At 36.5% G+C, this 72,089-nt stretch overlaps 6 protein-coding genes across 6 annotated transcripts; all 6 read right to left on the bottom strand.

The window, feature by feature from the left end:
• Positions 1-5,278: 5,278 nt before the first annotated feature.
• Positions 5,279-6,226, bottom strand: LOC101548009 (olfactory receptor 56A3). The gene has a single exon (XM_004621241.2). It carries the CDS (start codon positions 6,224-6,226, stop codon positions 5,279-5,281), a length of 948 nt encoding a protein of 315 aa, XP_004621298.2.
• A 15,065-nt stretch (positions 6,227-21,291) lies between these two features.
• On the bottom strand, positions 21,292-22,239 carry LOC101548277 (olfactory receptor 56A3-like). The gene has a single exon (XM_012935629.2). It carries the CDS (start codon positions 22,237-22,239, stop codon positions 21,292-21,294), a length of 948 nt encoding a protein of 315 aa, XP_012791083.2.
• Positions 22,240-31,404: 9,165 nt separating this feature from the next.
• Positions 31,405-32,346, bottom strand: LOC101556128 (olfactory receptor 52E5-like). Its single transcript, XM_004621185.2, has one exon. The coding sequence runs from the start codon at positions 32,344-32,346 to the stop codon at positions 31,405-31,407; it is 942 nt and encodes a 313-aa protein (XP_004621242.2).
• An 11,277-nt stretch (positions 32,347-43,623) lies between these two features.
• LOC101556405 (olfactory receptor 52E5) lies at positions 43,624-44,565 on the bottom strand. The gene has a single exon (XM_004621186.2). The coding sequence runs from the start codon at positions 44,563-44,565 to the stop codon at positions 43,624-43,626; it is 942 nt and encodes a 313-aa protein (XP_004621243.2).
• A 12,415-nt stretch (positions 44,566-56,980) lies between these two features.
• LOC101556674 (olfactory receptor 52E4) lies at positions 56,981-57,925 on the bottom strand. Its single transcript, XM_004621187.2, has one exon. It carries the CDS (start codon positions 57,917-57,919, stop codon positions 56,981-56,983), a length of 939 nt encoding a protein of 312 aa, XP_004621244.2. The 5' UTR covers positions 57,920-57,925.
• Positions 57,926-70,063: 12,138 nt separating this feature from the next.
• On the bottom strand, positions 70,064-71,020 carry LOC101556936 (olfactory receptor 52E8-like). Its single transcript, XM_004621188.2, has one exon. It carries the CDS (start codon positions 71,012-71,014, stop codon positions 70,064-70,066), a length of 951 nt encoding a protein of 316 aa, XP_004621245.1. The 5' UTR covers positions 71,015-71,020.
• Between the last annotated feature and the right edge of the window lie 1,069 nt (positions 71,021-72,089).

Raw genomic sequence — 72,089 nt, 5'->3', positions numbered from 1 at the left:
GCACTGTGATTTATAGTACTGTTAATCAGAGTACCATACATAGTGTTCTATTACCACATCCACCACAAGAGTGTCAGTTTCCCTTCATGTAGACACCTCACAGGAACCCTCTCACCCCACTTTGCAAACTAATTTTACCAATTCTTAGTTCCTGTTGCCTTTGACAATTTATTATTTTACTAAATGTCTTTATATCCCACATATGAGACAAAGCATTCTTTATTTGTCCCTCTCCTTCTGACTGACTTCACTTGGCGTGATGTTTTCTAGTTCCATTTAAGGGCAACATTTCTTCCATTCAGGTAGCCGATAAATATCTCATTGTGTATATATACCGCAATTTCTTAATCTATTCATCTGCTCTTGGACACGAGTTGTTTTCAGATATTGAATATTATAAATACATTTGCAATAAACATAGGAGCACAAATGTCTTTTAGAAATAGTGTTTTGGGGCCCCTGGGCTAGATACCAAGAAGTTGGATTTCTGTATTGCATAGGAGCTCAATTCTAAATTCTTAGAGATGTCTACATACTGTTTTCCATAGGTTCTGGACCAGTCAATATTTTCACAAGCCGTAGATGAAGTTTCCTTTCACTCATATCCCACCAGTGCTGGTTATATTTATTCTTTTGTATGCACATAAGTCTCATGTATGAGATGATATAAGTGTGAGATGACATAACCTTGTTGTTTTGATCTGCAGTTCCATGATTATAAGTGACAAAGAGCACTTTTCATCCACGTATTCGCCATCTACTTGTTTTCTTGAGAAAGTGTTTATTCAGTTTATTCAGTTTATTCTCCCCATCGTTTTTTTGTTGTTTTTGTTAACTTGTACAAGTGCTTTATGTATCTAGGATATCAACCCTTTGTCAGATGAGTGGTGAGCAAATAGTTTGTCCTAGTGGGTAAGGATTCTGTATGATTTAATCCCTGTTTTATTATGCAGAGTTTACATTTTTAAAAAAATTGCATCTCTTATTTTTATTTTTTAAAATGAATTACCCTGAATTACAAGTTTCAAAGTCATTCGTGATTGAGTTCCAGGCACGAAATGTTCCAACATCAGTTCCTTAACCAGTGTCCACTTCCCTCCACAATGTTCTCAGTTTCCCTCCTGCCCCTAGTCTCCTCTATGGCAGGCACTACTTTCTTTTTTTTGCTCCCCAGTTTTAGGCAGTATGGTTTACAATATTGTTACTGATAGGGTATCATGCATATTATTTTACGCCCTTTCAGCATCTAGTCCTGGTCCAGAGTGCCCACCTCCATGTATCGTTGTGACAGTGGTCTCTTCCCTGACCTATCTGATCTCTTTTCTTCCCACAGTTGCAAGCTTCCTACTAAAGACCAGTTCTCACGCCATTATTTCTATTACCTTTGGGCATTAGTTATTCCCCTACTCTGCTCCTTTATATTCTGCATATGAATAAGATCTATTCCATGAATGATATCTATCCCTCTGACTCATTTCACTCAACATGATACTCTCCACATTCATCCATGTTGTAGCAAGTTGCATGGCTTTAGAGATAGTAGAGAATTTTGGATACTTAATGGTGATAGAAAGGTAGTAGTTCTGTATATGAAAACATCAGAAGTGAATACTGTTGTAACTATACTACCACAACTACAGCTAAAACTGTAAAGACCATTTTCTGAGATATTAATTTCTGTGAGGGGGGATCTTAGTTGACTACTGGCTCTATAACGGAGAGTGCATTGTGTCAAAGAAGTCTAAATATAATACTGCCTATGGCTGTTGTTTATTGGAATAGCGAAACTACATTTCTATTTAAAATATACTAATATTTATTCATATGCTAGTAATGCAATCAGACTATTGGGAGAATTTCAAGAGTGATTTATTTGATTGTGAGAGGGAAGATTAAGTAAATTGACAAAACACAGGAGCTATACTTTTAGTTGAGCAATTAATTGAGCAATAATTTATAAAATATTTTACCTCAATCTGAAGAGCATATACTTTCTGAAGCGTAGGACTTTGAGGGATTTTAATTTTGGCATCAGAAGGCAGCAACCCAGAATACTTTTCTAGTGTAGCTTTACCTGTATATTATCTACTTCAGTAATTTCGGAAACATATTACTCCTAAAGATTAGAAGACTTAGATTTTTTAGAAGAAAATACATCATAAGAAGAAAATACCAAATTTGGCTTTTTGGCCAAGAAAAGGAACACATGGAACCCTTCTTAGGAATAACTCTAAGTTTTCTTTGAAAGATTAATTCAGCCAAGAATATGTAAATGATGTAAATGTAGATTTTGACCTTTCAACAAAATAATAAATTCTAATATCTAAAAGTTATCCTGATATGATGTTCATATTTCACATCTAGTTTCATTTATCATGAGAGAATGTGGGCAGTGTGCATGCGTACACTCAAAGAAAGAATGACTCAGAATTGCAAATAATTGCAAATGATTCCTATCTTAGGGAAGTACATGGTTTCATAGACTGTAGAAACAGGTATGTGTAAAAACAATGAACTCCTCGTCATGCCCATGAACTGCCTCTGGTTCTCTATTAGCTCCTTAACTGGCCATGATCCAGAGACTCACAAATAAATCTCAGAAGATCAAGCTGCAGAGATGCTTTCAGACCTTATACCAGGCTAAATCTCATATCCAGGACAACCCAGAGAGGGGAAGGTGAGTCCAATAATCTGTCCTACCAGAGCCCTGGTAGTTGAAAACCTCCAGAACCCATTGCCCCCATGCTCAAGGCTAATCTCCACTGGCTTGGGCGAGTCTCATCCATGTTGAATTTGTTGATAAACTCAGGCATGCAGGTTTTATGATCAAAATTTCCAGGCTCTCAAGTCTGGAATGGGAAATTTCCCCCATCCTCCAGTTCTTCCTGGAGCCTGGCAGTCATGCCCACGAACTGCCTCTGGAGCCATATAAGCTCCTTAACCAGCTGTTCTCCAGCGACTCACAAATAAATCCTGGAAGAGATCAGCAAGCAGCAGCGATTCCTCAGACTCCAAAGTCACCATCCAGTTAAAAATTTAACTCCAGCTGTATCACCTTATTTAAAATTTTATAATTCCTGGAGTCACATATCATACTCTATACCATTGACATACCAGGAGTAGCAAGCTAGCATTGGATAGAATGTATGGTAGAAGACAACCAATCTCAAATTAAAAAATATTAGCACACAAGACACAGCCTGTAACAGCATGTTAGTAATGTCTTATACAAGGGATTAATAGCTCCATGGTAAGATACAACAATCTTCACACAGTTTCTTCTAAGGAAACGTTTTTGATCACTTTTAGAGAATTATTCATAACAAGAAATACAAAATAAATTATTTTAGGGCCTGCTATTGGGGCAGGCTTAGGTGGTGGTTAGGAAAATTCAAAATAGAGGTGGGTAAGGTGTAATGGTGGTAAAATTGGTGTTAGGACATTGAATGTAATAAATTATTGTGAAAAACCGTATAAAAATAAAATTAAAAACAAAAAAAAGAACAAAACAAAAATAAACAATCAGTTTTTTCTTCACATATTAGAGGAGTCTAAAATTCAGTGAGATATTGTTTTCATTTATAGCTGTTTCTGACTATGCAAGACCTGAAATGCAGAACTTCTATTGTGTAATCTCAGACTTTTTCTTTTTATGTGATTTCTATTTGTTACTCATTTTTTCTCTTTTTTTGAAAAAAATTTAATTTATTCATTCATTAATTTGTTCATTTGTATTTTGTTTTATTAAGTAGTAGAGCTCAGGGATTTCTCTAGGCTCTTTACTACCAGAAAGGATCACTCCTGAAAGTTCTTAGTGGACCACATCTGGTACCAAAGACTTTACCAGTGTTGGTAATAGGGCAAGTACCATAACCCCTGTACTATGGCTCAGATCATTCCACTTGTAAAACAAAACAGAACATTAATTTAATGCTATAAGGTCTAGTTGCTTTAAACACATGTAACTGCACAGGATTTTCTCGGTAATAACAAATTTGTGTCCTGTACCCTTGAACACTACACAGGTTTCAGTATCAGAACAGTTGCTTAGAATGTTTTCTTAAATTAATAATAGGGATATTTAAGTATAATTTCTGTATATTTAAGTGTAATTTCTTGGAATGTGTGTGCATACTCTAACATCTTAAACATCAAAGCAGAGGATATTTAAGCATAATTACTGGTACATGTTCTGGTAATGTGACATCTTAGTACCCCAAAGCAGAGATATACACAGATCATAACTGAGTTTTTGTAAATATTGAAGGTAAAGTTTTGGTGGAATCATGATTTTAAGACAATATTTTACATAACATCTAACAGTAAATTTTATAGATCCATACAGCACTCACAACACTAAATAACAAAATATCCAATGACTCCATCCAAAAATAGGGAGAGGGGATGAGAAGACACCCAAAGAAGACATACAAATGGCCAATAGGCATATAAAAATGTGCTGAAAGTCACTAATAATTAGGAAAATGCAAATAAAAATAATATTGAGATATCATGTCATGACAATAAGAATGGCATATATCAAAAACTCTTTTTAAAAAGCCTGTTTTGGGGGATTGTGGTGAACAAGAAACCCTAATCCAGTGTTGATGGAATATCACTTGGGTCAGTCTCAATGGAAAGCAATATGAAGATCTATTAAAAAAAAGAAATAGAACTCCCATATGACCCAGTAATACCACTTAAAGGCATCTACAATCCAAACACATAAACATTAATTTGTAAGGATTTATGCACACCTATGTTCATCTCCAAACTTAAGACAATAGCTAAGATATGGAAACAATCCAAATACCCAACTACAGATAAACGGATCAAGTTGCAGTATATATACACAATGGAATATGATACAGCTCCAGAAAAGAGCTAAATCAAGCAATTTTCTGCAACATGGATGAAACTAGAGAATATCATGTCTAATGAAGTCAGTCAGAAGGAAAGGGATAGATAAAGAATGATCTGACCCACATGTGGACCTAAATATGCACAGCAAGGTAGCAACAAAGGTCCAATGGGAGAAATGATCCAGAGAACTGAGTTGGTGGGAGTGATAGAGAAGGGTGTTTGGGTCCTTGAGTGAGGAAGGTGAGTACACTGGTGATATGGACTTTGAAGAGGAAGGGTAGAATCAAGAATTGTTTCAGAAGTAAATTTGCTTTTATACGTAGTCTTATGTCTCTGAACTGGATATCAACCCATTTGAATATCAACCCATTTCCTTTAATCTTATATTAGGAATATAGAGAGCCAATCATCCTTGTTACCACCCTTTCTTAAGTAATCTCTGGATTCCTTGCTTGATCTCCTGAGTTCGCACTCCATAAACAATGGGATTGAGAGCTGCGGGGATGACATGGTGGAGGACATTGAGCAAGACTGGCACATCAGGGGACACTTTCTTCTTTACAGCATGAGTGAGAACAAACACCAGAAGGATAGTGCTGAAGAAGAGAATAAGGATGAAGTGGGAGCCACATGTACTTAGTGCCTTGGCCACAGCACCTTCTGCCTTGAGTCTTAGCACAGCTCGCAATATGAGGGTGTAGGAGAGGAAGATGAGGATGAGGTCAGATCCTAGTAGAGTCCAGCCCCCAGCAAACTGATACAGACGATTAATGATTACATCACCACAGGAAAGCCTGGAGACAGACATATTGGCACAGATACAGTTCTCAATAACATTTCTCTCACAATAAGAGAGTCGCGCAGAGAGAAGGGGAATAGGAACTGTCAGAAGAGCACTTCTGGCCAGTATAAAAATCACAGCCTTAGCTACAAATTGGTCAGTGATGATCGATGGGTACCTCAGTGGATGACAGATAGCTATATAACGGTCATAGGCCATGACCATGAATGTACAGGATTCCATCGCCAGGAAGCAATTCATAATAAACATCTGTAGGAAACAAGCAGCAAAGCTTATAGACTTGAGGCCAAACCAGAAGATAGCCAGGACCTTGGGGATGACAGTAAGACACAGCACTATGTCCAGCAAGGAAAGGAGGCTGAGTAGGTAGTACATGGGCTGATGCAGAGAGGCCTCCAGCCGGATGGTGATCAGGAGGGTGGCATTGGCCCCCATGGCCACGAGGAAGAGAAAACTGAGGGGCAGGGATAGCCAAAACTGCCACCTGGGAGACCTGACAAAACAATGCAGGAGGAACTCTGAAACCTCAATAGCGATGGTGCCATTTTGGTGTGCTGTCATAGTTCGCCATATAGTTCTACACCTTTCTTTTGGTAATCTGTAAAATAATGATAAAAATCACTTCTGAGTCAAGACACACGAAGGCAGAACAGTTTGTTTTGTAGAATGATGTGAAACCTGTAAAACTATAGCAGGTTCTAGAGAGCCAAATGAGTTTATCTGTTTATCCTTTATGCCTAGGATATAGGTTGAGATCGTTTTGGCCCCAAGACCTCTAATCATTCGCTTTACCAGATAAAACTTTGTGGGTGGTCGTGCGAAAGTGTCAGCTATCTTGATAGTGCAGTGGGTAGGGCATTTGCCTTGCACGCAGCCGACCCGGGTTCGATTCCTCTTTTCCTCTAGTAACAGCAAGTAACAGTAACAGCAAGTCTCACAATGGAGACGTTGCTGGTGCCCGCTTGAGCAAATCGATGAACAATGGGATGACAGTAATAGTGACAGTGCCTAGGTTATACCTTTCACTTCAAATAGTATAGAGAACGGAGGTAACAAAATTTGTTTATGTATGTTTTTTGAAGGCTTACTTTTCATTAGAAACATTGTGCTTCTAAGTTAATGAAAAAGGAATTTTCTCAATGGAAACTATTGAGAGAACTACTTCAGTGGCTCATGAGTTTAGAGTTGCTAAATGTGAACATAATTTTCTTATACTATTTAAAAAGACCATATAGACTGTATATCTATGATTTAACTATGACAATACCTAGCTAAATAGCAGAGTACGAGATAGAGTAGGAGAACATTAATGTTCCTTGTCCTCCATCTCATTTCATTTTGACCTTTGAATTATTTTTATTATGCTTTAATTAGAGAGTTTAAAAATACTGCATGGGCTTGAATATAACACAAGATTTAAGGCACTTGCCTTAGATACAGTTGACCGGGTTTGATACCCAGCATCACAATACAGTCCCCTGAGCACTGTTGGGATATTCCTAAGTACAGAGTCAGGAGTTAGCCTTAAGGATAGCTAAGTGTAGCCCCCAAACATACGCATATACTTACATATATATGCATATGGGTGTAAAAGAAAGATGATCATTTAAATTTGGTAGATATGAACCTTGCTAGGGTCAGTGAGAAAGTTTAGAGGTTAATCATCCAGCAAATCCTAGTTTATTTCACTGTACTACATATGGTCACCCAGTTACCTCCAGGAGTAACCTTTGACCAGAGAGCCAGGTGTAAGCCCTGAGTACATCTGGGTATGTCCCAGAAAGTAAAAAAGAATATTGATTACTTTTCCCCCCCTATTTCTTAATCTTTATATTTTCGGGATTCTTAATTTCTAGAATTAACAAACTTATAAGAAAAAAATGGTAACTAGACATAACCATGTGGCATTGTTATCTATCATTAATATGATCTGATTGCAATAGTGTGAGGGTAATTAAGCCTGTCTATGAAGTCTTTTTCATCTGCTTCATATTTCCATCTTTCATTTTCAGTATAAGGAAACTGATATACATTTTCTTTCTTGTAGACATTAGTTCAATGTTGTCATTATTCACTTATCATTTAACCTTTTCTCCATGGCATTCTACTAGATATTTGGGTTAAAAAAATGAAAGAGAGAGAGAGAGAGAGAGAGAGAGAGAGAGGGAGGGAGGGAGAGAGAGAAAGAGACAGAGACAGAGAGAATGGTGAACTGCCCTTACTCTCAGACAGGTAAAGCTAAAACTGCCCATTACCCTAAGGAAAATAGATAACAATAACAAATGAAGGACAAAGAGACTGAACAGTGCATGCTTTGCTTGACATCAACTTTGGTTCAGCCCTCAGCAGTGAATATGTATATAAACACTGCATATGGTCCCTCACGCACAGCCAAGAGTGACCCTGCGCACAGAGTAAGGAATAACCCTGAGTTCTCCCAAGTGTGGTCCCAAAGCAATAAAAAAATAGTAACAAATGAAGTGATTGACAACAAGTTCTTATGCCAGCTATTTTGATAGTGTATGGAGAATTGTTTTTCCTTTTAAAGCAATTTAAATGATGTACTACCTTAATTTACATGAAAGACAAAGGATTATACTTTCCTATCTGAATTGCACAAAGTAGTCCTAAAATGGGAGTAACTTTATTATATCCTCAGACCTTTCTGCAGTCATTTAATTTCTAAAACATTTTATTTGGGCACCATGTTAATGACAGGATATCATGTATACAATGTTCAAACACAGCACCTTCCAGCAGAGTATACTTTTCCCTCCACCATTATCTCAGTGTCCCCTTACTCAATCACCAGCTCATCCTCTATAAATAAGTTCATTCAGTTCTTATAGTCCATGATCTAAATCTGTATATGCAGGCTGAGATCTTTGCAAATGGCATCTTGCAGGTTTAGAAACTACTGTGTTTTTTTTTTTTATCAGAAATCTCAGAACTGCCCTGTTTACAACTCATTAGGCTCATTAATAGAATATAAATTTATTTGTTAATTTTGGAACTCTTACCACATGGCAAAACATTCTAAGGTTTTATCCTATTTATCGATCTAATTTTATTTTCATTATATTACAAACAAGGAAACCAATATCTCAGAATCTCAAATAGCCATGCTATATAATGTAAATTTTAATCCTGAACCTAAGTGAGAACAGTGGAATAATTTGTAGGAGTTCTCTGAACCTAATAAATAATTCTGAACCTAATCCTGAATCTAAGTGGGAACAGTGGAAAAATTTGTAGGAATTCTCTGAACCTGATAAAGAATTCTATGATACTATATATTTCCCATCAACTGTATAAAAATAACCTTTCCATGATACAATAGGTAGTTTTGAAATGGAATTTGGTGGAGCAAAAATAATTTTGGAGTGAAAGCAGTGTGGCAAGGAAGTTTTCATAAAACTGTAAACTCAGAACTGAACATTATTTTCATGCAATTAAAATCATACATTCTTGGGAGTGTTACAGATATTTTGTTTCCTGTGGCCTTTCTGTTCCCCAAATGAAGTTCCAGTGCTGCTCATCTGACTCCTCTAAGATTTTTCTTATGAGAGAGACAGATGCAATTAGGAAATGAGGCTCTCTCTCAAAGGAGGGACCGATATTTGTTCAAAAGCTGCTCTCTTCATTCCTCCTAATTTTCTGCTTCCTCAGGAAAAGAGGAAGTCCAACTGCTCTTTAATGCATAGCCTTCCCTCGTAAAAGATAGAAAAGGTATAGAAAACCCTGATTCCTTTCCTCTTGCTATACCTGACAGTGTACAGAAAGTACAAAATGCTTTAGTAGTGATGTCAGCAATTTTAGAAACATATTTAATTTGTGACCCACAATATGTTAAAGTAGATAGGGTAAATGACCTACTTTCACTATTTTATTTTTCAGATGATCAAATTGAGATTCCTGGTGTTCTATATCTTTCCTCACAATTTGACCAGCAGGGTTTATGTGAAAGGTTATAAAAGGAAGATGTGTCTGGCTATCTTCTGTGTGATCACAATGATATAGAGTTATGTATATTATTTTACGTTTAATTTAGAATGTCTTAAGATTTTTTCCTTCCTAAATCCACCCACAAACACATATAAACTAACTGATCATTTTGAGCATCTGCAATCTCCAGTTGCCTTCTATTTGCAACTCAGATTTCTGCTCTCTTCTACCTATGGAGTCACTGTCACTGTCATCCCATTGCTCATCGATTTGTTCGAGCGGGCACCAGTAACATCTCCAATGTGAGACTTATTGTTACTGTTTTTGGCATATCCAATATGCCACGGGTAGCTTGCCAGGCTCTGCTGCGTGGCTGAGATACTTCAGGTAGCTTGCCAGGCTCTCCGAGAGGGGTGGAGAAATCAAACCCGGGTCGGCCGTGTGAAAGGCTAATGCCCTTCCACTGTGCTATCACTCCAGCCCACCTATGGAGTCATGTACAAAAATTCACTTATGCTGCTATTATGTTTTTGTTTTTTTCTTTTCTTTCTTTCTTTTTTAAGTTTTAGCACAGAAGGCTAGCCTTGCACGCAGCCGCTCCAAGTTCGATTCCTCATCCCTCTCGAAGAGCCCGGCAAGCTGTCAAGAGTATCCTGCCCACACAGCAGAGCCTGGCAAGCTACCCATGGTGTATTCGATATTCCAAAAACAGTAACAACAAGTCTCACAATAGAGACGTTACTGGTGCCCACTCAAGCAGATCGATGAACAACAGGATGACAGTGCTACAGTGCAGGATCACACCCAGCAGTTGCTAAGCGCTTACTCCTGGTTCTGTGTTCAGGGATCATTTCTGGAAGTAATCAGGGGATCACAGGAGATGTAAATGATAGACCCCAGATTGGCTACATGCAAGGTGGTACCTTACTCACTGTACATCTTTCTGGTACAATGTTCCTGTCTCATTTTATTGCTTTCCTCAGATACCTTCAAAATAAAAATTTCATAAAGTTTAATAAAGATTACAAAACACTTCCATAGCTATATTCATAGATTAACTTTTTGCACTCCAAATTTTTCATGCACCAATTAATTTTTTTTTGTCTATTAGTTAAGTGCTTTGTTTTGGTGAAGTGGCCAGCAAATAGGGATACTGTAAATAAAGAATGTCATTGAGATAAAACCCCAGAGAAATGTAATTTCCAGTCTTGAGCTGCTGAATTAAACCTCCTAAGTCCTACGCTCTCTGTGCACTCAACTCCACTTTTTCTCTTGACATATATTCAATTGTAAGTTTGAGCATCTACTAAGCCCCAAACTTATTACACTAACCTGTTAATTTTACTTCTATCTGCAGTATGTACATTTTCTAGTTACTTGATTCTGTATATATTCAATGGTGTATACATAAAGAAACAAAAAATGTTAAAATTAAAAAGAAAACAAAATTCTAAGCTATAAAAACAAAATAATGATTACAGATGAGAAGAGGGAAGGAATGGTAAGTAAACTGGGAAAAAGATAAACCGTATTGTGATAGAAAGAATCTAGGTTCTGGTAATGAACACAAGCAGTATATTCAGACCTTGATATTAAAACCAGCATACCTGAATTCTAGATAATGTTATAAACCAATATCATTTCAATAAAAGAATAAATTCTAAGTACCCTCTTTAAAAACCATCACCATCAACTCATATCTGATCATTTGACCTTTCTCCAACATCCTTTTTTATCCTACTCTCTATTAAATTTTTACACCTATTTCTTACAAATCACAATCTCGAGACTCACCATATCCAAGAAAGTTCTCCAGGAATTTCAAAATACTTCCTGGAAAAACGAAAGATTTAATAGACTTAATAGGAAGCTATTTAAATCTATTAAATTTAATACATTTAATAGGATGCAGAGAAAATCTTGAAGTGACTTTAGTGGATAGAACCGACTTGGAACATCTGGCAATTTCAGACAGGAGTATTTAGAGGAAGGCCTAAATGAGTAAACCTGATTTTATCTCCCGAGGAACTTTGAGATAATACTTCTTTTTTTTAGTTTTTGGATCACACTTTATGATGCTCAGTGGTCCCTCCTGGCTCTGGAATTACTCCTGGAGGTACCTGAGGGACTGTATGGGATACTGGAGATTGCATCTGGGTCAACTGCATACAAGACAAACACCTTACTAGTTGTACTATCTCTCCAGTCCCTGGGATAATTGTTTCCAATAATTGTCCTTATTTTCCAATACGGAACACAGTATTTTATTTCTTTTCCTACTCTGACTCTTTCTTTTTCTCTAGAATGTTTTTTACCTATTGTTTAATTCATATTTAATTTCTAATCACTGAAAATCTATTATTCCTGTAAGTAAAGAAGAATTTTCTTCTTTCCCCTTCCTTTCTCTATTGCAGTTTGCTAACAGTAGCTCTAGAACGAGAACCCAAGAGGTAAGAATTGCTGACTTCAACCAAGGCAAGGATGAAGAGGCCAGGAAAGTTGAAGGTTAAAGGCTAATGTAGAGGTGCTGAAGAAAGGTCTGAGAGCTGATCTTGCATGTGGCCAACTCTGGTTTAATTCCCTGCATTACATATGGTCTTCTGAGTGATAAGAAGTGATCTTTGAGCATTTCCAGGTGTGGCCCGCCCAAAATGGGGCAAAAAAGTCTAGCATAGAAACCCTGTAGCTCAAGTTATTTTTGCCCCAGTTTCAAGATATACCTACATCTCAGTACCTGGAACTATTATTTTCAGAAAGGAAGGGTTGTTGGATGTTACCTAATTTTATAAAACTTAGACCTATAAGATATCTTTCTGAGGTATAACTTCAGATATAATTGTACGCGTCTTTTGATAGATACTTTGATGATATTTTGGGCATAATTTTCTATATTGGGTAGTGGTAGTTTTCAGAAATTCCTTAGATTTATCTAATTTCTAAAACCTGCTGACCGTCATTTGTGGCCGTCATTCTCAATATCTTAAATTATATGGATAACATTTAATCCTAAAATTCAAGCATTTGTAGGTAGACTCTTTGTCCTCCAGTACCTTAATGTTCATATTCCTAAATTTTCTTTATAGGACTTTAGTATACGCTTCCCAATTCCCTTGATCTAGTAATTTCTTCTGGACAAACCCAAGTTTTTATGCATTCCTGTTTCATCCAGTCAAAGAGCAGAAAAGACAGAAAAGTGGAGGACAAAACGTTGAAGGTCTTGGAGCACAGGCTCTCAAATGTACTTCCTGACCTGAGATAGGATGCGGTTATTACCTGGTGTTCAAACTATTATTGCAGGATTGTTTTGGAAATGGACAGGCATACAGACCTATACAAAAAAATTACCTCCCGCACTCTGACTAATCTTGGTATAGCTGATTAGTACCCACTCCCCTGACTCACGTACAGAGACTGTGAAGCATGGATTTGAATCTTCTGATATTGGAGATGTGGTTAGTCCCATCGTTTCTGGGGTAGTTATAACTCTGGAGCCTAAGGGACTCCATCTTCTGGGAACTTCTTTAAGTTTTCTCTAGGGATCTTATTTAGGAACTGTTTCACAAGAGCACAAAGGTGTCTATTTTTATTTATTTATTTCATTGAGGTAATATTTTTAACATTTATAGGAGTATAAATGTTTAAGTTTTAACTCTATAGTTTCCACACTACACCCACCAGCAAAATGTCAAATCCTTCCACCACTGTATGCAGAATTCTTTCTGTCCACTTCCCCCAACCTCCAAGCCCTCTCTTTCATAATCTATTTGCATATCTTTGTGGTTAAGATAGTAAAGAGTAAAGAGTTATTGTGAGCTTTATATTTTCTACAGCAATATCACTGTCACTGTCATCCTGTTGCTCATCGATTTTGCTCGAGGGACACCAGTAACATCTCCACTGTGAGACTTGTTTGTTACTGCTATTGGCATGTTGAATACTCCATGGGTAGCTTGCCAGGCTCTGCTGTGGGGGCAAGATACTCTCAGTAGCTTGCCGGGCTCACCAAGAGGGGCAGAGGAATTGAACCCAGGTCAGCCGCATGCAAGGTGAACACCCTACCGCTGTGCTATTGCTCCAATCCATCAGCTTTGAAAATTAAAATATCATGTTATCCTTATAAATATCCCAAGGGCTCTCAATATTAACTAGACCAGTTTTAAGTTGTCTCATAGATTTTCGCATAACCTATGAAGTAGTAGTATGAAGTAGAGTCTATGAACATTCGACTCCAGTGTATACTATGAAAACCTGTTTTGCTGGGAAGCCTACTGTACTAGTCCCAAGTATTTCTTTTTTTTTTCTTTTTGGGTCACACCCGGTGATGCACAGGGGGTTACTTCTGGCTTATGAACTCAGGAATTACTCCTGGCAGTGCTCAGGGGACTGTATGGGATGCTGGGCATCAAACCCGGGTCGGCCGTGTGCAAGGCAAACGCCCTACCTTCTGTGCTATTGCTCCAGCCCCAAGTCCCAAGTATTTCTGAATACCACTCATGCTTAACTTCTGATTGGTGTTGAGACCCAAAATGTCAGAGCACATATACAAAGCTCTGGGCTAATCCATAGCACTACATGGTCCCAGACTACAAGGAGAACTTGGTGACTTCAGACCTCCCTGGGGCAGAGGCCACTAACTGGATTAGCTGCCCTAATGGCCTTCTAGTACCACCTAGAGTGATTCCATACATACCTTACAAATGTTAAATATATATAAATCTAACTTAAAATTTCTCTCTAAAGAGATAAATTATGGAATTGTTTTCATTGGATCAAGGATGTCAGCTTTATTATATAGAAAGATCTGTAGTACGTGGTTCTGTTTCTTCTCCAACATTAATATATTTCCCCTTTCTTTTTTTAACTTTAAAAATACATTTTTCCTTCTGTAATTTTTTCTTTAGCTCTCTCATCATTGTATTTTTTTCAGATGTTGTGGTTTACATATCTTGAAAGTTAACCCTGAATCTTTTAAAACGTGTTTTCTATATCATATGCATTTTTTTAACATACTGACTAGTTTATTAACTTTAAACATTTGTTTTAATATTCTTTTCTTCTAGGCCAGGCAGTCTGGTGAGCAATGCGGCTGGAGGAATGCTCCAGACCCGAAACCGGGCCAGCAACACCGGGGATCCAGACGGAGGAGGTACAGCAGGCACACCTTCTCCAGATGGAGCCCTGGCGACACTGAGCAGCAACTAACACAGCTCCAGGTTGTGGGACTGGAACACATCCGAACCTTTTCTAAAAACTGAATACATACAATCTTTTAATGGAAAACCAATTATCAAATGCTTCCTTAGTAGGGCTGTCTTTCTTGGGGGGAAACTCCAACAACAATAGTGAGTTTTGTTTTGCAATATGGAACATAATCAAGGTAAAGAGAAAATGAAGTGAAATTCATCAGTTATACAGTTGGGGGTGGGGGGCGGGGATGGGGGGTATACTGGGGATTTTGGTGGTGGAATATGGGCACTGGTGAAGGGGTGGTGTTTGAATATTGCTATAACTGAGACATAAACCTGAAAACTTTGTAACTTTCCACATGGTGATATAATAAAAATTTTAAAAAATATTCTTTTCTTCTAATTCTTTTTTTTTCTTTTTTGGATCACACCCAGCAATGCTCAGGGGTTACTCCTGGCTTTTGCACTCAGAAATAACTCCTACCAGTGCTTAGGGGACCATACGGAATGCTGAGAATAGAACCTGGGTCGGCCATGTACAAGGCAAATGCCCTACCTGCTGAGCTATCATTCCAGCCCCATCTTTCCTGTTAATTCTTACTATCACTGTCACTGTCATTCCGTTGCTTATCGATTTGCTCAAGCGGGCATCAGTAATATCTCCATTGTGAGACTTGTTGTTACTGTTTTTGGCATATAGAATACTCCATGGGTAGCTTGTCAGGCTCTGCGGTGTGGGCGAGATACTCTTGGTAGCTTGCCGGGCTGTCTGAGAGGGGCTGAGGAATCGAACCCAGGTCGGTCGCATGCAAGGCAAACACCCTACTGCTGTGCTATCACTCCAGCCCTTAATTCTTACACTTCAGTTGAATTTAGTTAAAAAATTTCCTTAATCCTATAACTTTGAGTTCTGTTTTCTTGTACTTATGTCTATATCAAATGATTTTTTAAATCGAATATCAAGTGTTGAAGTTTGACATTTTGGGAACAGTATCATATAGTTTTCTTTTTATGACCATGTTAAATTTTATTTGGAATGCAATAAGATACTTTAGAAAGTAAACTCATTATTTTGAGCTTTATTCTTAAAATTTGTTGGAAGGGATCAGAACAAAAGTTTGCTTTATTATGCAAACAGAATTGTTTAAAATATTCTACCCAATATATTATGAAGGGTGAGGTTGTGAGATTTTCTTTTCTGGTCAATAGGAGCAGATTTTATTTCATGCCCTTTGTCAGATATGAATGCTATTCTGTCTTTATTCTGTCTTGCTTCCTCCCCATTCTTTGAGCATTTTCTTCACATGGTCATAGCATGCCAGTTGAGGGCTATCTTTTGCAGTTTTTCAGAGCTGTCAGTCTGTGCTGCCCTTTATGTTCTATAAGTTCATACTGCTTTGGTTTTATTGTGCCAACAACATCCCCTCAGCTCAAGGACTCCACTTAGCTCTACCAGAGTCATACCTTTGTCTGTGAACTCAGCCTGGGAACTATTTCAAAGAAACAAACTAGGGCTTATAAGGCCCACACAGTTAGGAGTCTGTTCTTACTTAATTTCCAGTGTCTTGAATCCCAATAGATTAGTATATTTCATTAAATTTTATTTTTAATGTTTCAATTTGGGAACTCCACGTGAGTTTGAACCGCAGTCTATGAACATTTTAAAACTTAATTGCTTTATAACTTGTGAAACTTTATTCTTTGTAGTTGATCTCAAGTAATACTCATCACCACACCTATGTGGAGCCTGCCAGTCAAGATTTAATATCATGTATAATCCATTAATATTGAATCTTGTCGCGCGCCGCTTCGTCCAGCGAAGAAACACGCAACTCGGAGATCCTTTTGGCTGCGATTTATTTAGGAACTTTCTCATGCGTTAGAGAAGAAATCAGGAACGGGGACGTGGAGTAAGGAGGAAAAGGGACGCATGAGGGAGAACCCACTAGCTAGGTGACCTCCTCCCTTATATACCTCTCGCTGCCTGCTTACGCCCACATGTCTGCATCTGATAGGTTAGTTACACCTTGTGGGCGTGACAGGACATCCTGTTTTCTTACACCTTGTGGGCGTGACAGGACATCCTGTTTTCAAAGCACGGTGAAATTGACAAGAACAGGTGTTATTTACGAAGCACGTCCTGTGGAGGCTCTCCACAAATCTGATGTGATTCTTCATTTTATTTTATAGTATGATCACTTGAATTCTTTTTAAAAATGGTAATTTAGGCACTGTGGTTTATAAAACCATTATTATAGGGTTTTATGCATAAAAATTCAAGCACACATTTTCTCAAGAATGCTTTATTCCCTCCTCCATTTTCCCAGTGCACCATGTCCCCTCCCCGTGGTCAGCTTTCTACCATGTTGGTTCATGTTGCCTTTGGGCATTTATTATACCCCTTTTATGTTTTTTTATTTCTGCACACCAGAGGGATAATTCTGCAGCTGTCCCTCTCCTTCTGAATAACTTCACTCAGCATGATACTCCTACAGTTCTATCCATGTATGAGAACATTGCATTATTCCATATCTTCTTAAAGTAAAATAGTATTCCATCATATATATAAATATATATATATACATATATATATACCATAGTTTCTTTATCCATTCATCTATTCTTGGATACTTGGGCTTGAATTCTTAGATAATATTATTTTTTTTGGTTATATTAAAAACTTTGAGGCTTTTACCTGAATCTCTTGGATTAGTTATTTAAGGTATTGTCTATTTTACTCAAAATATTTTGTGTGAGAAAGCCCAAGCTACTTATATGGAGAATCTTCATATCAATGCAATAGACAAATAAGTAAGGAGTGATACCTTGGACGTTTCAGATATGTAAGATATTGGTCTCACAGAGAAGAACCAAGAAATCCAGTGACAGCAAGTCCTGAGCAATATGATCTAATGTGACCTCTAAGCCACAACCATATTATGGTAATATTCTGTTTAATTCTTTTTTTGTGTACTACACACCTATTGGTACTCAGAGATTACTCCTTGCTCTGTGCTCAGAGATCACTTTTGGTGGATCACAGAGAACCATATGGGGTACCAGTGATTGTATCTGGGTTAGCCATATGAAAAGCAAGCACTCTACCCAAATTACTATCTCCCTAGCTCCATATTATGGTAATATTCTGTGCTGTTGCTCAGCCCATGTAATCTTGCATGAAATATGCCCTCTCCCTTCTCTTTGTTGAAAAAACAAGAAATAGAGGACAAGAACCATTTCTGAGTTATGTTTCTAGTAACTAGCATATATAAAATCATTTATTGAATATTTTATAAATTATTAGCCTAACATATTTAGGTATTGTTTTGAGCATAGTGGACACAGAGCAGTGGGAATTATGTACAAAAATTACAGCCCAAGTAAATTATTTGTTTAAAAAAAAACACTATCACTGTCATCCCGTTGCTCATTGATTTGCTTGAGCGGGCGCTAGTAACATGTCCATTGTGAGACTTGTTGTTACTGTATTTGGCATATTGAATATGCCACAGGTAGCTTGCCAGGCTTTGCTGTGCGGGAGGGATACTCTCACTAGCTTTCTGGGCTCTCTGAGAGGGGCGGAGAAATCGAACCTGGTCAGCCTCGTGCAAGGCAAATGTCCTACCCGCTGTGCTATCGCTCCAGCCTGAATATCATGTATTTACGAAATAAATAACATGTAGGAATTAGCTATATTTCTCTCCAAATCTTTCTTAATCTAGAAAGCAAAAACTTCCCATTACAGTTTGTCTGCAAACATGTCTAACCATATTTAATAACTCTATTCAATAATTAAGTAATAATTAAATTATTCTAATTAAATTATTCTATTACATTAAATTCTATAATTAATGTTTAGTAATTCAAAAATTTCTATTGGCCTCCAAAGTGCTTTAATTAAAAAATCTTTTCTCATTGGAGAGCCTTCAGTCAATGACTAGGGACATCTAAACTATAAGCTCCTATAAATTTTCACAAGAAAATAACCAGAAAAGTTTTTCACACATATACATTACCTGAATCCTTGTGAGGAACCTACAGATGGTCCAGTAAAGGTTAATTTCTGATTCAGTAAGTGCAAACTATACTTTAGCACCAGGTCATCAGTACAACCAGGGCTATAAAAATTCTTCACTTCTCTAGGGGGTGAGTTTTAGATGATTCTGGCCTAGAGTCTGAATTTTCCCTAGTACATATCATAGGGTTAACTAACTTATCAAATACTAATAATACAAATACAAGATCCTGATGCAATATGAATTTTCAATTAAAAACCTAACAATATTTTAGAATAAGGAAGCCCCCAATGCAATATTTGGTTCATTCTTATGTTTAAAAATAATATTAGATATTATTTTAACTCATTGTATGAATAGTCAATGGTTTTGAGACCTATGTGTACAGAGAAGCAAGCAAAGATTCCAGAGACAAGATTGTGGTCATGTACTTTCCTCCCTGTTTTACCCACTGTTCTATTTCTCAGATCCTTGGTCCATGTTTTTGACAAACTGCTAAGGACAGTTATACTGAATAGATTTAAGGAGGAAGTAATATTTGTATGATGGTCAGATTGTCTAGGGTGTTATATTCCTTTATAGTTTATTACTTATTCTATAAGTGTCATGAAGACTTGAAAAGTCTAGCTTTTAGCAATAACATGACTGATCTATCAAATACTCAGATTAGTCACTCTGGCTATTGTATTTGGACAAACCTATGAAAATTGCATATGGTAGTTTGGGTACAGCTCCCTTCATTTGTTAGTAATCCAGAATGATGACAAGATGGCTTTGACTCTGGTGTGACAGCGAGAAAAGGTGAAATTTCAAGGCTGAATATTTTTTTCAGGATTTGGTGTGGAATCTTTACGGAAAAGAATGAGAAAGGTGCCCAAAGATTTTTGGCTTATGTATAATAGAAGTATTGATTGAGTTCTCTTGCCGCACTCCTGGCTGTCTTCCCCGGGGCCCCTCGGAGGGGATGGGTTCCAGGTTCCCTCCCTGCCCCGAGCAGAACTCCCAGCGCCCGAAGACCACCAGAACCTAGCCACAGCCATGCTCAAGGCCCCTCTTCACATGTTCGGACAGGCTGCATGCATGAAGGTACCGGCAGAGGAACCCAGGTGTGTGTAATCCCATCAACGGCCAACATCCAGAGACTTAAAAGGAAGCTCCCAGAAGTGCGTGGCCGCTTTGCGGCTGTGTGATATTTTATAACCTTCTTTTCCCTCTGGGAGAAAATTATAAGCTATTGAGAGCTTCCTACCCACCTGGGACAAGCTCGCAAGCTTCTCATGGTGTATCTAAATGCCAAAGCTGGTAACCAGCTGAATCTCATTCCCCTGACCCTGAAAGCCCTTAGAGGCTTCTAAAATCTTAGGGATAGGACGAATGTAGAGGTTACTGAGACCGCTCGAGCCATTTGATGATCAATGGGATTTCGTGATTCATGATTCATTGACATATACTGGAATATGAATGTTAAAGAGAATTATATTCTATTCTCTAACTTGAATAAAGGTCTTTTATGCTTCTAGAATGTAGCCCATGATAATCTATATGTATATTTCTTGTATTCTGCCTATTAATCCTTATACTATTTGTGTGTAGTATGCTTGCTTCATCTGGAGAAATAAATTACTTTCTCTCCTGTAGTACATAGTACCAAATTCTTCAAATATGTTTTAAAATAACTATGACACTAAAATATAATTGATGTGAGATATTTTTGTTTTTTCTTCTATGTTATCTATATTTTGTTTAACAGCATCAAAATATATTCATGTCAGATTTCCTTTTTAATGTTCTAGGCTGGAAATAAAATGACTAAATTATTTTAAATGACTAATTTTAATTGTTTTATTGGAAAAAATTAAAGCATAATGATCATGTTAAAATGATTTTAACTTAAAAGTTTTTGATTTGTTTTTCAAAGTTCAATTCAATATATCTCAGCATTTTCCACTGGCTCAAACTGGGAATTTTAACAGGACTATTCTGTTAATATTATTTCAACAGACTAATATGTTTGCTGTTTGGCTCATCAAAAATTCATGGATGCAGGGACTGGAGCAATAGTACAGTGGGTAGAGCATTTGCCTTGCACGCGACCAACCGAGTTTGATTCCCAGCATCCCATAGGGTCCCCCAAGCACAGCCAGGAGTAATTCCTGAGTGCAGAGCCAGGAGTATCCCCTGAGCATCCCTGGGTGTGACCCAAAAAGCCCCCCCCTCAAAAAAAAGTACTAAAGATTCACAGATGCAGATCTGGTAGTATGTTGAGATATTATGCATATATATCTTCAATATCTGCTGGAAAACCATTGAATGATGAAAGAAAATATGTGACTCAAAGTAATGAAGGAAACCACATAATTCTCACTGGGCATGTTCAGAGAGACTATGCCTCTTTTCCTGCCCCATGGTTCTCAAATAATGGTTTTAAGTGTTGCTAATAAAGAGGAGAAAAGCAAGAAAAACATCTTTTCCCGTGCTATCACCTACCCCTCTTTAGTAATTTCCAAATCCCCTGCTTAATTTCTTGGGTCCGTACCCCATAGACAATGGGATTGAGAGCTGCAGGAATTACATGGTGCAAAACATTGAGTAACACAGGGATCTCAGGAGAAACCTTTTTCTTGATCATGTGTGTAAAGATAAAAACAAGCAGGATAGTGCTGAAGAAGAGAATGAGGATGAAGTGGGAGCCACATGTGCTCAGTGCTTTGGCCGCTGCTCCTTTTGCCTTGAGTCTAAGGACAGCTTTAAGAATGAAGGTATAGGAAAGAAAAATGAGGACAAGATCAGAACCTATAAGACTCCAGGCTGCAATTAACTGGTAGATTTTGTTAAGGGTCACATTGTCACAGGAGAGCTTGGACACGGAGAGGTTGGCACAGATACAGTTCTCAATGATATGTTTTCCACAATAATGGAGCCGGGCAGAGAGGATGGGAATAGGCGCAGTCATTAATGTATTCCTGAGGAGGACGAAGACAGCAGCTTTTGCCACAAATTGGTCAGTGATTATGGATGAATAACGAAGAGGTTTGCAGATGGCCACATAGCGGTCATAGGCCATGACTAGGAAGGTGCATGATTCCATGGGCAGAAAGTTATTCATGATGAACATCTGAATGAAACATGCCGAGAAGCTGATGGACCTGAGGTCAAACCAAAAGATAGCCAGGACCTTGGGAATGACAGTGAGACAGAGCACAATGTCCAGCAGAGAGAGGAGGCTGAGCATGTAATACAGTGGCTCGTGCAGAGACGCCTCCAACCAGATAGTAATTAAGAGGGTGGCATTGGCCCCCATGGCCAGCAGGAAAAGCAGAGTGAGGGGCCAGGACAGCCAGCGCTGCCAGATGGGGTCCCTGACGAAACAATTCAGGAGGAACGCAGAGACTTCAACAGAGAGGGAACTGTTGCTATAGGACAGCATTGGCAGTTACTGTAGTGAGGAGACTGACTTTCAGTAGCTGAAGAAGAGAGAAGGAGTTAATTCTAGCACAACATTCTTTGTATCAAGTATTTCGCTTGTAAGAACCAGGATGGTAAATATATAACCCATGTATTTGACCAATGCAAGCACATTTTTTGGCACACAAAAATCCTAATAAATATTTAAATGTGTAATATTCTCACTTTGTTCTTTCACTGCTTATTTATACTTTGTTTTCTGAATATTCTTTTCACTTTACTTCATTAAAATTAATTAGTAAAATATTCAAGCACCAAGTGTTATTTAACTAAATTATAAAATCAAAGACTGAGAGAACGTTAAATTTAAATTTTTTAAATGTATTTAAACATATTCTAAAATATAAATGAATTAAAATGGCATTCACGAACAAGTTTTGAAGCTATAAAGGAATATCCATATTATTCAATAAATTAAGTAAATCACCTCAATAAAGTGGAAACACCCTATGAATGGATATTTCTGTATCAAATTTTATCTATTTACAATACTATAGTCATATATATTTACACAATATTATCTATGCTATATCAATAATTGTATTCTTTGAATATCTTTAAAAGTGGGTAAAGAGAAAGAATAATACTGCCATCTTAGGGACAGAGTGAAGAAAAATTTGCAGATTTTTAAATGGTTATTCTGAAGCACATAGAGTTCTGTATACCAATATTAATTCAATTAAATATAGAATGATAAAACATTTAAGAAAAAAGATCAAAAGTTATAATGAAAATGTAATACTGATATATTTATTTACTGAGGAATAAAAATTAAACTTTTTGTGCATCTGACATTATAAAAGTTTAAGCATTATGTTTCCTACCTAGAAATATTCAGGAGCATAAGGCAGATTTAAGGCTTGAGAAGATGGGGAATTGATTAAGTTATTTCTATTATTAAAAGACTCTATAACACTGTATTTTGCATACCAGGAACAAACTGACCCTTTATCTCTTCCTCACTTCTAACTGATAACTTCAAAGAAAACGTACTAACCTCAAAGCATATTTAATGAGAGAAATCCTCCTGTATTCAAAGGACCTTCAGTAAAGTATCACAGGCTGGTCCTTTGTAACTTTTTTCTGTTTTTTTTTTTTTTTGGTCACAGCTGGCAATACTCAGGGGTTACTCCTGGTGGTGCTCAGAGGACCATATGAGATCCAGGAATTGAACCTAGTTGGCTGCATGCACGGCAAGTACTATCTACAGCTTCTTCTGTGTGACTTTTTATACTGAATTCATAGGAACAAGATTAAAAAGAACAAAAAGTTATTCAAAATTGTTAATCATCCCAGAAGATAACAAAGGCATCACTAAATTATTTCATGAGAAATAAAAGTTTATCTGCGTTCTTAATTTCAACATAAACTTTTGATGAAAAGTTTTCATCAAAACTGCTTTCAGAAAAAAAAAAGGAATTTTAAAAATCATGAGTACTCCTCAATTATAGTAGTTATGAACCCACAAAAACCTTTAGATGTTAGAGTTATTTGATGAGGAAAAGCAAAGTTGTTTTTACTGGGTTTTTAGAAATTAAAGACTGGATTGAAAGTATAAGCCAATAATAATGATACTGAGAGCTAGTATCAGTAATTTCTCTAGGAAAAGAAGTATAGCAATAAAGTTTTTAGGAGAGAAGTTTTATTATAAATTACACATAATTAAAATTAATTGCAAACTGGAATGTGGAATTGAAAGTATGTTTTGATTATTCCAGTAAATATATAGAAAATTAAAAAAATTTAGTTAAAGTAAGGGTGTAGAATTTTAGCTAGACATAATCTAACACTTTTGTCATACTGGAATTGAAAAGATAATATCCCACATCAATAATGTAATCAGATTACTCAATCTATAAAAGTTTAGGAAAGAAGACATCAGGAAGAAATATATATATTTAAAAAATGTGATAGTGACAATAAGAACATATATGGTAATAGATTTGAGACTGCTAAAGATGTAGTATGCTATAGAAGAGATACAGTGAGATATAGAGGGGAAGTCAGAACACTTTACTAAGAATAAATTAAAAAGATGGGAAATACCAAAGATATCTCTGAGAGAGTATGAAATAATACTATTGGTATGCAACTTATCAGTTTTGGAAAGAAGAGACAGTGAAAGAAACAATTTTCAAACTTGTCATATGAGATAAAATATATGCATAGTCAGATCCAAAAATTTCAATGACTTTCAGGTGGATGGGGAAAATGAATATATACCTATACCTATATATGCATATGTGTATATATACACCATAATGTCATGGTATTATTTCAGACAGCAAAGGCAAAGGAATTCTGATTTAAATATCAGTATGACTACTTCAACCAGAAAGTTAAGTCAGTACCGGACACTGATAGAGAATTTAAGGACAAGTAGCACATTAGGCTCAGAAATCATGACCAAAATTTAAAACAATTATTTTAAATCAAGGATTTAAAGGATAGAATGTCTGTGCTTTCATTGTGACCCCATGTTATTCCTCTAAATTCCATTTGTATCATTCCACCTTCTTTTTCCCAGTTGTTATTTTCATTTTATTAATTTATTAAGCTCTTATTGACCATTTTATTGTCCGAAGAATACTTACCACAGCCTTTTACGTGGCCATTGTGATCTCTAATCATACTTGTACAAGGAATTATCAGTGTTTTGACCTATAAGACTATTGATTAATGTCTATAAGAGCCACATTTATGCAGAGGCTTCTCAATAATTTGAGAACTAAATAAACGTTTATAAAAGGGCTATATAGAAATCATCTTAACATTTAAATTTGATTTGTTTTGGGGTCACACATAATGCTCACATAATTATTCCTGGCTCTGCGCTCTGAGGTCACTTGTAGCAGGATTTATTAATCCTTGAGTTTTATTGCCTTGGTTGTGAAACCATTTAATATGTTCTAGAGAAAAGAAATGGGTAAGAAGTAATAAATAATGATGGTAGTAGAGAATAAGATTAATTGTAAGTGTTGAAATCTTGCTTTACCTGGAAAACTCTGCTGCTCTGAAAGAAGCTGAGCAAGGGGCATGAAATCTAGATGGAAAAGGTAGAAGAGAGACACAACACCCCCTCCCTACCCCACACACAGAAAGAGAGAAAGACAAAGAGACAGAGACAGACAGACAGAGACAGAGAGAGAGTATACAGGGGAGAACAGAAGATTATAGGTTCAGAATATAGATGTGAAGAGAAAATGAAAACAGAGACTGAAATGAATACTAAGAGACCTGACTGAATTTAGAGGGGAAGGCGGAATCAAAGAAAATAAAGGAAAGAACATAAAGAGAATTAGGAACTGTTGGTAAATAAAAAAGGCAAGGCAATAAAAAGCAGGCTGGAGCAGATTTCTAGTAATGGTAATCAAGTGAGTGTGACTGGGACCCTCCCCCTCCTGTTGCTCTCCCAAAATTTCATTCTCCTGATGTTCTCCTGAATGAAGGATGCTCTAAATATCCCTACATGATATTGTACTTCAATTCCTTGAAAACCAGGAGCATGGGAGTCTAGTGTCAATTTTGACCTGTGTATCTCCTTCGGACCCTGTTCATCTCTCTTCCCCTTTTTCTTTAAGTCTCTTTCCTCAAAATTAAGTCTCAGTTTGCAGTTGCAGAACCAGTTTTAGGGCCACCACAATTCCTGTTCTGTCAGGTTGTCCAATATTGTGCTGGTACCTTCATTTCCTGGTGAAGCAAAACTTACTGTGTGGAAACCGTATTCTCTGGCAAAACAGAATATTTCTAGGTTTGCCTGTGTCTTCTTTACTCCAGCTTTCAGAGAGGAGGGCTTGCGCTTGACTTTCAATGTCCTCTGCTTCCCCTGGGAAAAACTGCTTTGCTGGTTCTGAAAGGGCCAGAGACTCAAGAGCTCAGCATTTTCTTACCCTCTAGGGAGAAAGTTGACTTCTCATGCCTTTATATTCTGTGGTCCCTAAACTTTTTTTTTAAAGTTTGCCCCGAAGATATCAGGCAAATCTCAGAAGGCCCAATTGAATTGGTATAAAATGATACTTAGGAAATAAATTATGTATTATACAATAACAAAACTAGGACAAGACAATATTAGTGAAAATGCCAGTAGGTATCAATCTGTTGTTTTCAAATTCTTCTTTTTGACTGATTAAATCTTTTTTTTTAATGCTACTGAAATTCAGAGAAACCAGCAAAAGACTGTGTCTAATAAAGAGACAGGAACAAATAAGATTGTTTCCATTTACAGAGGACATGATTTATACATAGGAAACTTAAAGACGATCCTCAGGAACCCTGTTAAAATTAATAAAAGAATTCAGGAAAGTTTCAGATTATAAAGATCAATAAGTATGAAAAAAACAGTTGTATGTCTATGGTAAAAACAATCTATCAGAAAGTAAATTAAGAAAATAATCCCATTATAAAAGCACCAAATGGATAAAATATTGAGGAATAAATTTAACCAGAGAGACCTGATCTGCAAATAAAAATTTGTAAAATAGTGATGAAACTGGAAATACAAATAAATAGAAAGACAATCACTATTCACAGATTAAGACTAATATTAATAAAATGTCCATATCTCCCAAATAAATCTGCAGATTCAGTGTATTTTCTACCTAAATTGATAAAAATATGAGTTATGTACAGTCAACCTGTGGCTTCCTATTCTAATTGTTTGCTTGTGCTAACTATATTCTATGAAACACATTAGCACCCCAGTTTTTAATGCATTTGTAAACTTTTTGTCAAGCTAATTACTTTTATAAAGCCCTAGTATTATGACGCTTTTAATACAAAAATACAAGGTGATTGACTATCTCTAATTGCCTGGTTCAGGACAATTCTCTTTTCCTCCACCCCATTTTTACTGCTATAGTGATTTACAATACTCTTAAATGATACTTTCCAACACTACAATGCAAACCAAAATTGCCTACTTCCTACTACTAGGGGGTTCTTTGACTGTCTAACTGTCTTTCTCTTTATCTCCATTTTAAATCTTTATGAATGTATTGTGATTTAACATACTGTAAATGTAAATGATAATTTCATTCATAATTTTTCTGTTCCCTTTTAATATTTGTTTGATCAAACATATAGTTGATCTCGTATTAATGTTTCCTCCCCTGACACTCAAGACACATTCAGTCTCTTTGGCTAAGAATCCAAAGCTGGATTTGAGAATAAAATTCAATTCCTAGATCTGCCATTTAGAAAATACTCATATTCCCAATTTGTATGTTTGTTGTTCAGAATGAAAATAATAATGTTTGAAAAGCACTTAGTTATTATGTTGTTGTTATTCTTAGAATTACAGTAAAATTTGGGTCCTTGGCATTTATATTACACAATGATTTATCAGTATAAATGTTTAAATACATGCTGCTATACATCTCTACCCTATAACATAGTTGTGTCAACAACAGATGCAAAGATAATTATTTTATTATATTGAGAAATAATGAAAAAAATCCAATACCTATGCATGATAATAGTTTGTAATGAACAGGAAATAGGAACTTTATCAAATTTTAAATGGATAATTAATATACTATACGATGTTTTCTGTAAGACTGAAGAAAAATATATTTACTCTCACCATTTCTAATAAATAACAGTATAGCGTGTTTTTCCTATGCAGTACAATTACCCAAGTTTAAAAAATCATATCGGTGAAATTAGTGAAGGAAAATTTTCTTTTTAAAGAAAACAAGTCCAAAGAGTTAGAAAATTCTACAAAATCAATATTAAAAAAGCTACACAACCTGGAAGTAATAAAGTTCTATGGAAGATGTTTATATAGAAATATCCATTTAATTTCTATGTACTATAAAGAAAATGGTAAAATTTACTTTAAATCTACTTGAAAGAGCATTAAAGTATATATTTTAGTAATACATTTTAAAATATTATAGTTATTTGAGCGAAAATCCTTCATGATATATATTAAAGACCCCAAGAAATGCAAATATGTACTACCTACATTGGTTTGAAAGTGTAATTTTTCAAATTTCTTTTGGTTCTCAATGTACTTAAATTGATAATACAGTAGTGTTGTTGTTTTTTTGTCAGTGCCAAGTATTAAACCCAAGAACCTACATATGCCATCTATATACTTTACAACTGGTTCTATTTCCACATTCTTGGCCCAATACCAGAAATTTTATATAAATTTACTAGTTGATTTAAACCTTATACACAAATTCAAAAGCCCTTAAAAGTAAAACCAGTTTGTTTCTTTAAACAATTTTTTAATGCTTCCATGATATAGGCTTGTGTATGTGAATAAGTCTAGTCTTTTTTAATTAAAGGATTAAATCTTAAACAGTTTTGTTTTATTTGGTTCCATACATACATAGAGGTATTATTCATTATTCAAGAATAATGAATAATACCTCTATGTAATAATAATAATACCTCATAGAGGTATTATTATTATTCAAGCATGGCCTCTTGCACCACACAGGTACTCAGGAGTACCCACTAACTTGATCAACCAATGAGTTCAGGACTTACTCCTGGAGGTACTCAGGGGAGCGTGTGATGATGGGATTGAGCTTGGGCACTATGAAAAATAGCTTCTGGAACTATTTTCCTACTTTTTACTCTTCCTTATTTTAATAACTCACAACAATCCCATAGTACTCCTAAACCCTTGCTTTCCACCCTCTTCCCTTCTGGTAATTTTAGTTTTGTTGTTAATACCCCAGTGGTTTATTTTTACTTAGTTTTGTTCATTCATCTATTATCTTACCTTGTAATACACTTTCAATAATTGTCTCAATTTATTTTGATTTGCATATTTCTCTCTTATAAAAGGCAAAAAAGTCTTTTTTGTAGTTAAATAATACTATAATAAATATATAAAACATATTTATCAAATCATTTATTGATTTTATTTATTTCATGTAAATGAACTTAGTTTATTTATATGTTTTTGGGGTATGTACTGGGGGTATGTACTAAGAAATAATATTGCTGGGTCATATGGCAGGTCTATTCTTACTTTACCGAAAATGAACCTTAATGTTTTTCATACAAGTTGAAGCAAACAATGATCCCAGCAGCTATGCTTGGAATATCACATTTCACTCAAGTGAGAGAAGGAATCTGGAGTTCCGATCTCCATGGATGATCAAGAATCAGGGAAGCTGTCTCGTTTGCCAAGGTCTTGAAAATCAGATAGACTGGACACATAATGCGATTTAGAGATGACCGCTGAACTACAGCTCATACTGACTGGATTCCACAGTACGCCAAGTAGTCATATTTATTTATTTTTATTCCTATTGCCTTTACCAGTGGAATTATATCACTGAAAACACCTTTGAGATTCAAATCTTGGTGCATTTTGTCTATATTTTTCACAATATATTTTATTAATTCTGATTTGAATTCAAGGTTTTTGATACACTTTGGCTGCTGTATAAGGTTTGTATTATGGATTCAGATTTTTTTTCACATAGTTATCGAGTTCATATCATTTGTTGAAGAGGCTATCTTTACTTCATGTACCCAGCTTCTTTGGTAAAATTAATTGACAAAGGTTATAAAAATTAAATGCGGGTAAATTATAATTATTTCAACAAATGCTGCAGCAACATCTACAGTTCTATTTGAAAAGATATGAGTCTCAACCAAAATTTTTTAACTCAATAGCAATTAGTATTTCAATTTTTATTGAAAAAATAAAAATAAGAAAACCGTTAGATACACAGTTACAAAGTGGTTCATGATTTGGTTTCAGTCATACAATGTTTTAATACTCTTCCCTTCAGCAGTGTCCATTTCCCACCATTCATGAGTCCAGTTTCCCTCCTGCCAGCCCCCATCCCAGCCTGCATCTATGGCACACTCCTCTCTCTCTCTCTCTCTCTCTCTCTCACTCTCTCTCTCTCTCTCTCTCTCTCTCTCTCTCTTTCTCGATATCTCTTTATTTTTTCTTTTTGGGTCACACCCGGCGATGCACAGGAGTTACTCTTGGTTCATGCACTCAGGAATCATTCCTGGCGGTGCTCAGGGGACCATATGGGATGCTGGGAATCAAACCCGGGTTGGCCACGTGCAAAACAGGTACGCTGTGCTATCACTCCAGCCCCTCTCGATATCTCTTTCTATTAGGGCATTATGGTTTGCAATATAGTTACCGAAACGTTATCATGTGTATCCCTTTACTTATTTTCAGCAATCTTCTTGTCCAGAGTTATCATTTACAACTATCATTTCAGGTACTTTCTCTAATCCTCTCCCACACCCGCTACCCTGTGGCAAACTTCCTACAAGTACAAGTACGACAAGTACTCCTGGCCCTCATTTCTACTGTCCTTAGGTGTTAGTTTCATACTGTTTGTATATCCCACAAACAAGTGCAATCATTCTATGTCTGTACCTCTCCTTCTGATTTATTTCACTCAGCATGATACTCTCCACGCCCATCCACTCATAAGCAGATTTCACAACTTCATTTTGACTGATGGCTGCATAGTGTTCCATTGTGTAGATGTAGCATAGTTTATTCATCATCACTCTATTTTTGGACACTCAGGTTGTTTCCAGATTCTGGCTATGTGAATAGTGCTACAATGGACATAGAGGTTCAGATGCATGTGTTTTGGATTCTCCAGGGTATATTCCCAGAAATGGTGCTGCTGGGTCATATGGAAGCTCAGTTTCTAGTTTTTTTGAATAATGCCCATATTGTTTTCCAACTCATTAAGAGGTTTCTTTAGATTTCAGACACAGAAACTAGCTAATATTTTTTGGCACTTGGGTCTGTTTACTACCACAATTCTTTTGTATTGCTGTATTTTGTATCTTGTATTTTATTTGTATTCTGGCAAATGAAAAACTGTGTAGAGTATCTTCACATACAGCCTATCAATTTCATAATGGTGCCAGAAATTATAGATATACTTATAGTCCATGTATATAAGCTAGAGAGAAATATGGGAATATGGGATATCAATGGGATTTTGTTGGATTAAAAATTCTTTCTGGCTAGAGATGTATATATTTAATATTATATATATTTAGCATATGTATGTACACAGAATTTACAAAGTATGTATAATTTCTTAGTATATATATTTAGTATGTGTAAAGAAAATATCTATATCTACCTATTTTTTCCTGAGACACCTGAGGCTCAGACAGCTTTAGGGTTAAGAATTCTTAGTACTTGTTCCCTGATCTGCTTTGTCCTGACGCCATAGATAACAGGGTTGAGTGCAGGTGGAATAACCATATAAATATTAGCCAGAAATATATGAATGTATCCAGGAATGCTATGGCCAAAGCGGTGGGTCAGAAAAGAAAAAAACGCTGGGATATAGAAAATGAGCATGACACAGACATGGGATCCACAGGTGTTCAGCGCCTTTAGTCGGGCATTCCATGATGGCAAGTGAAAAACTGTGTGGAGTATCTTCACATAGGAAAAACCAATTACAATGAGGTCAAGAAATCCCACAGCAATGGCAACCATTCCAAATAAGTTATTGGCTCTGGTACTTGTACAGGAAAGACGGGCAATGCCCATGTGCTCACAATAGGTGTGAGGAATGATTCGGGAACTACAGAATGACAACAGCAAGATAAGGAACACAAAAGTGATGACAAAGATTAATGATCTCACTACCACTAGTATACCTAGAATGGCTATGACCTTATTTGTGAGGATCATAGTGTATCTCAGGGGATTGCAAATAGCAACATAGCGGTCAATGGCCATGGCTGTCAGTACTCCAGACTCAAGGCCGGTACACAGGTGAATCATAAACATCTGTGCAAGGCAAGCCCCAAAAGGTATTTCCCTGAAATTAAACCAGAAGATTCCAAGCATCTTGGGGATAGTGGCAGTGGACAGACTTAGGTCAGTGAAGGCCAACATAGCCAGGAAGTAATACATGGGCTGATGGAGACTAGGTTCAGTCCGAATTATAAAGAGGATTATTATATTCCCCAAGAGAGCAATAATATATACAGCACAAAAAGGGAAACCAATCCAAATGTGGAATTTTTCCAAGCCTGGAATCCCCAACAGAAAAAAAGAGGGAGGATAGAATTGGGTGGTGTTGTGGTAATACATCTTCATAATTACAGGAAAAAATTGTCCACACTGTCAAGACTTTGTTCTGATCATTCACATCATCATTTCAGGTCTTTGAGAGATGCGGGATCAATTCTCAGCAGAAGACCTTGGAGCGAAGATGAAAAAAATGTAAAATATATTTCGAATAGACAAGTCATCAGATTTATAACATTTAAAACATTTCTATAATACATGTCAATCTTGATGAGTTGTTACAGTGGTAGGAATGGTATACAACACACTTAGAAGAGAATGGAGTGGATTGAAGGTTCAAGTTAGGGCTTAAAGTAAACAGAGTGAGAACCGATACTTACCTGGTCTAAATAAATGGTCTGAAGATACAAAGGTGATGGTTTGCAAAATAAATTGCATAGAACAATCTTTGATATGATTTCAAAGATGAGAGTAAAATAACATATCAATTTCCAGAATTCTTTCATAAGAAAATGAATAAATGTTGGTGCTCTTTATTGTGACATAGAATATAGTATCTGTAAATTTTGGTTGATTAGTGTAGATATTTACATCAGTTTGAAATATGTAGATATTAAATTTATATGAAATCAATGAGATTCTCAACAGGCTAAATAGTATTTAAATAGCAGTGCAATGAAGTTTAGTTTTTAAAAACATCTATGTGTTATAAAGTATCAATTTCATTTATGTGACTCCAGAAAAGTACAGATTTCTACTGTTATGAGAAACTAAAATATTTTTTCAATTTAAAAATATTTACAATATCTTAAAAACTATAGTGGGATAAATGTTACAACAGTTAATTAATATTTCTGTGCTCTCAAATATTCCTCAACTAACTACAGAAAATGGCCCAAATTTAACTTTAATAAATGTCATTTATAAGTGGTTCTCTCTTTAAAATATATTTGAAATAGGGAAATAATATATATCTGACAATGAAATAATGCAATGAGTGCTATGGTTAGAAGATATATCAAAAGAACCTAGAGGGAGGTAGAACAACCCTTAGGGAGACAAGTGTTGGGTGCAGTTTTATTAAAAGTAGCTGAAAAAAACTAAAGAAAATCATACAGATGGGTAAATATAATTAAATGATTAATATAGCAGATAGCATAGGAAGAAAGCAGTAAGTCTTATATGTGCCTTTACTTAGATGTTGTATTAGCTTTCTTTGTGTTAAAGAAGCACTTCACTTAGTATTCATGGAGAATGATAGTTCAGCTATATTTTTAGATAGAATTCTTGAGAATAACTCATACAAATGATTGGTGAGCTTTAATGTTGTCTCTAGTGAATATATCAGTGGAAAAATATGGCAATTATGTTCTTTCAGTAGTCCTAGAATTTTGGAATGACAGTCAAGTTGAATTCTTTTAGATTGACTTGAAGAATCTTAATGCTTCATAGAATGAATCTCAGCCAGGCGATGTGTTCAATGCTTAGCATTGTCACTGACACCAAGAGGGCAGAACTATGTATAAATGGTGGCTCTGTATAAATTCTGTAGCACTCTAGCACTGTTGTCCCGTTGTTTATCAATTTGCTCGAGCGGGCACCAATAACATCTCCATTTTGAGACTTGTTGTTAGAGTTTTTGGCATATCGAATATGCCACGGATAGCTTGCCAGGCTCTCCGAGAGGGATGGAGGAATTGAACCCACTTTGGCCTCGTGCAAGGCAAATGCCCTGCCCACTGTGCTATTGCTCCAGCTATTGTTCTAGGTAAGGAAAAAATAATAATATGTATATACAATTTGCAAAATACAAACTGAATCAGGGAGATGACTGGAGTATAAGCACATAGGAGCATCGGATTCCATCCCCAGCACCCCATGGTTCCCTGAGCACCACCAGGTGTGGCCCTACAAAATATGTATTGCATAATATTGGTGATTCTACATAGGAGTTAAAATGCTACCATGTTTTTTATTCAAAACTCTTTTTCCATAATAAAGATAGGAATGGTAAAAATCATGCCAGTAGGGCTGGAGAGGTAGTATAGGCAGACAATCCTTACCCCAGTTCAACCCCCATCATCACATGTGGTCCCCAAGCACCTCTGGAGTGATTTCTGAGCAGCACAGTCAGGAGTAAGTCCTGACACTGCTGGGCGCATCCCCCGAAACAGCACCAAATCATGCCAGTCATTTTAATTTTTATTTAAGTTGACTAGTCTTAAAGCAACATTAAATAACAAATTAAAAGTACCATGATAGAGGCCGGGCTGGAGCGATAGCACAGTGGTTGGGCTTTCGCCTGTCACGCGGCTGGGCTGACTCATGTTAGATCCCTCTGCCCCTTTTGGAGAGCCCGGCAAGCTACCAAGAGTATGGAGCCCGAACGGCAGAGCCTGGCAAGCTACCCGTGCATATTGGAATTTGCCTAAAACAGTAACAATAAGTCTCTCAATGAGAGACGTTACTGGTGCCCACTCGAACAAATTATAGAGGCCATAACAGTAATACAGTGGGTAGGGCATTTGCCATGCTCGGGTCTGTCCCGCATTCCATCTTCATCATCACATAGGTCTCCAGAGCACCACCAGGAGTAAATCCATATAGTATAAATTAACTTTCTAAAAAGCTTTAAGCATTGATTCAACTGTAACATTTTTTCTTCTTGAGACATCTGTAAGTGCAGCCTCATATTACCAAACACTCATAGTATGTATTGGTATGAATCAAGTTTTCTCTGCAATATTTTCGTCTGTTACTTAGAAATTGCAGGTGTTTTTTTCTTTTTCTTTTTGGATCACACCCGGCAATGCACAGGGGCTATTCCTGGCTCATGCACTCAGGAATTGCTCCTGGTGGTGCTCGGGGGAACATATGGGATGCTGGGAATCGAATCAGGGCCGGCCGCGTGCAAGGTAAACACTCTACCTGCTGTGCTATCACTCCAGCCCAGAAATTGCAGTCTTAATGACACTTCTCTATAACCCATTTCCATTTGGATATTTGCTTCTGGGTTAAGTGACATTTAGTAAATCTACAGAAACAAATTTCTACAGTGCATTAGCAAAACTCTCAAATGGTGGTGATTGTGATTAATTAATTATTATTACTACGATTGAGTGTTGGGAGATAAAGCAGATTTGGAAAGAGTACAGTGAACAAAATTGAAAATATTTGTGTGATGCCTATGGTATCCTTTGTCCATAGAAATGTAATTATTTAGACTCAGAAACTAAGAAATAATATTTGATAACTAAACATTAATAACAAATTTTAGATAATAAAATAATTTAAAAAAGTAAATTTTCAGCATATTCTTATTACAAGAAAACTAATTAAAACAGTTCTGGGAATACAATTTTTTTAATTTGTTTTTGGTTTGGGGTCTAAACCTGGTTGTGCTCAGTGCTTACTTCTGGTTTCATGCTCAGGGATCACTTATAGCATTTCTCAATTTCTCAGGAAACCTTATGAGATATTGGGGACCCAATCCAGTCCAGGCACTTGTAAGGCAAGTGCCTTACCCACTGTATTATTTCTCTGACCTAAGGAATGGTATTTCAATGGAAAGACTGCATGTTATGGATCCTTGAGGTCTTTCTGAGATGAATATTTCAAGTATTTATTTAATATTTATTATTGAGTGGTAGCACGGGGGGTAGGGCGTTTGCCTTGCACACGGCCAACCTGGGTTAGATTCCTCCACCCCTCTCGGAGAGCCCGGCAAGCTGCCGAGAGTATCTCGCCCACACGGCAGAGCCTGGCAAGCTACCGGTGGCATATTCGATATGCCCAAAACAGTAACAAGTCTCACAATGGAGACGTTACTGAAGCCTGCTTGAGCAAATCGATAAGCAATAGGATGACAGTGACAGTGACAGTGACTTTGTGACTGGTGTTGCTATGTATAGGAGTTATCATAAGCTAAGATATATGATGTTAATAAACAGCTATTTTTCTTAACTTTACATTTGTTAGCAAGAAAGACAAGACTCATATAAAATAATTAAATTTTATCATAATTATGTGCCATGAAAATGCAATTAAATAGAATAAAAATAAACAGTTAAAATAAATAGTTAAAAATAAACAAATTATATACAAACAAACTATTTAAAGAGCTGAACAAACACCATTAACAAAGGGTATAGAAATAGTCAAGAGTGAATAAAATAGTACTCCTCATCACTGGTTATCTGAAAAATGAAAATAAATATCTCAAAGTGATTTCATTTTGTACTTCTTGAATGTATAAAGAGAAAAATGTTAAACATAATATATTGAAGATACAAAATAAATAAATTCTCATGTTTCTGATAGACATGTGAGATATAAAACTACTTAGAAATTTTGACATTTTTATCATATCAAGAGTACAACTTCACTGTTATTCAGCAACTTCAAGATCTTTCACCAAAGGGAATTAATATCCAGTAGATATGTCAACCAGGCAATTACGTATGAATACTTGATTATCAGAAAAAGGATATGAATAGTAATATTTGGAAATCATCAGTGTGTAATATGTTTGATATATGCAGTGTATACATGGTTAAATAATTATGGGCAAATTATAAAATAACAGGTAGTAATAAATACTATAATTTATTAGTTGTAAGCCAATACTTTATGATCCATCACAAGATATAGTAAAATAATATAGGTGGGAATTCAACTGTATTTTTAAAGTGTATATGTTGGGGGGGAGAGAGAGAGAATGAGAGAGGCAGAGAAAAAGAAAGAAAAGAAAGAAAAATAAAGTGTATTTTCACTGATAATTGAGTATAAAGTTAACAGAATCTCAGATGCATACACTCTAGATTTTGTAAAAGGTGGGGATGCTTGATTTCATTACTTCTTTCTCATTTTAAAAACCAATTAAAATAATTTAGTTTATCTCATGTCCATATTTCAAGGACTTTATATGAGTGCTTCTGAGCTTACTTTTTATTTCTTTCTTTCTTTCTACGAGGTCTCAAATATTCAGCAGAGAACTAACTTACCAAATTTTAAGAAGCTTTTTCATCTTCCAAAAATAGTCATGTGCTTGGATTCTATAACATATGGGTTTGTGAAATGATAATTTATAGTGAGGAGTCAGAATTTATACAATATTGTAAATTTCCCAGTTGCACTTGTCCTCTGGGTATCCCAAACGCCTGGTGGATATAAAAATAGACTTCCCTAATTGTATAAATTTAAAAAAATGAATCTTTTCTACATTTAGCTCAAGTCAGTAATCAAATTGCTAAAAATATTTGGGAAATAATGTTAATTAAATTTTTAATAATAATAATTTCACACTAACACACATACCCAACCATTATGTTACATATCTCAAATAGGTACAATGTGAATATCAATAACATTTCAATAAAACTGGGAAATTTAAATAAAATCAATACGGAATAAAATGAATGAACATATTAAGTTTAATATAAAGTTGTGGTAGAACATGACTCCTATTAACTCACTGAAATTTGTTTATAAGTAGAAATATTGTATTTTAAAGTACATCATTCTCAAATATATGCTATAATATAAAACATAACTTAATTACATAAGATGCTCAAATAATGCTTCAGAAATGGTGGATTTGAACTCAATTTCCATCCTTAAACTATATTGGTAAGTATCATAAAGAGAATTTCTTGGAAATACAGAACTTATGTGAAGCATTAATAAGAAAGTTATTGAAAAGTAGCCAAACACATGCATCTATTAAATCAAATCAAGAGATTGCAGGTCTGAAAAATTGTCAATAGCTGAGTAGCAATGACAGCCAGTGCTGCCAACTCTGGTAGTTAAGAAGACGATAAAGAACTCAAAGACTGGAGGAGTTGAATAATTGCTAGGTTCTTCCATGTAAAGTATCTTGACTCATAGAAAACCCAAAAATTCTTTAAATAAGAGGCACAGGAATTTTTGCACAGAGAAAAGCAAATAAAACTTTTTCTATATCCTATGTTTTCATAACTACAACAATCGCTGATGAAGAAGATGTTATAGCAGAAATCTAGATAGAATGAAGCCCTACTTCTGTAGTCTCTAGTCTAGTCTCTAGTCTCCATTGCTCCCTAGAGATCCTGATAAGGCTCCAAGAACAATGGAAACATCAAATGAAGTTGAAAAATGTGTTAAATGAAGAAAACCATGCCATGAATGAAACATTTCAATGATAGCATGCTGCTGGGCTTATGTCTTTAGATGAGAAAAAGTGGTCTATTCTGAGATTCTTATAAATGAATTATCTCTTTTACTCTTAGATCATGGGGTTTTAGAAAATGACAATTGGAGGCTTCTGATCTCCTTGAACAAATTTTATTAGCTCACAGAACCAAATTATTCTTGTCTAAAATATGAGAATCATGAACTTTGCAACGCTGCATTGTTGCAAGAATATAATTAATTTTAGTTTTTTTTACTTAAACAAATATTTGACCTCGTATGTGCAAAGCTCTATTTTACATGTTTAAATTAGAGTATATCAAGGAATTGCTTTTGTTATCTAAATTAGGAGACAAAAGTTGAATATATAATGACAACAAGGTTTATGCTATGATAATAAACCTTAGCTCATAATGTCTCATATTATTCTGCTAAGAAAAATGGGGACCATCAAACACAAAAACTTAGGTTCTTGAACAGTTGTCCAGAAAAGAGATTGCTCCCTTCCACAGGAATTGGCTAAGTTTCATCAAAAACTAAAATTTTTGTATGACAAACATGACTAATGGAGACTAACATTTCTATCCTTTAAATTTGAATACAAAGACACTAAAGGATAAAAATGTAGCTAAGTACATAAAAAGAGGAAAAATGGATTTAGGTAGAAAACATAGGGATTTTGTGTTTCTCACTATATTGTTTTTTTTTTCAATTTTGACTGTTTTCTATTAACTGAATGATTATTGGGCTGGAGAGATAGCACAGCGGGTAGGGCTTTTGCCTTGCACGCAGCCGACCAGGGTTCGATCCATCCACCCCTCTCAGAGAGCCTGGCAATCTACCGAGAGTATCTCGCCCACATGACAGAGCCTGGCAAGCTACCCGTGGCGTATTCAATATGCCAAAAACAATAACGGCGAGTCTCACAATGGAGATGTTACTGGTGTCTACTTGAGCAAATAGATAAGCAATGGGATGACAAGTGACTAGAATGATAATTATTAATTTATTGTTTTCTCAGTTATTTTAAAAAATGGGAATAATAATTCATTAACTATTTTGACCAGAATATCTCTGGAGTTTGTTCACCTTGTTATAATTATGTTAGTTACCACTGTGCTAATCATAAAAAAGTTAATTATTGGTAAGACAGAAAAATTAATAAAAGGGGGTTGGTGGCTGTTCTGAGCCACACCCATTGGTATTTGGGGGCTATTCCAGGCTTTGTGTTCAGGAGTAACCCCTGCTACCACCCTATTTCTCTAATAAATTTTTTTACTACAGATTTGTCAACACCTTTGCAAACACTGAAGAAAGTTGAATGTTTTCATCACAGTATTGTTATTCCTCTGGACAACCTCAAAGATACACCATAATATACACCAAAGATACACAATAAGGAGCAATAATCAGATTTATTCCTGGAAAAATATCATTCATTGCACTATTTTTAAGGGCCCTTGCCAAGATATTTTGGGGAGTAGGGTGACCGCAACACTCTGCCATAGAGGTTCGACAGTTGAACAACGTGGTTCTGTAGCCTAGAGGTCACTAGGGGCCTTTCAGGGCCATATACGGTAGGAGTATATGTCTTGAGGTATGAGAGATGGGCTTCCATCCAATGGGGGAAAAATGCCACTGATTTTACTTACATTCCGTGGTCATGGGATATCTTCCTAGGAAAGCAGTATGCTGTGATGCTTTTTCCACTTAATTGATTAAGTTTTATTGTTGAGTTATAATTCTTTATATATTCTAGATTCTAAAACCTTCTCAGGTAAATATTTAGGTACTTCCTTAAATGTGTGGGTTATCTTTCCACTTGGTACTGTCTTTTGAGGCAAAACATGAATACTGATGAAGGCTAATTTATCTATATTTTTAAGCTGCTTGTCCTTTTGGTAATATACTTAGAAATCATTACCTAATCTAATGTATATTTTTCTATTACTTTTGGCTCTTAAATGCAGTTATTTAATACCAATTGGATTAATTTTTGTAGGTAATGTAAGTCTATGTACTTTTTACTGTCTTCATGTTTATTTTATTGGTTGTTTGCTTGAATAATTTGAACTGAGTTTCCAAATACATCTCCCTGATCAAGGAGAATATCATTTCTGGTGTGAAGATTAGTTTATTTAAAAATATAAGATTGGGGCTGGAGCGATAGCACAGCGGGTAGGGCGTTTGCCTTGCACGCGGCCGACCCGGGTTCGAATCCCAGCATCCCATATGGTCCCCTGAGCACCGCCAGGAGTAATTCCTGAGTGTATAACCAGGAGTAACCCCTGTGCATCGCCTGGTGTGACCCAAAAAGCAAAAAATAAAAAATAAAAAAATAGGATTGATGAGAGAGATGTTTTGTGGATTTTTAAAAATTTTCCTAGCATCTTGATTTACCCTTCAAAGCCCTCCTTCCTTTTGATCGCTACATGTCTGTGGAGAAAACTCTTCTCCAGTTACCACCTCACCCCCAGAAGCAAAGCATTACTGGGGCTTCAACCTCTTCCACTCACTGTCAAGATGATTCCCTGTTGCCAATGCTATTTTTAATGACACACACACACACACACACACACACACACAACTTGGCCATTTTAGAAACTCAAATAGATTTGTATTCTTGGATATTTTGTGGTTCCCACTATATATATATTTTTTTTTCAACATAGCCTCATAAGATTATTGTTTTACTCACACTGCTAAAGTTGGGAGTAATCTTTTTTCTCTCTTTTAAGAATAATTTGAAATCTATTTCAAATCATGTCATTCTCTGTCTTTTATAAGAAAACACAGTATGGGAATAATAAATGATCAAAGAAAATTGAACCAGAGAACTGATTTACAGAATTTATCTTCCCATGGGCAGTGGTGGGGTGGCAGTGGATGGTTGGGAAGGGACCCTGAGGTGGAAGATGTGATGCTAGAATGCTGTCTGAGTGAAACCCTATCATTAATAGTAAGTCACAGTGTTTCAAATTTAAACAAAATGTCGAAGTATTGGAACAATGTGACTTTATTTATGCTCCTAGTTTAATAGTTTCTTTGGGAAGATATATGATACTCTTTCTTTAAAAAGAGACTGCCATTTTCCTAAGGCCCACAAGAATATATATATGTGCATATTTTTAACATATATACATATATATACACGTCACATATATAGTTACTTTGATTATGTAATCATCTAGTTTTAGTTATCACATGGATATGTCACATGGATATATACTGTGTTTTGGTTGGTAACATTGGAAACTATTATTAACATTTCTCTAGATAATTTTGCTTTAGAAAGGAAACAATAAATGTAGACCTTTATAAACATTTATTCTTTATCAATTCGAGTTTCAATGTATCAAATTGATACATAATAAATATAATTGAAAGTCACTTTTATAAGGGGATTGGTCAAACCTCAACTTCTAATTTTACTAGGAATTATATATTTTAAAGGGAAGAAGCATTCTTCCATGTCAATATACTGTAAATTTACTTATTAAAAGCATTTAGGGGAGGCTGGAGCAATTGCACAGTGGGTAGGGCATTCCCAAAACCTGCAGACCCTGGTTTTATTCCCAGCATCCTGAATGGTCCCCTGAGCACTGCCAGGAGTAATTCCTGAGTGCAGGTCACACCTGTGCATTGCCAGGTGTGACCCAAAAAAAGCGAAAATAAAAAAAGCACTTAGGGGATATGTTGGAGTTCTCACAAATTACTCCTGTCTTTGTATCCGGAGTTACTTCCTGGCTTTTTGCTCATATGCAGAGCTGAGGATTAAAGAAGTTGCACTGTAGCACTGCCGTCCCATTGTTCATCGATTTGCTCAAGTGGGCACCAGTAATGTCTCCATTGTGAGAATTTTTACTGTATTTGGCATGTCTAATACACCATGGGTAGCTTGTCAGGCTCTGATGTATGGGCAGGATACTCTCAGTAGCTTGCCAGGCTCTCCAAAAGGGATGCAGGAATTGAACCCGGTCTGCTGTGTGCAAGGCAAACACCCTACCAGCTGTGCTATCTCTAGTCCTTAAAGAAGCTACATGCAAATAAACACTTTAACCTCTTTACAGTCTTTTTGGAATGCTGAATGACTCTCTGACCAAGGTCAAGGCCAAGAGTAAAAAGTCTGAAGTACTCAGATTTCACAATGACTGTACACTAAAGTAGAGACTCAGTGACATAATTCTTCTAAGTAACTACATTCTAAAAGTACACTTTATTTATTCTGAAACTTTTAATGTTTGACCAGTTGCAAGCATTTCCACAAAAATTGGTTTTTATACTTCACAGTGACTAATTACTGGTCTTTTAAAGCATTTTACTGGCAGGAATACAGAAACTCAAATGGTGCTAAGTGAATTCTCAGGTAAATATTCTAGTCCTTGCAACTGTCTGAATTTGTATAGATTTTAAAATTTCTCTTGCCATTGTATTCTGTCATTGAGTTTCATAAAGTATCATATCATGCTTAATTTATTATTACTATACTTATTAATTTGGGGGTTTTGATACAAATCTGGCAGTGCTTAGAGCTTACGACTACCTGTGCATTCAGGCATCACTCCTGGAGACTCAAGGAACCATATGAGGTACTGGGGATCATACCCAGGTTAGTTGCATGCAAATCAAGTGCCTTACACACTGTACTATCTCTCCAAGCATAAAAACACATTATGTTTATAGACATGGAGTTTAACTTCTGACATGTGCAAGAATAGAATGTCTACTAGAAGGAAGTTATTTGAGGGGTAGGACAATCTTTTGCAAACATTTTTGTTCTTTAAGAAATTTTTTATTGTCTGTGAGGTTTGAATGTATTTTTTGCTATTGTTTTGAAAAAAATAGGAAGTTTGAAAAACAATCTTTGTGCTATACTTTCCAATGGGATGCAAAGTTATGAGGAAGCACCATTGTAGCGCTGTTATCCCATTGTTCATTGATTTGCTCAAGCAGGCACCAGTAACATCTCCATTGTGAGACTTGTTACCGTTTTAGGCATACGGAGTATGCCACGGGTAGCTTGTTAGGCTCTCTGAGGAAATGGGGATAAGATACAGTAATATTTTATAATGCTGGAATAAGGATAGTGTTTAAAATTATTTTCAGTGTTTACTTTTATTTTAATTTCATTAGACCACTGAAGTATAATAGATGACCTCATGGGGAAAAGTGTTAGTAAGTTTTAGGGTTAAGCAACCTTACAACCTGATCTCTTATCTGTTTTGTCCTTACCCCATAAATTACAGGATTAAGGGCAGGTGGAACTACCACATACAAATTAGCCAGAAGAATGTGTATGTAATGAGGGATATTGTGACCAAACCGGTGTGTCATGAAGGAGAAGAGTGCTGGTAGGTAAAAAGCTAACATGACACAGACATGGGAGCCACATGTGCTAAGTGCCTTGAACCGGGCATCCCAGGATGGGAGACGGAAGACTGCTCGAAGGATTTGGACATAGGAAAACCCAATCACGGAGAGGTCAATGTACCCCACTGAGAATGCAATCAAACCATAGATGACATTGATCCTGATACTTGCACAAGCCAACTTTGCCAAACCCATGTGTTCACAGTAGGTGTGGGGAATTAGGCGGACACCACAGAAGGGCAATCTCAAGATGAGAAATATGAATGGAGTCACAAACACCAAGGTCCTAACTATGATAAGTATGCCCAAGATGGCTACCACCTTATTTGTGAGGATCATGCTGTATCTCAGGGGGTTACAGATAGCAACATACCGATCTATGGCCATGACAGTCAGCACCACAGACTCCAGACCAGTGCATATATGAATGATGTACATCTGTGTGATACAAGCACCAAACACAATCTCCCTGAGATTGAACCAGAAAATCCCCAGCATCTTGGGGATGGTGGCTATAGACAGGCCAAGGTCTGTAAAGGCCAGCATGGCGAGGAAGTAGAACATGGGCTGGTGTAGGCTGCGTTCAGTCTTGATCACAAGTAGGATAGTGATGTTCCCCAAGATGGCTATTAGATACACTGCAAAAAAGGGAAAGCCGATCCAGATATGTGCTTCTTCCAGTCCTGGAATCCCCATCAGAAGGAAGGAAGAAGGGTGGAACTGTGTGCTGTTGTGATGAAGCATTGTGATACGAAGTAGTTATAGGCACATTTCTTGCTTCCTGAGAGTCACCCTAACATCATCCATAGTATGTTGTCTATTTTCTAGAGAAACAGAAAATCCATTCTTTAATTCCTTAAGGCAGCAGAGAAGATCTAAAGAGGGAAAGTGAGACACAGACAATCTTAGCTCAAAGTACATACAAAATACACATAAAATTTTCTTATATAACAATCCGACCTTTCTCATGCCTTTGTTCCCTTTTGGTTTACACAGAAAAACTTGCATTTGACATTAAATTAACAAATATCCATTGCAAATTTCATCTATTAGTGAATGTAAAATATAATGAATTTGGTGTATGAAATATTATGGTACTGGAATTAAATACCACCATATCACTGTATCACTGTCATCCCGTTGATCATGGATTTGCTCGAGTGGGCACCAGTAACATCTCCATTCGTCCTAGCCCTGAGATTTTAGTAGCCTCTCTTTACTTGTTCTTTCCAGTGGTGCCCCACTGGAAAGCTCTTTCAGGGTAAGGGAAATGAGACTCATCATTGTTACTCTATTTGGCATATCGAATATGCCACAAATAACTTGCCAGGTTCTGCTGTCATGGCAGGATGCTCTCAGTACCTTGCCAGGTTCTCCGAGAGGGAGAACTGGATTAAATACTATGATACAATAATGACACCTTTCTATAGTTCACAGGTGATGACTCCTCATTTTTTATATTTCAACAAATGATGTTTTTTCTTTTTTTTTTTTTGCTTTTGGGTCACACCTGATGATGCACAGGGGTTACTCCTGGTATTGCACTCAGGAATTACTCCTGGTGGTGCTCAAAGGGCCATATGGTATGCTCGGAATCGAACCCAGGTCTGCTGCGTGAAAGGCAAACACCCCACCTGCTGTGCTATTGCTCCAGCCCCAACAAACGATGTATTTTTGGAATGTTGAAGAGTTAAGAAAATTCGGGGCTGGAGCGATAGCACAGCGGGTAGGGCGTTTACCTTGCACGGGGCTGACCCGGGTTCGATTCCCAGCATCCCATGTGGTCCCTTGAGCACCGCCAGGGATAATTCCTGAGTGCAGAGCCAGGAACAACCCCTGTGCAGAGCCGGGTGTGACCCAAAAAGCAAAAAAAAAAAAAAAAAAGAGTTAAGAAAATTTGATCTGGAAGGAAATCCAATAAAATTGCAGGATTGATAAGTAGCATTTGAATTCTTTTCTAGCATAAAAATGAAATCAATAACTTTAGACACTTTGATAAATTGTTACATACCCTGCAAAATGATTGTACTCCTATAACTAGAAGATATTTTTCTTATTCTCAACTACCCAATATTATGTTCTCTTTCTTGAAAGATTGATACTGAATGAATTTAGATATTTCTCAGAGTACTTTGCAGTTTTTGATATGATCTTTGTATTCCTTCATGTAATGTGGAGAGTAGAAGTTAAATCCTTTAAAAATACTAGAGGAATGGCAAAATCAGATACTCACTACAATTTAGGAATGCTAGAGTTTTCACTGCAGCTGTAGCTAGTTTCTCTGAAATACTGATAGTTGATTCTATGTTTAAGTTGGTGCCTGATTTGTTCACAGTAACAGTGGAATCTGTCTGATGTGTCTTGCAGTTGAATTTGTATTGTAACTGATCCTGCTACAATGGTGTTATCTATGAACACATAGAACATGTGGGATTCTTATCTGTCTACACATAAGACTAGTTTAACATTAGAAAATTTGCTATTATAAGGTGGCTGGTTCTGAGACATAGGTGGAATTTCTGCTGTGATTAAACTTATGATATCTAGTCAGTATTACATCTAGTGTTGTGCTACATGCTATTTTGTCTTGATTCTTTGTTAAATGCAATGAGTTCTAATATGGTGTTCTAAGTTTTAAGAAAAAACTATCTGTGATATGGCTTTAACAGAAGTCCCAGGATTTTTAAAAAATATATTGTGATGTAACATTGAATTCACATGTATTAAAAGGTGTTTAATGTTTAATTAAAATGTCCTATGAACTTTACTTTATACAGGTGTATGATCCTATTTGAGGAAGAAAACTATTCTTAAGGTTTCCTGATCATAGTCAATATCATTACTTTTCATTAATATGACACTTTATTAAAATCACCTTTCTAATTTTTCAATTGAAATAACATTTCATTGCATATCACATAACATTCAGGCACAATTCACATTTTTAATAGCTTCAATTTCTTCTTCCAGCATCTAATCTTCCAGCATCTAATCTAATCCAGCATAAGAAAATTATTTTTACTTGTCTTTCTTATAAAAAGAATAACAGGGCATGTTGTTTTAGAAAAAGAATAGCAAATCTATTTTTATTCTTCTTTACAATCACTGAGTTAATAGTACTATAATATTTTAACTTTTTCTATAATTCATCCATCTTCACCAATGTCCCACAAACATTTCCTTCCGGAAAAACATATGACTAGTAAATATAATGTTATTAATAATGTGATTATTAATAATGTTTTGGGGAATCAGTGACATACACCCTCAGAGAAGGGAATCAGGTGTTTTGTGCAGTACAAGGTAGGGAAGGATCAGATTTTATAAATTGTTTGAAAATTCCTCTACTTTTTCTTCTTAGAATCATGTGGGTCGGGAGATGAAAATACTAAGCTTATTTATTAAGGCCCTAAAATATTACAACTTAGTTTATGTTCTTTATTTATCCTCAATGACTTATATCTTTCACTTATATTCAGGAACAATCCTCACTACTATTTCAATTGCTCCTACTCATTATCTTACAGAAGTTGCAAGTGATTAATATTTTTTATTAGACTGACGAACATTTATAGAGTCTGCTACTACTACTATCTTTTCAGCATAATAATACTTCTATGAATTCCTTGCTGCACCCAAAAAGCAGGCATGCAGCAGAAATTAAGTCTAAGTCCCTGTTTTATGCAGTTTATATTCTAGTAATGTTATATCTGATTTTCTCTGCTTCATATAAGGTTATCTATTGACATAGTAATAAATTTTGGTTGATAAATTTCTTTATTATGACCTATTCAAGTTCTTAAATTACTGTGACCATTATTGATGAGGTCATTCCTACTTTTGTGTGCTTCATAGATTTTTATGTATAACAAGCATGTGTGTTCAGGCGGGGGGGGGCAAAGGGTGGGGGGGTAGGGGCGTGGGGGGTTAGGGGTGTGGGGGTTCGGGGTGGAGCTATACTGGGATTCTTGGTGGTGGAATATATGCACTGGTGAAGGGATGGGTATTCGAGCATTGTATAACTGAGATTTAAACCTGAAAACTTTGTAACTTTCCACATGGTGACTCAATAAAAAAATTTAAAAAAAATACAAAGAAAGCCCCAATATTGGGAAATAAATATTCAACCAATACCCATCAAAAATAGAAAAACAAGCATGTGTGTGTGTGTGTGTGTGTGTGTGTGTGTGTGTGTTTCTAGAACTCTTTGAGGCTCTTTTATCTTGTCCCTTTTTAAACCTCTTCTCCATTTCAGACATTCAATTTCTTGGGTAATCTGTGTGAGCATTTCCAAGGAATTAGTCTTTATCCTTCAGAGGAAAATTGAATCTCTTGACTGAGGTTCCTAGATTTCTCTCTAATAGGTGTGCTGTAGCCTAACCTAATTGGATGATTGAGAGGTTTGCTATTTAATTGATAATATAGAAGGATGTTAGGGAGGGAATATTTTATTTATGTCAGTTAATGAGAGTTATCATTAGCATATTCTCTTATGCTTAGATATAACACATCTGCCCATGTTTCTGTTTGTTATACCTTCCTAAGTTAAGTGAGATCACTTTATTCATCACTGTGAACTTTGGGCTGTGTGCTTGTGTGTTGGTGACTGGCAAGTACTTAAGAATCTAAGTTTTACTCAACAATACTTATATCAATCCCATGTTACATACCTTAGCGTCATTTCTACAGACAGAGGATACCATACCATCAATCATTTTAGTGAACCCTTTTCCAGTATAATTAAGCTGACTCACCTACCTCTGCACCGCATCAGAGAAATTATTTGAAAAGAACTGGATGATGTGGACTGCAATCTGCATGTAACAAGGTCTCGATAGTCAGGGCTACAGAGTTATACAAGAGTTCTGGCCCTTTGGGAAAAGTCACTCACAGTGGGCTGAATTTTTAGACATCAAGTATAGGGAAAAATACTTCCATATCCCTGAGGATAAAACCCTGTATTTTCTGGTCAGAGACACCTACCTATGATTATAGGTAATTTTCAGTTTGTGTCTTTCTCAATGTTCTTGGAACAGGTCCTAAGATTGTAGTAGGCCAGAAGCATTTTTATATTCACCAACTTTTCAAATATAACTCTGATAGAAGATGAACAACTACTGTTTCAAGATGGGTTTTGAAAGAAGGGAGAGAATCCAAGGGAAATTTTTTAAATGCCTTAGGGAAATTTTTAGCATTTTTCTCAAGGCCAGGTCAGAAATACTTCATACATTTAGTATGTGGCTAAACGAGAACTCTAATGCAAGTTTCTAAACTCTGAGCTATATATATTTTAAGAATAACATTTAGATGATATCTCTGAAAGCATGGTATTTCTAATAATACATACATTTACACGAAGATACATATTCTTAGATATAAACTGTAAAGAAAAAAGTTGCAAAGCTGTTTATGATTGGGCTTCAGTCATACAATGATCCGACACCCCTCCCTCCACCAGTGTCCATTTCCCACCACCAGTGACCTCAGTTTCCCTCCTGCCACACCCTCTCCCAGCCTGCCTCTATGGCTCTATGGCCAGCACTTTCCTTCTCTCCCTCTCTCTCTCTTCCTCTCCCTCCCTTCTTTTCCCACTCTCTTTATACCCCTCTCTCTCTCTTCTTTTCTCTTTCCTTCAGTTGACCCACTTTTTTTAAATGAAGAAAAATATTCAATTATTTTTAATTCACTATATTAAGGTTTCATTTGCAATCTCTTGTCACCCAAGAAATGTATCATGCGTGTGTGCTGCCAGAAGCACCTCATGTTCACTTTGCAGTTTACTTGAGTTAATTTTGCGCTGTTGTTTTCTTTGACTGTTGCAAAAATTTTAATGTACTCGCACATTCACTCCACATAAAATCAAGAGTATAAGAGACTCGGCACTAGATTGTTCACGGAATCTGTTCAAGAAATGTATCATATTTACCACTAGGTGTCAGTAACGCTCATATGACAGACAGGCAGCATTTAAAATATTCAATTTACATGTAATGAACTCCTGAAATGAGTGAGATTACACACGAACTCACTCTTAATAGATGTAAGCTAAATCAATAAAGTTTTTCTGTCTGGCTGCAGGTCCTGTTCAACAGTAGAGCACTTGTGTTTCCTATGCGAGGAGTCTGATTTGTTTTTCAGCACTGCTAAAAAAGTTTTCTTGTCATTTGAGCCATATATAATTTATATTTCTATTTATTTCTGTATCCTTACATGAATCTCTTTATCTTTCTCTCTGTAATTATCCTATCAACTTCATTTCTGAAACAAAACCAAAAAATATTATATACACTATTAGTCTGGCTGGAGTTATTAATAGCACAGCCGTAAGGCATTTGCCTTTCATGCATCGACTGGTGTTCGATTCCTCCACTCCTCTCAGAGAGCCCAGCAAGCTACTGAGGGTATCATGCCCGCAAGGCAGAGCCTGCCAAGCTACCCGTGGCGTATTCTATATGCCAAAAACAGTAAGAAGTCTCACAATTAGAGACATTACTGGTGCCCGCTCAAACAAATCGATGAGCAACAGGATGACAGTGACAGTAACAGTATTAGGCTAAATATTATTTAAATGATTAGAATAAGTAGCTGCCTGAATTGTTTTGCAGGATATTTTACACATTTTTTTTTTGCTTCTATAATTCCCCATTATAATTATTTCCTCATCAGGGAGCCTTTCTTTATTTTATTTTATTTTTTAAAAATTGAGCCATACAGAGTCTGGGTCTTTTTGTCAGCATGAAGAAATTACAGAAGTCAGACCTTCACCTTTGTACCTCTTTAAAGATTTAAAGAGATGAAATTTCTAGGGGCAAATGTTACAGACTTACTTAGGGGGGACCCTGGTACAGAGCATTGAGAGTAGAAGGAAAAAGAGAAAGAAAGAAGGAAAGTGCATGCCCTAGAGATAGGCGCAGCATTGGGGTGGGATGGGGGGAACTGGGTACAATGGTGGTGGGGAATGTACGCTGGTGGAGGGACAGGTGTTGGTATATTGCATGACTGAAACCTGATCAAGAACAGCTTTGTAACTGTGTATCTCAGGGTGATTCAATTATAAAGAATTTTAAAAAGAAGTTGCTTAGCCCTGAAGTAGCCCAAAGGCATGAAAGTCACATTCCTTTGAGATGCAAATCCTGAGCTCTTTATAGATGCAGAAATGGAGGGCCCCACCCAGGTGCAGAAATCCAGGTATTTTCCAGAGAAGCAGCACTGTAGCACCTTCCTCCCATTGTTCATCAATTTGTTGGAGCAGTCACCAGTAATGTCTCCTTTGTGAGACTTGTTAGTGTTTTTGGCATATTGAATACGCCATGGGTACAAGGCTCTGCCATGCTGTCAGGATACTCTTGGTAGCTTGCCGGGCTCTCCCAGAGGGACAGAGGAATCACATCTGGGTCAGCCGTGTGCAAGTCAAATGCACTACCTGCTGTGCTATCCCTCCAGTAAGAGAAGGAGAGTACATGCAAAGAAAAGGAAATACTGCAAGAGACTCTGGGACCCTCTACTCCTAAAGACTATGATCCGAGAGGTCTTCTAACCCATTTTGACACCCAGAGAGACTTCTTACAGTAATGCATCTAGACTGTGAGCTGTGCTACAACTCCATGCCTCCCGGGGAGGGATTTTTCCTCTCCACCTTGTTTTTCTGCTCAGAAAATGGCGGCGGCGGTAACACCCACGTGGTGAGAGCCACTTTCTAAGACTCCCAACCCAGAGGTATGGATTTTGCAGTGTTGTGGCTCATAGACATCATGGGAAGGGAGCGTTACTGGCACGCCCTCGGCCCAGATAAGATCCGGAGCTGCAGCGCGCAAAATGGACCCTCTGCTCCTAAAGACTATGATCCGAGAGGTCTTGTAACCCATTTTGGCACCAAGAGCGGCTACTTACAGAAATGCATCTAGACTGTGAACTGAGCTAAAATGTCAGAAATCCAAAACCATGCGGCCGCTATTGAAGCCGCGCAAGCTCATAGAGTCTTCATTCTCAGCAATGAAAAGAAATTATTAAATGATGTCTTTTCAGCAGGCCTGATTGTTGGGGGAAAATTCCAAACAATAATAGTGAGTTCTCTATTGAAATATTAAATGTATTCAAAGTATAGAGAGAATAAAGTGAAGATCATTAGCTACTTAGGTGGGGGATGGGTGGGAGGAGGGTAGTTTGGCGTTCTTGGTGGTAGAACATGTCACTGGTGAAGGGATGGGGGTTCAATCATTATATGACTGAGACTTAAACCTGAAAGCTTTGTATTTTTTTCACGGTGATTCAATAAAATAAAAACTTAAAAAAAAAAGAGACTCTGAGGTCATTATAAGAATATGAAAGGACCATGAAGAGTCTAAAGCAATGCTCAGATTAACTTTTAAGTATGCACAGAACTTTAGGTCAAGGAAATTAGAAGGAATTATATATATAAAGCCCTCCTAGGCTTTTTCTACTCCGAAGAAGCCTGTGTTTGTTTTTGAATACACAAGTACCCTTTTCTATCCTCTTACATCCCCCTAAATAGCTTTTAAAATACTATTTTGCTTCACTTTTAAAAAAAGTCAAAATTGATTTACAGTGTATCTTTAAGGGACCAACATGAATTAATATTTGCATATTTTATAAAAATATTGTAAGTTGACATCAATCCCCAATCATAAGTATAAAAGGATTTTTTTTGTATGATGAAGACTTTAAAAATGTATTCTCTAAGCAATATTCAAATATTTTTATTTTTTTTCTTTTTGGGTCACACCCAGCAATGCACAGGTGTTACTCCTGGCTCTGCACTCAGAAATTACTCCTGGCAGTGCTCAGGGGACCATATGGGGTGCTGGGAATCGAACCCAGGTCTGCCATGAGCAAGACAAATGCCCTACCCACTGTGCTATCGCTCCAGCCCCTAATTTTTAAATATATGAAACAGTATTTGAAGGCATGGTTTGGGCCATACCTGGCAGTGCTCAAGGGCTTACTCCTGACTATCCACAGGGATCACTCCAAGTAGTATGGTGCAGGGAACAACTTCCAGCATGCAAAAGCAAGTGTAACTAGCTCTATGAGCTGTTTCCTGGGGCCCAATATTTATTTTATTTATTTTTAAATTCTGCATATAAATATAATTACAGAACTAAGTCTTTCCTCATGCCCAATTTCACTTAGCACAATAACCACAGGTTCAGCAATGATGTTGCAAATGTCAGCTATACATTCTCATGTTCATGAGAAATCAGGTGTCCGAATAATTTCTCACATTGATCAGAACAAGTGGGATTCAAGTGAGGTATGGTGATTGCCTCATGGGACTGGTGAGATACAATTTCTTTGCCATGCTGGTGCTCAGAGAAGACTTTTGTCAGTCCATACTTCCCTATGCTGCACTCTCCAGGTAACAGAGGTGGATAAAGAGAGAACGGTGGTAGGCTCAAGGCTGCTACATCCCAACTTCATGTAAGTCACCCGCAATGCTGGAAACCAAGAAAACTGAGGAGACAGGGATTGTGTGAATGCTTTAGAGGCCCAGGACAGATTCTAGACCAACAAGTCCTCGAAAGGGAATGCAGGTTATAGAGTTCTTGCTACAGACTTCAGAAAAGGAATGTATACATCCGACAGAGCGACACAGGAGCAAGACCAAGTTGACATACACAGGAGGTGTGTAGAAAGCACAAGACCAATACTACGACATTGTAATCTGAGCCTAGCAGGGGGAACAGGATGAATGATGTTATATAATGGCACAGAGACTAACCTAGACATTGGAAGAGACCTAGAGTCCCTTATTTAAAGTGTACAATGAACTAGCTTCATAAATACCTAGAGTTTTATATGTGAATCTTTCATAAGAGGAATACTCAAGGACTCTCTCAGGAATGAAGTCATCTATGTGGTAACATTCAGATGGATTCTTTTTTAAAAAATTTTATTGAATCACTGTGAGATAGTTGCAAGCTTTCATGTTTGGGTTACAATCACACAATGATCAAACACTCATCCTTCCACCAGTGCACATTCCCCATCACCGATATCCCGGGTATACCTCCCCTTTCCCACCCTTCCCCTGCCTCCATGGCAGACAATATTCCCCATACTCTCCCTCTACTTTAGGGCATTATGGCTTGCAGCACAGACACTGAGAGGTCATCATGTTTGATCCATTATCAGATGGATTCTTTTTCTGTAACACATGTCACTTGGGATATAGTTTATTTTGAGCTAAAATTAATCAAGACACTGAGCTTCAAGAGAAACTGACACAACTGCCTAATTACTTAGAATAATGAATATAGGAGAAGGCGTACCAAGATTTTGATGGTAACTTCAGAGATAATTCTGCTATTAGAGAAATATACATATAAGTGCATATCTAAATACATAAGTATATATGGGGAACATGTGCAGTACCAGGCATTTAACTGTGGTTGGTTGCCTGCAGACCTGGGACCTTATCATCGTTACTAGTTCTCAGGCCCTTTAGATCAAATGTTGTTTAGAGGGAGATATTTAAGGATGATAGAGTGTAACATGCTTCCATAAAAATGGCTTAGAAAAAATTTTCTGGTTAAGAAAATAATACACAGCAGAGCCTGGCAAGCTATGTGGGGCGTATTTGATGTGCCAAAAACAGTAACAACAACAAATCTCACAATGGAGACATTACTGGTGCCCACTCGAACAAATTGATGAGCAACAGGATGACAGTGACAGTGACAGAAATAAGTAAGTAAGTAAATAAATAAATATGTAAAATGAGTAATAGAGGGCCAGGAATGTGGTGCAGTGATAGAATCCACTCCAGAAAAGTGGAAGGATTTACAGGTGCCTGTAATTTTATTATATTTATTTGGGAGAGCTCAGAGGCTACTTCTAACTTGGTGCTCAGGGTCATTCCTTATGGTGCTCAAACATGTGGTACCAGAGATTGAAGTCAGGAATTCAGTATGCAAGCATGCAGTTAGCCATTTTCCTGGCCCTGAAGTTTTATTTGGACTAGACTTTTGTTTAGATCAGAATAATATCAAAGCTTTGTCTAAACACTATCAGTTATACATTAATAAATTTCTTAACTAGATCAATATGGGAGAATCTTTGGGAATAACTATTTGGACAAAGCCTCATGGAAGCTTACTTCTTTAAGTGAGACTGAGTAGTGTTTGCTTTCATGGTGCTGACAGAGCATTATGAATAGTTAAATATATAAGTCAAACCTGATAACCAATTACCTGGACTAATTTAAAAATTCTGAAAAGTTTACTGTAATACATAAAAGGCTTCCAAAGAGAAAGAGTACCTACCTGAACAGGTAAGGGAAATTATGAAAAATACTATTTTATTGTCATATTTAATCTAAAAGAATATAATTAACTCTGAATCACCATAGTTTACTGTTGTCATTGTTTCTTCAATTGGGCTTTTTTTTTTCTTTTCATATTATATGTGAAGAGTCTCTTGACCCCTCGCTTGGCTATCTTCACTGGGGCCCCTCGGAGGGGGTGAGTTGAGTTTCCCTCCCCACCCCGAGCAGAGCCCAGGCAGCTGAAGACCTCTGAAATCCAGCCACAGCCATGCTCAAGGCCCCTCTCCATATGTTCAAACGAGCCTCACGCATGAAGGAACCAGCAGAGAAACCCAGGTGTGCAGGACCCAGGACAAAAATCTCAAGCCTGCTCGGATCAGGACTGGGCCTCTTCCAGCCAGATCCCCCATTTTCCAGTAACTAGGTGGTCAAACCCAGAAACACACACAGAAACTGCCCCTGGCGCCCCGAGTAATCCCATCAATGGCCAAGATCCAGAGACTGTAAAACCAAGCTCCTGGAAGCGCACAGCTGCTTTGTGACCATGTGACATCATGACATCTCATAGTTCACCCTCTTGGAGAACCTGGCAATCTACCGAGAGTTTTCTGCCTGCATGGGAGAGCCTGGCAAACTCTTTGTGGCATATTCATATGCCAAAACCAGTAACAATGATGGGTCTCATTCCCCTGACCCTGAAAGAGCCTTCAATGCGGCACCATTGGGAAGAATGAGTAAAGAGAGGCTTCTAAAATCTCAGGGCTAGGACGAATGGAGATATTACTGAGACCGCTCGAGAAAATTGACGATCAACAGGATGATGATGATGATGATGATATTATATGTACATATATACTGTAAAGCCCTTGTAGAACTGCATTTGTTATTCTTATCGTCCAGTAAATCCATGTCACAACAGCTGGGTTTGTATTCAAAAACCTTCTCTTAGTGATTGTCCTCTTGTCACATAAAAATGATACATATTAATTTCATTTTATATGCACCTGCTCTTCTTTGGGCTATATTTTTTTAATTTATAAAATAATATTTTTCTATCTTTAAAATGACATATACTCATAAAATTTTATTAAAGGAAAGATGGAGAGAGAGTGGGGGTTGGGGAAATTCAGACAAAAATGAGTCGATGGTTTAAAGAGAACATTTGAGGATTACTATAAATAATAAAGGATATGATCTACTTCATGCATTGCCATTAATTCATGGCTTGGCTTAAACTTTATAAATTTAGATTATTTTTAGATCAGTGTCCTGTAAGTTCCGGAATTCTCTTGAAGAAAACAGATATGGAGATTTCTCACACTTTTCCATGACCCATTCTGTTCCCCAAACACTTCTTCCTTTCTTTTCCATTAGTCCTTTCTTTTGGTCCCATTCTACGAAAGTGGGTGCACAGCATGGGTGGAAGTGAACATTTGAACAAGACATGCCCCAAAACTGATCTTTCGAAGGTTGAACCAGAAGATCCCCAGCATTTTGGGGATGGAAGAGGTGGACAGACCCAGATCAATCATAGACAACATTGCTAGGAAATAGAACCTGGGCTGATGGAGACTATGTTCTGTTTTGATCACATAGATAATGAGGATGTTCCCCATAAAGGCAACCAGGTACACAATACAGAATGAGAAAGCAATCCAGATGTGAACATTTTCCAGTCCTGGTATTCCTAGCAGAAGAAAGAAAGGAGGGTGGAACTCAGTGTCGTTGACAGGTTTGTTTTATCTGTGAATTCTATACCACTTACAGGTTAAAGTGAAGGACCAGGTTATTGTAATTTGCCAGAAAATCTTAATAGAACCAAAACCATTATAATCTGCATAACATGTGATTCTATCTCTCAGTTATGACACAGGACTACTCATTTTGTACAAATATCCTCACAACTCGCTCTCGGATCTGCTTGGTCCTGACTCCATAGATGACGGGATTTAAAGCAGGTGGGACAACCACATAAAGATTTGCCAAGAGAATGTGGATGTAGCGAGGGATGTTTTTACCGAAGCGGTGTGTCATGAAAGAAAAAAATGCTGGTGTGTAGAAACACAACATGACACAGACATGAGAACCACAGGTGTTGAGAGCTTTCAGTCGAGCCTCTCGTGATGGAAGACGGAAAACAGCTTGAAGGATAAGTACATAGGAAGCAGCAATTAGAATCACATCCACAACGATGTTAGAAATCACCATGAGCCCATAGATTATGTTGATCTTAATGGAAGCACAGGCCAACCGGGCAATACCCATATGCTCACAGTATGTGTGAGGAATGATGTGATTCCCACAGAATGGCAGCCTCAAAACGAGAAATACAAATGGAGTCACAAGAATTAAATTTCTTCCAACAACAATAGATGCTAGGATTCCGATGGTTTTATTGGTGAGGATCATGGTGTATTGGAGAGGTTTGCATATAGCAACAAAGCGATCATAAGCCATGGCCACCAGCAGCACTGTTTCCATGCCTGTAAACACATGGATAAAGAACATCTGAACAAGACACCCCCCAAAACTGATCTCTCGGAGGTTGAACCAGAAGATCCCCAGCATTTTGGGGATGGTAGAGGTGGACAGACCCAGATCAATCATAGACAACATTGCTAGGAAGTAGAACATGGGCTGATGGAGACTATGTTCTGTTTTGATCACATAGATAATGAGGATGTTCCCCATAAGAGCAACCAGGTACACAATACAGAATGGGAAAGCAATCCAGATGTGAACATTTTCCAGTCCTGGTATTCCTAGCAGAAGAAAGAAAGGAGGGTGGAACTCAGTGTCATTGATAGAAGACATTCTTCTCACAAGTGTCACTGAATTTCTGTTAAAGAGAAGGATCTCACCTGTTAAATTCCTTTCTCCTCAAGGTCCTGTAAAGATTAAAAAAAAATTATTTATCATTTTGAAATAATTTTGTATCTGAGTCAAACTCTATTGTATCCAAGATGCTTGCCAAATACTTTTAAAAGAACAAAAGCAAAAGCGAATATATTAAGATAACTTTATCTTTTTTTGTTTGTTGCTATAGTTTTTTTTTTTTTGTCACTAGGCACTGGAATACCCTATGAGAAGACTGAAAATATACATTCTGCTTTCTCACTCAACTACAAACTTTGTTGTTTTTCAAATGTTGCTTTCTTTATTTAAGGCTGTTGGTTTGAGAGACATAAAAACCTTATTTTTTCCAAATTATATTTTTGTTGTTAGCTTGTACTGGGAAAGATTGAAGTGTAGAGTTAGTGTGTTGTTCTGTTTGTTTTGCTTTGTGATGCCATACAATCTAAGCCAGGGTTTCATGCGTTTAAGGTTTATTCTTTAAGATTAAGCTGTATCTTCAGCTTCTCCAATTTTATTAATTCATAGAAAAATCAATAAAACTGTAAGTTAAGTTGCTAACATAAAAAAAAGATTTAAAAAAATCTCAAATTATTATGCCATGTAAAACATAAACCTATACATATAAAAAGTTCTCTTTTTCAGAAAAAGTGATTGAGCAATGCTTTCAGCACAAGCTATAATTCTGTGAGGTCTGTCTTAAGCAATATTATCCATGGTCTTTAAAAAAAGATTGAGATCCTTAAAGAGACTATTTTTCACAAAGCAGTGTATAATTACAGTTTTGGCATTTACTTTTATTTTTTAAAGTTTATTCCTAGTTTTTGGGTTTTTTTTTGTTTGTTTGTTTTAACTTACTTTATCCAGTTTTCTAACAGGTAATAGTGTTAAAAAGAATAGTATGTCAAACAAGAACTGGTGAATAATATTTATTTATATTTTGATACAATGTAATCATAGGAATTTGTCTCATAGATCTGATACAATCATAACACATAAGGAAATATAATCAGTGGGTTATATCTTAGAATTTCTAAATAGAACTTTAGAATAGATTCAAAACTCTTTAAAACTTAAAATTTTCCAAATTTTATTTTACTATGAGACTATCACTATTTTTATTTTTATGTTTTCTAATTATTTTTAATAACCTTTGTTTTCAACTTTTTAAAATCAAAACCTCAATTTATTCTGTGAACCTTTGATATTCCTCTAATTTTGCACTCAGCTAATCATGTTTATCTTTCTTATGACCTATAATATGAATAATTAATGTAAAATTTACACCCATGTTGAAAATTTTATCTATCCTCATATATGAATAGATAAAATATCTGAAAAACTTGGAGTGACAACAGAATCAAAGGTGTTTGCAAATATTGTTTGCTTCCTAAAACAATAAAGAAATAATTTCATTTTAACTTTTTAATGTCTTAAGATACTATAGAATTTTGTAACGACTAACATAACCTAATTTTATTAGTATAGTTGTATATTATTTAGCAACACAAGTACTGCTAGTAGAGGCAATGAGCTAGTGGGTATTTATTTTAATGTCCACAAATTGATAGTCATGGGGGTTTATCTCCAATTTTCCATAATTTATCTGCTGAATAAAATAAATATTTGTATAATCAATGATGTGCAAGTGTGTGGTTAGGGGAGGGAAAAAGGTGAAGGGGAAAAGGGCAGGGTATTTTATTATAAATATGGTTGCATTTAACTTTGTTAAGTATGAGTTGCACAGAAAAAACTCCTCAAAAAATGAATTAATAATTCTGTTTTTATGAGAAAGCAAGCACTCTACCCACTCTACTATCTCTCTAGCCCCAACAAGCAGCTATTATCCTACAGCAACTGGAGATAAAATTGGCTGTTAGTAGTTGTAAGAGGATAAGATTACCAGTGTTGAGGAGATTGCCAAGCAAGCAAATCAGAAGGCAATTGTTTGTGTAACTTTTTTTCTGAAGAGTCTGAGGAAATATTAGAATGACATGTTCTGGATTTCTTCAGTGCAGCTGTTTTTCAACATGATACTTTTCCAGTAGAGAGAAAAATTTCAGACAGTGTCAGAACAGACTCTTCTCTGATACTAGAATTCAAAGCCGTGTGGATTCTGCCTTATCACAATCTTGTCAGAGTGTTGCTTCCTTTCTACTGCACCTATCAAAAACATCATAGTTTACAAAATAAAAATTCCATGTAATTTATGCAGTTATAAGCAAAAATACTTACTCAATACTACATTATTAAAAGTCAGTTTTATTTTCCTTGAGTTAATAGCTGCTGAGGGGGTGGAAACATGCCCTATCATGTAAGGTTGTTTTTATTTTGTGAGCTATGATATATTTTGATAGGTGGAGAGAATATATGTTCATAGACAGGATAAATTAAAAAGTTCAGGTATAATAGAGATCTTTCCACCTTAGTGCTAATCAACACTGAAATTATTGATATTTTAAGCTTATTTATATGTACCTAGATACTTATCCTGCAGAGTCTTCTACTATAAAATTGGAACATTCAAAATATAAGTGATACAATTAATTTTAAAGATAAGTTAATATACATAATTAAACTAGCCAATAGAATATCATCAAAACTTGTAGTTTTGAAGAAACTACTAATGCATCAAAATATTTATTTTTATTTAGGCCAAACTGCTAATAATAAGAATTCACTTATTAATAAAAATAACTGACTTTATAAAAGGTTATCTATAATTAGGCCATTATTGACTATAATGTGATATTAAGAAGATATGGCAGAGTTATGTCACAGAAGATGACAAAGTAAAGGAGTATCTCAGGTCAAATGTTTGTACTTCTCACTGGATTTCTATGAATATATGGATAATTCATGGATAAGCCAGCACTGCTCAGATTGATAGGAAACAATTTTATTGCCATTTGATAGCTTCTCTGGTATTAATGAAATCAAAGCAGTTGCTGAGAGTTTATAATCATCATTCAGGGTTTTTCATGACTTAATTTAATTAATTTAGTGTGGGCGTTTGTTAGAGTTTGCAATGGTATCTTTGAATGTATTTTAATTAAGTGGTAGAAACAAGAAGGGAGGAAGATTCAAAGATTTCTAATAGACTAGGATTACGAGTTATTAAGAATAAGAGGACAGTAAAGACTACATAAATATAATTATTTCTTGATGTTGACTACATACATACATCTATCTTAACTCAAATATATATAAGTTGATTAAAATAACATCCTATATCTATGATGAATCATAACAAGTGTGTTTGCTGGCCTGATTATCAGGCAACAAATTAATTTGACAGCTAGAATAGCCTTTATTACTTGGTGACAGCAAATGTGATCATGATGATATAAACTACATCTGATGCAATCTGTTATAGTTTACTATGTGAACTGTGTGTTTATGTATATGTATATATGTGAGAGATAGAGTAAGAGAGAATTCTGCACATTACTCATTGATATATCACTGTATTTACCTTCAGTTGCCAGTTCTAATTCCATGTGCTCTTTTTCTACCTTTGCATGGAGATTGTTGCTTGGAATCACTTCACAGCAAAGGGTAACATCCTTTTTGCTTGTCTTCATTTAACTTTTCTCTTGTTGCCCAAACTTCTTTTGATCTGTAGTATTTCTTCTCCCAGGCCCTCCTTTGAATAGAATTACATTATGGTCCAGCTTTCTCAAGATGACTATCAGAGCCCCTTCAAGTTTTTGGATTCCAAGTCCTTCTGGAAACTTGGAGAAAAAATTTATAGTGAACGCAGGCGTCTCTAAGTCTAGAGATGTCCCAGAATTCCCAAGGTTAGCCTTCAGAACCCTCTGGGCATAAGATTTGGCACATGGGTCATTAGCCCATCTAAATCTCTTTTCATTCCTACTTTATTTACAGAGAAACATCATCCTTCCAGATATAATTCTTATGTTCAGAGAATTGATGTGGCATGAACTTCTAAGAACAGAAATATTCTGAAGGGAGAGGAAATCTCATGGGATATGATATTACCTCACCTCCCTTAAGAGCCACTAAATCATTATGTTTATACTACCTAGTCTTAGTGGAGTGATTTACGAAATTGTTCTTAGGAACTCTTTGACTTTAATATAAATGCATGAATCCTGATGTATTTGGCCATTTTCTACAATTGCAGTTTAAAAAGATGAGAGAGAATTCTCAAAATAAAAACATTAGATTCTGGCAATAACTTTACTTGTTGGTGGTGTGCAAACCTCTAGCTTCTCTTCAATTCACTAGGGTTATCATTCCAAATATAGATTGTAGACAGATGAAGACTATAGATGGATAATATAAATCTTTTCTTTTGGTGGAAGGTGACGAAAATTCCACATTCTTCTCAGAGAAGCTATTCTATTGAGCCACTACTCAGAGCAAAAGTATTTTGTCCCAAGTCCTTTCCCTGAATAATGATTAAGTTTACCTGAGAAAACTACTATAACATTTCCTGGTCATTATTTTTCTGACTATAGGTAGAAAAAAATAAAGGGAAAATTGAATATATAATATTTCAACAGTTATGTTCAGATAACATCAGGATAGATAACAAAATGTCTAGAGCAGTGTTTCTCCACCTTGTCCCTACTGTGATTCCTTTCCAACCTTGTTTCCTTTCTTTGGAACTCTGTTATAGCAGTGAATTCCTTAGTCCTGTGCCTTGGCTTCCACACTTACGTGGTTTTTACCTGTGGCCCCTTTGAATATCCTTGGTTGTCCACAGGGTGCTATATGGCTCTCAGTTGAGAGGCGTGGGTCAGGAGTATCAAAGAGATCAGAGCCTGGTATATAGTGAGAAGTTTTTCTTTTTTATTTTTTGGGGGCCATAACTATTGATGTCCTGGTCTAATTCCTTGCTGTGTGCTCAGTGGTCAACTCCAGTAGACTTGGGAAACCATATGGGGGTTGGTGATCGACCCTGCTTGCATGCCGGTTGGTTGCATGCAAGGAAAGCGCCTTATCCTCTGTACTATCTGGTCCCAGTGATGAAGGTTTTCTAACTTTTATTGATGATACATTTGCTCTTAATTTTTACTATTGGATAATTCATTATTTCTTTCTAGCTACATAACTGGTTTTGTGATGTTGACTTGATCTCCTGCAACTTTGCTGAATTTTTTTCCAATTTATCACAGATTTTGTGTAGAATGCTTAAAATTTTCTACACATAAGATCATATAATCTGTGGAGAGATTATTTTATTAATTTGAATGCACTTTACTTCTTTTTTATTGCCTAATTTCTCTGACAAGGAATTTCAATACTATGCTGAGTAAATGTAGTAAAAGTAGACACTCTTGCATACTTCAAATCTTAGAGGAAACATTTTCAGTCTTTTGTTTATTTTGTTTCGGTGGCTATATCTAGTGATACCCAAGATTTGCTCTTTGCTTAGTGTTTGGCGTAGTTTCCAACAATGATAGGAGCAATAACCTTCTCAAGATCCAATATAATATCACATATAAATTTGTCACATATGTTCATATTATTATGTAGTTTCCTTTTAGTCTTAGGTAGTTTTTTGAAAATGGTTTATAGTCATAAAGAGTATATCAAAAAGTCATATTTGATATTAACTGAGTTGATTATATCTGCCTCTCCCCACTTCTATTCTGTGACTGTGGCTATTTTCAAATGTTTCATTCCAGGCTTAAGTCTTCCCTGGTTATGACATATAGTCCTTTCAGTATGATATTAGATTTGGGATCCTAGTATTTTGTTGAGAATTACTGCATCAATATTCAGAAAGAATGTTAGTTTATGTTTTTTTTCCTTTTATCTCTATTTCTCTTTTATTTTTGCATGATTTTTTCATTGTTGCTTTGATTTCAGGACTATGCTATTTACATGTGAATTTGCAAGTGTTTCCTTTTCCTTTTTTTGGTGTGTGTTAGGTCACACCCAGCAGTGCTCTGCACTTAAGATCACTCCTGGTGCATGTTCAGGGGATGACAAGAGGTGCCAGGGATTGAATCTGGGTTGGCCATGTGTAAAACAATGTCCTATTCAATATTATATCACTCAACCCCCCTCTTCCTTCAGCTTTTGGAAGAATTTTGGGAGCCACACCTGGTGGTTCTTAGGGCTGACTTTTGGCTCTTTGACTAGGGATTTCTGCAGCTTGTGCATGAGAGACAATATGAAATTATAGGGATCAAACTGAGGGTGGCAAGATGCAAGGCAAGTACCTTTATCCCCCTACAACCATTTTAGTCCCATTTTAGAAAAAAGTTTAAATTCATTTATGCTATTGTTTCTTAAATGTTAGATGGATTTAATCAGTAAAGCCACCTAGGCTGAGTCTATTCTTTGTTCAGAGACATGATTACTGGTCCAATCTTTTTGTTTATTTAGAATCCTATTCATATTTTGTATATCTTCATGATTACATTTTTAAACTTTGTGTGTTTCTACGTATTTTTACACTTAATATAACAATTGGCTGGCATATGATTCTCTATAGAATATAGGGTCCATTCGTTATTTTAATTTCTACAAAATTAGTGCATTAGTTATTATTTTAATTGTGAGGCTTTTAAATCAAGATAATATGATTTAATTTTGTTTTAATTAATTTTATGTCAATTTGGCTCTAAAAAAACACAGCCATCACTGTTTTATTGAGTTTTGTCTAATTTTAGATGTTGCAATATCTACAATTGCAAAATCTAAAACTCAAACATGAAAGCCGTCTGAATTATGTTTTAAGTTTCATCTATCAGAAATGTTTTTGAACTCTGTTTGGAATTTTTTCTTTGACATTTTGTTCAAAAATAGTGTGATTTTCAAATTCATGGAAACACTGGTCCCTAGGCTAAAAATTCTGGGTACCCTCAGGAGGTGGACTGGCTGAATACTTGTCACGCTGAAGCCCTGGCAGTCATACCCACGCTCCACTGCTGCAGAACCATACCAAGAACCAACTCCACCACTTCATGAATTTTCTCTGCAGAGATGCCTTATCATGAATAATTTTAGGTACCCCAGGGTCCAGGCTAGAACTCTGGGGTCTTCTCAGAATTGGGGTGGGAAGCTTTCTCCCAGTCTCCATACTTCCAGAAGCCCTGGCAGCCACATTCATTTTCCAAATCCACTGCCATGTCAATTCACTGGTCGAGACAATAGATCCTGAAGTCTCTGAAGAGTCACTGCCACATATGTGGCTGGGTGACACCTCCTAATTCCTCAAAACTGAAATTTTGGTAGAAGCAGACCAAATTAGATGGGAAAGTAATGTAAAAAAGTGTTTTTTCTCAGACATAAGCTAGGTTACACATCTATGATTATCGAGGAACCTGACCAGAGAATGGCTGCATTCCTCTGCTGAAGTTCTCCTGCCAGAAGTTGTGGTGCTCCTGTTCCAGTGCTCCCTGACTGATCCAGTGCTTCCTGAAATTTATCGGACTTTTAATTGCTGCTCCCCTGGGACTTATTGCTGCTACCACTACTGATGCTGTTACAGGACAACTCTTCAGTTTTGATCCAGACACTTCATTTCTTCAAACTGTGACTAAATGACTCTTATCATTGGTGACTCTCATCACCCCTGGACAGTGCAGGACAATTGGACGCTTTACTATAAGCACTGCTCTGGGCCCAACGGTCGGACTAAAATCTTAGTATAACTAATAAGACTGTATTGTTATTTGAAATTGTGCTGTAACTTGGAATTGTTCCTCATTTTCAAATTTTGTGTTTTTGTAAAAAGAAAAAGGGGGATATGTAGGATAACATAGCCTCAGGTAGTTTAGGTTTATTGGGTTACTCCCGTTACAGTGCTCCCACTCCTCTGTGTTTATTTGTAACTTCTTTCTTAGTGTTCTGTTGACTTGCAAATATTGTTTTTCTCTTCTCCTTGAGTCCTTTGCATAGTTTATTCATAGCAATGTCCTTTTTGTATGGACACAGGAAGACTTAGCAAATGTTATGCTTTTGTAACCTGGGAGTCATTTGACTCTATGTGATATTTTCCTCCTGGGCATCTGTTCTCTTGACGTATGCCTCAGCTGCCCTTACTTCCTAGCACCCCCAAAAAGCAGGGTCCCGATGAGGGACGAGATGGACCCAGGGCAAGTGGTGAGTTGTGTGCTACCCTGGCATTGAGATGGGCCTGGCCAAAGTGCCTAATGCTTAACTATAAGTTAAGAACTTGATCATGGACAAATGCTGTCATGATCCAAACAGTGATAACTAGATTCGGACCCTGCTAGGGTGAGTAATGATTAATCTGGCCTGAGTGCTGTGGTCTGAGTCTGTGGCAAGATGTTGCCAGGAGAGCTGCCTTACAAGTCTCAATGTATCTCTTGCTATGTCCATACAAAAATAACTAGTATTAAGATGTTAATAAGTGTTTGGAATAAGAAAAGGAAAAAAAGCCTTAAGAGTCAGGAAGGGCTTTGGAATGCCCTGCCCTCAGGAAGGGCTTTCTTATGTTGATTTTGCTACCTGGCTAGGTGTAGCCTAGAGGGCAAGTTGGGAGAGACAGGGAGGAGGAGAGAGTAGAAAAAAGGCTGGAGTAGATCCAGAGAGAGGCTGGAGCTGGGAGTGCGGGAGATGAGAAAGATGGAAGATTGAATAAACAGCAACTAATCAGCAACCAGCTTAATCCTCGTTCTTCCTTTGCCTTTCCTTAACCACCGGCCGTCCTGATCCAGCCCATACACAGCGGGTCCAGAGCACCAAACGAACGAGGGCGGTGAGACAGAGCCGCCTGGAGAGCCCGAGAGTGCACACGCCCCTCGGCGAGCCTTAGTTTTAACACTAAACAAAAGAGTTAACACAGAGGCTCAACTAGCAACAAACAGCTTAATAAATTTCTGAGCAAGGACTTAACCCTGTGGTGCAATACAGCAATGTTTTTACATAAAAATTGATGCTTCCTACTTGATTTTAATATTGAAGCTTTATTATTTAATCAATTTTAACTCTAGAGTTGTATCAACTATTGTGGCTTTTGTGAATATTAAATTAAAAATTAAAAATAATAAAAACAATAAAAGTATATGTACCACTATTGTTGGGTAGAGAGATTCAATTTATTTCAACTTACTGTTCAAATATTTTGCTTCTCCACTGCTCTTATATCCTTTGTTCTGTTATACTATTATTAGTGAGATTTTGATGTATGCTTTTTTAAAAAAAATTTGGGTACTCACTGATTGTTTTTTGGCTTGGAGGACCATATTGGGTGTCAAAGATTGAACCTGAGTTGACCTGACATAAGGCCATTACCCTGGCCATTGTACTGTTTCTCTGGCCCATATGAGAGAATTTTTTTCCCCCATAAATTTTCCCATCAATTTTGTAACATAGTTTTACTCATGTATTTTGTAGTTCTGATGTTTAGTGTGAATACAATTGTTATGTCTTCTTGGTGGAATAAAGTTCTGGGAGGCCAGATTTCAACTTTGGCAGTGCTCAGGGCGTACTTCTAGTTTTGTACTCAGGGATCGATTACTTTTTGTAAGACTCTGGGAACATATTGGGTTCTGGGCATCAAAGCAATAACACTGTTGTACTATCTCTCCAGCCCTCTAGCACTGTCTGTAGCACTGTCTTCCTGTTGTTCATCGATTTGCTCGAGTGGGCACCAGTAATATCATTGTGAGACTTGTTACTGTTTTTGACATATTGAATATGCCACAGGTAGCTTGCCAGGCTCTGCCATGTGGGCGGCCTAGTGGAATAATTTTTTATTAATGTACGTTGTGTTTGTCTCTTCTAGCAGCTTTATTTTTTTTAATTTCAGGGTTTTTTTCCTTCTTTTTTTCTTTTAGGGCCACACTTGGTGGTGCTCAGGGCTTACTACTGGCTATGCATTCAGGGATAACTCCCGGAAGGCTCTGGGAACCTTATAGGATGTTGGGATTAAACCCAGGTAGGCGATATGATACTTTACAATCAATTACTAGTCCTACACTATTTTCTTTTTTGAAGTTTATTAATTAACAATTATTTTATCACATATGTTAATGTCCATGTCACTCCATAAGAAAGTAATAAACATGATCAATATTTTGCTCTTTCTATTGTAGACAAATTGTGCTTTGATCCTTTATCTTACATGTGATATTTTATTTTTATTTCCATAATCGTTTTCTAATTTCCAGTGTTTTTTGATTTATAACTCCTTTTTTCTTTTTTAAAATTAAATTAAATTTTTTATTGAATCACCATGACATACAGAGTTATAAAGCTGTTTATGGTTAGATTTCAGTCACGCAATGTTCCAACACCCATCCCTTCACATTTCCCAATGTCCTCAGTTCCCCCCTTCTCTCTCTCTCTCTCTCTCTCTCTCTCTCTCTCTCTCTCTCTCTCTCACTCTCTCTCTCTCTCTCTCTCTCTCTCTCTCTTTCTCTCTCTCTCTTTATTTCTCTCTCTCCCACATGCTCGTTTTGGGCATTATAGTTTGCAATACAGCAGGTACTGAGAGATTATCATATTTGTTCCTTTACCAATTTTCGGCCCACAGTTCTTATCCAGAGTGATCTTTTCTAACTATCATTGTCATAAGACAATCAAATTAACTTTGTGTTTCTGTAATAGTTTATGTCCTATGTTTTCCAACTGCCAGTATAAGATAAAAATTTCAAAAATCCTGCATATTTACTTTATTTGTTGTTTCACACCAGTATTAATTCATTTCATAATAATCTTTGTGAAAATTATCATTCATTCCAAAAGCACTGAATTTTTAAATTGGGGCACCATGATTTATAATAGTGTTCATACTAATGTTTTAAGTAGACAGTATCATTGGAACCCCCTCCCCTGACCAGAGTTTCAATATCCTTTTACCATTGCCTCCAGATTCCTTCTCATTGTCCTGCTCAATCAGTTAGCAGACTCTGTTATGGGCTGATTCAGGGGTCAGTTTTCTTTAGTTATTGTCTGTCTCTTGTTATGTTTCTTTATACTTCACATATGAGTAAGATCATCTGGCACTTGTCCTTTTCCCTTTTTCTTATTTTGTTCAATATGATACCTTCTATTTCTATGCAAGTTGTAGTGAAATGAAAGGTCATCTTTTTGTAGGCTGGGTAATATACTATTTTATATATGTACCATAATTTCTAGTTTTTAAGTAAAACAGATTTTTGGGGAAGTTTTTTAGGAATGAGAAGGAGGGAGAGAAAAGTGAGAAAGAGTAATGCACTCAAGAGAGAACACTGGCTTCTCCAAAGGTCCAGAGAGCCACTGCACACACTCTAGCATTAGATCTGGAAGGATGAAAGTAAACAACTCAAGAGGGGAGATGTGGGCGCCACATGGGCTCAGCCTTTTCGGCACAAGCAGCACACGGGCAGAATATTCACTTGTACCGTAATTTCCTTATCTATTCTTCTATATAGGAGCACTTGGGTTGTTTTGAGATATTGGCTATTATAAGTGGTGCTAAAATAAATATAGGCAAACAAAGTTCTTATCAAATTTATGTTTTTTGTGTTTTTCCAGAAACACTTTTAAACTCCAAGAATAAAGTACCATATAAATGACATAAATGCACCAGTTAAAGAATAACAATTTTGAGATTAGACTTGTAAATAATTGTGTAGTCAGAAATTTGAGAGTACAGAAAGCACAAAAATCTAGCCAAATCATAATTTTATTGAATCAAGTTTATTAAAAATACAGTATTTATTTTAAAGCCATCTTTAACTACTTATGACAGTTTTGCTTTTTTGCTCAATATTTGTCATTGGCCATAAGATTGTTAAGCTGAATATCTCTATAAAAGAAATCCTAAGTCTATATGAAAAACATCTAGACCATTATATAATTTTAAGAGAAAGTTTTTTCTTCACTAAACCAAAGTTTTTCTCTTAAAATATACTTTTGTATGGAATTTCTATTTCATGAATAAATAAAATATATAACTGCTAGCAAAATATTTGAACAAACACATATGCCTCAACTGCAATGAATATTTCCAACACAAATGATTAATTTTGATAAATTTTTTAAATTAATTTCACCACAAATATTGTTCATTTTTTATTTCTAATTTTTGCATCACATACAACATGGTACCCAAGGGTTATGCCCAGTGGTGCTTTCAAATTTTATTCATAGCAGACTTAACAATCTAATAGACTATCTCTCACTCAATACTTTTTTGGAAAAAATACTTTGAACTCTCTCCTGGATCTGCTTGGTTCTTATCCCATAAATTACAGGGTTAAGGGCAGGAGGAATAACTACATAGAGGTTAGCCAGTAGAATATGAATATACTGGGGGATGTTATGACCAAAGCGATGAGTGAGGAAAGAAAAGAGAGCAGGGCCAAAGAAGGCTAAGATGACACAGATATGGGAGCTGCACGTATTTAGGGCCTTTAAGCGAGCATCTTTGGAAGGGATATGGAAGACAGTATATAAAATTTTAGCATAGGAAATAATGATAAGAAACACATCCAGAAACAAAATGGAAATATTTCCAAGACCAAAGTAAATATTGACTCTAATGCTGGCACAAGCCAAACGTGCCACTCCCATGTGCTCACAGTAGGTATGAGGAATTATTCTATGTCCACAGTATGGCAGCCTCAGGAGAAGAAAAACAATAGGAGCAATCATGCAAAAGCTTCTTAGAACAACCACCATAGCAATTATACTAATAACTCTATTCGTAAGAATCATGCTATACCTGAGGGGGTTGCAAATAGCTACATAACGATCAAAGCCCATGGCAAGGAGCACGATGCTCTCCATGACTGTAAAAAAGTGGATGAAAAAGACTTGAGCAACACAGCATCCAAAGCACAACTCCCGAAGGCTGAACCAGAAGATCCCCAACATCTTGGGAATGGTAGCAGTAGATAAACTCAGGTCAATTAATGATAGCATAGCCAGAAAGTAGAACATGGGTTGGTGAAGGCTATGTTCAGTCCATATAACAAATAGAATAGTAGCATTTCCCACCACAGCAACCAGATACACGAGACAGAAAGGAAAGCCAAGCCAGACTTGTGTAACTTCCAGTCCTGGAATCCCCAGCAACAGAAATGAAGAAGGATGAAACTCAGTCACATTGAAGGAGGACATTCTTGAGCAGACTGATGATGGGTAGTACGTCATTTAAAAGTTGTTTCTGGTTCCCATAGGGCAGCTCATCCAAGGCAGTGAAAGTCTACAAAATATAAAATGTCTCCTAAACTATTGATATTAGAAATATGTTCCTCTAAAAACATTTTTTTCTTTCCAATTTTAGGTTTTATAAGTTTAGCAATACTTCCATAATTTCTTTATATGCTTCCTTATATATAATGTTCCTTATTATATGAAATACTTTTTCTTTTTTCTTTTTCTTCCCACCCCCGGGCGGGGGAATACTTTTTCTTTTTTTAAAAAAAAGTTATTAGTAAATCACCGTGAAATACAGTTACAGACTTGCAACCTTTCGTGCTTGCATTTCAGTCATACAATGATAAGAGTACCCATCCCTTCACCAGTGTCTGTTTTCCACAATCAATGATCCCAGTATCCCTCCCATCACCCCCACCCCGTACCCTCCACTCCACCTTGCCTTTATGGCAGGGCATTCCCTTTTGCTCTCTCTCTCCTTTTGGGTGTTTTGGTTTGCAATAGAGGTATTAAGTGGCCATCATGTTTGGTCTATAGTCTACTTTCAACCCGAATCTCCCATCCCGAGTGGGCCCTCCTAGCACCCCTTATTTGGTGGTCCCTTCTCTATTTCAGCTGCCTTTCCCCCCAGCATTCGAGGCCGGCTTCTAAGCTGTGGAGTAATCCTCCTGGTACTTATCTCTACTATTCTTGGGTGTTAGTCTCCCATTCAGTTACTTTATATGCAATACTTTTTAAAAAGCTAGTTGACTACTATAAATATTGAGAGAAAGTTGACAGATCATATCTACTCCCCAGAACTAGATAAACAACTAGTTTGAGGATAATGTTCCTAAATCTGTTCTCATTTCTGGGCATTAACAAGGTCATTCAGTTTCCCAGTCTACTCAGGTCCAATTATTCATTGATAAAGATCACAGAAGTTACTGAAAACTATTATACTCAGAGTTACAATTATCAGAAAATATTAAAATCAGATAATGGAAGAAATATTTAAAGCAAATGTGAGGCTTTGAATTGAGAAGCATCCATTGAT

Source organism: Sorex araneus, chromosome 6 (genome assembly GCF_027595985.1).
Source record: "Sorex araneus isolate mSorAra2 chromosome 6, mSorAra2.pri, whole genome shotgun sequence".
NCBI classification, from domain to species: Eukaryota; Metazoa; Chordata; class Mammalia; order Eulipotyphla; family Soricidae; genus Sorex; species Sorex araneus.
The sequence above is the reverse complement of the archived record's forward strand: the minus strand, read 5'-3'. Positions and strand labels throughout refer to the sequence as shown.

Excerpts from the sequence above, each read along its gene's own strand:
- LOC101548009 (XM_004621241.2), bottom strand. The coding sequence starts at position 6,226 with ATGACAGCACACCAAAATGGCACCATCGCTATTGAGGTTTCAGAGTTC.
- LOC101548277 (XM_012935629.2), bottom strand. The coding sequence starts at position 22,239 with ATGCTGTCCTATAGCAACAGTTCCCTCTCTGTTGAAGTCTCTGCGTTC.
- LOC101556128 (XM_004621185.2), bottom strand. The coding sequence starts at position 32,346 with ATGTATTACCACAACACCACCCAATTCTATCCTCCCTCTTTTTTTCTG.
- LOC101556405 (XM_004621186.2), bottom strand. The coding sequence starts at position 44,565 with ATGCTTCATCACAACAGCACACAGTTCCACCCTTCTTCCTTCCTTCTG.
- LOC101556674 (XM_004621187.2), bottom strand. The coding sequence starts at position 57,919 with ATGTCTTCTATCAATGACACTGAGTTCCACCCTCCTTTCTTTCTTCTG.
- LOC101556936 (XM_004621188.2), bottom strand. The coding sequence starts at position 71,014 with ATGTCCTCCTTCAATGTGACTGAGTTTCATCCTTCTTCATTTCTGTTG.